This window comes from Triturus cristatus, chromosome 3_1, assembly GCF_964204655.1.
Source record: "Triturus cristatus chromosome 3_1, aTriCri1.1, whole genome shotgun sequence".
Lineage (NCBI taxonomy): Eukaryota > Metazoa > Chordata > Amphibia > Caudata > Salamandridae > Triturus > Triturus cristatus.
Genome location: NC_140583.1, coordinates 586,113,570 through 586,185,658, shown reverse-complemented (window position 1 = coordinate 586,185,658; position 72,089 = coordinate 586,113,570).

Sequence of the window (72,089 nt, the reverse complement as noted above, 5' to 3'; positions counted from 1 at the left end):
CCCTCATTTCTGCTAGCACTCACCGATGGTTCTCACATGGAACAAGATCAAATGCTGCTCACATAGCTACATATAGCCTTACTGAGCAGTGTGTATTTCCAATTTAAAAGAGAAAATCTAAAGGCATGATCTGAGATACTTATTTTTGTATGGAAGCCCACATGAAGGGGGACAGAATCTGCTCACAGTCTATCCAGCTATGCAGCTTATCATGAATCTGTTTTTCAAATACCTTCTGCAGATTGTCAATTAGACTAGAATTGAATAGACTGCCAGCATTACCCTTCTTAAAAACAGGGATTATTTCCACCCCAAAAGATTGACAAAGCTGGCCCATATTTGAGGTTCAGTTTTGTACATGTCACCAGGTATTCAAGCTGGTCCAGGGACTTTTGTTAAGTTTAGTCAGCAGATGGCAGAATAAGTATCCTGTAGAAAAAGAACGGGCTCATTGGTCTTCAGGGGGACTAGGTTTGGTATATCCCCAGTGTGAATTGTGAATCTCCTGCCAGAGGTCTGGGTGTCACGTTTGGGCATATAACGTGGAGGAGTTGTAGACCCACTTCTCGTGCTGAATGACTGTAGGTATTCACACTATTTGAAATCCCATGGGAGATTATGTGCCAGCAGGAACTCTTGTCATTTATTTTAACAGCACACTGCAGATCCTGCCAATCCTTTTCCTCCTAGTCGTTCTTTGCTTTAGGAAGTGCAGTTTTGTGCCTTTATCGGGCTTCAACAACTTCAATTCATATACGTCCTTTAACAGCCTTTCTCAATTTTCTTTTGTTGATTTACTTTCTGGGTTAAAGCATTTTGGTTCACTCACGTTGGTTATCTGATTATACTTAATTTGTTTGTAAAAGATACTCTTTATTTTATTAAAAAAAACATTTTTGAGTGTCTAGGATGGCCACTGGATTAGCAGGTGTACCATTGTAGTCAGATAAGTAAAACATGAACTAATGATATATTTCAGCGTAAAATTTGGGATTGGACATTACCAGAGGCCAGGAGTAGGCCTGGGCAAAAATTTCGTTCCGTTCGCGGAAATTGCGATAATTTGACATTTTTGCGTTCCGCGGAGAGCGCGAAAATGTCAAAAATTCCGGTTTCCGCAGCTTGGCGATAATTTGTTTCTTGCTCGCGCTGTAAAATGATACATTCTCGCGCGCGCGCGATCGCCTTACCTGAATCCCTGCGTTCGCCGACAAGTTTTCTTGATCCGGTCGCGTTCTCCATGAGATGTTGTATTGTTTTTAGCCATTTGCGCTGTCTCGCGACAGTTCGCGCCCGCAGTGACGTCATGCGTCGCGCGATCACGTCTTTCTTCTCGCGATCATGCACCGCGAGAACAACTCAAAACAAGATGGCCGCGCCCGCAAGCAACCACATGGGTAAGTTGGCGACCCGCAACCATGCAGAAAATCTCGCGAACATGCCGGAAAAAAACTTCCGCATCTTCGCGATATTTCTGCTTGTTTGCGATAATTTTAAACATTCTCGCGATAATTTGCGAAGGTTAATTCCGCAAATTCCGCCCACCCCTAGCCAGGAGACTCTCCTATGGTTAGTAGCTAAAATAGGCTCCAGGACAATGGTGTAACCTTTTAAAAGCATTCCCAGTTAGGGATGTAATCAAAGAGTTATGGGCACTGTCAGTGTTGTTTACCACATTCATGGCAACAAATAGTGGCCAGAGCCTTACATCAAGGAAAACATAATCAATGACACTTGAATAAGACTTCATTTTAAATGAATTTGATCTTTCTGGATCAGAGTAAGTGCGCCTGTTGCATATCCTAAGGCCTCGGCTAACCACTATAATGGCTAATTGAAAGGTAGCATTGGAGACATTGTGCTGGAATTTACCAATTAAACAAGGTATACCCCATTGGTGATCCTCTTGCTCGATTAGGACATTAGTATAAGGTGAAGGCTCAAAGGCTAAGTTAAAATCTCCTGCAACTATTATTCTTGCTTGCTATTGGTACAAGTCAATTAAATCGTCCAGCAGAGCCAGGTCGGATGAATCATTACTTACAGGGACTGACGTAACAGAAGCATTAAAAAGTATGATGTGCAATCCTGAGGGTAATTTAAACGAGACCCCCATTAAATCAGGAGAATCTACCTTCAGTAGAAGCTGTGAACAAGCAATAATATTTTTCACCAAGATTTAACAACCCCCTGCCGCTCTCCCAACTTTCATTGGTGGCATCGCTTCCACACTGTATGAAAGAAAGTGGTTTATTAACACCTTCTCCTCTGCCCATGTTTCTTGACATAAACATACATTGTGGTTCCCTATGAAGGAAGTCCATTCTGAATCAGCGAGTTTGGGTTTTCCCTGCCAAATTCCATGAAATCATGGAAATACCATCATGCGGATCAGGCAGCGCTTGGCAGTGGTAGTCTTCAGCCTCACACTCATACAGTGCTGTACTAGTGTCACTGGGATTAAGGATGTCCATTCCTATTTCTGTCCTACCCATTTATACCAGCTTTAACAGATGGAATTAAAGTAAGTGACCCTGATTGATAAGCCGTTGAGTCAGGTTTAGCTTGTTGCTTTAGTGAATTGATTGAATTCAGGCTAGAAACACTTCACCTGCTGTAGGGCCAAGTATATCAGATCTTGTGACAAAGACATGTCTGGGCTGGTCAAAAGGAGACTCCGAGCTCTCACTGGCAGACTGGGAGGATGGAGGAGACAGCCTTAACCTGATGTCATAGTTGGAAGATTCAGCACGATGGCAAGTTTGCAGTTAATAAGGCCTTTGACTAATAATTCATCTTTTAGTGACACCAAAATGTAATCAGAATAAGCCAGTGTTGCATCATTTAGCATACCCAATATCAGATTCTTTAATAGAAAGGCAGTTAAGTTTTGTTCTGACCAATATATAACCTTATTTATTAATGATTCAGTGTCCTCAAAAGCAGCCACACCCAGTTTAGGTATCAGGGTTGGATAAATTAATCTCTTTTTGCTATCTCCTGGGGAGTGTAGTTGGTGGCAGTTAAGGCACCTGGTAACATATGGTTCTCTTGCAGCAGCAATATGGCAATTTGTAGGTCGATTAGTACAAGATTAATAAATGGGAGGATGTTTCTAATTATACTGGAGGTCAAAAAAATTGCAATAGACAAAAAAGGTGTGTGTCCAGGCTGAACCCGCTGAGGGGGCAGAACTACATTTGGATGGTCTTTGTTCTGGGTGAAATTAATGTCCATTGTAGGGACCTAGCTACCAAGGGTGCGGTTCGAATTCAGAGCACAGGAACGTAATTGATGGGGAATCCGCAAGCCAACAAACCCCCTCTCAGTAAGATTTGTTCCACCACTAGGCCTGGATTTTTGTCTCCCAATCTCCAGCCCACAGTAGAAGTTACAAGGGCAGATGCTGACTGATTTATTTTTTATAATTTGCAGTTCACTCAAGTTGTGTTTCAACTAGACACCTTAAGTTGTTCAGCTTACGATGAACTGAGAAGAGAACTTCTGAGCCTGCAAATACTGGAAACTTTTTAGCAGTTGGATGGAAAGAAATAATGTTGGCCATAGCTATAGAGGAGTCTGAGGGCTCTCTAGCTTCTGGCACTATGCCATTGGTTCTTGCTAAAAGTTTCAGTGTGCTTTTTCTAAACATTTCCAGCATTTTAGCAGAAGTAGTTTTGCTTTTTTATTAGTTGATTCGGCATTCACAATTGTCTCGACCTCCTCAATCAAATGGTCCATATCATCCAGAAAAGAGTTCCTTCCGACATCGGGTCTAGGATGAGAACTGCCCACAGGCAGTTTAGAAGCCTTCCACTTCTCCATCCTTAGACCAAGTGTGTGCTAGCATCAGGTGTTCAGCATAATCCAGGAAAAAATTACTTGGAAAGGAAGGGAGAGCCAAGATAAGTAATAAATACAAATAGACTTACAAAGGTCTCACGTAAGTGTCAGTAAAGCCCAAATGAAAGTGGGTGGGTCCAGCCAGGCCTCTTCTAGATGCTGCAGTATAAAACCAGTGCTTTTGAGTGCAATAGAGTGTCCTTGGCACTGCCTTGCCATAGGATAGCTGGGGGACGTAGTCCTCACCCCAGTCTTTATGTTACAGTTTCAGAGGAGCAGCAGATGCGGACCGGGAAACCGCTGACCATAGGAAATGGGCCTATTCTGTTTAAATGATTTGTCATTCACACCCAAGGTTCATGATGAATTATCTTGTTTCACTTAATAATGTTCAGGGGTCATGTTGTAAGCAAAAATTATGATTTGAAAGCATTATGGCAGAATATGAAGTGGTGCATTGGCATAGCTTGAATACAGACTTAAACCTTAAGGCCTCCAGCCAAGTAGACCTGGAGGCTAATATACTTATTTGTGTTCAAAGAGAGTGCACATCTCGAAACCTGTGATGTATATATTTATGAGAAATGCCTAGACCAGATGACGTAGCTTTTCACAAAGGTAAATTCACTATCAAACTTACATTCACAACCACGCTTACCTTCGTAACACCTGTCAGGAAAAGATTAATGGACTTGGCGTGAGCTTTCAATTTACTAGTGTAAAATTCACTACCATGAGTACTGCAAAAACTGCAGTAGTAAATAGCACTAAATGATACAGAAGGTGTTGCTTGCCTTGGAAGTTTAGAAAGTCCAGAACATGTGTGTTTGTGGGCGTTCTCAAACTCCTCTTTGATCCCTGTCTGTACTGATATTATTTGGGGACTTACTCCATCTTTGGCTGGATGTAACTGCCTTCTAGGATGGAAAATAATTTGAATTTGTCTATGCATAGTATGTGGGAAAAATATACATATCGATATTTGTCCATTTGTATGCACTACATCTGCCCTTGCCTGGACAAGCTACAACAGCTGTTCAGAACCAACTGAGAAGTCACTTTATTTTTTCTGGCTACCATATTAGCTTGCTTATTAGGTTGTTCATTTCTGCTTACGCTGTATGTCTGTATTATAATTGCCACATTGTATATTTGGCCAAGTGCCGGTCTTGCATTTCTCTGTTGCCCATATTTGGCACCCTGTCCATTTATCAGTTCTACTGAAGTTGCATTACTAAGTGTTTATATGTCCCAGAATCCAGACATGCAGGGAAGAAGTGGGCTGAGATCACCAGTGTGTGCACTGACCATTTCCTTGCTGGCCTGCAAGTATGCATGGATACAAACACATTTCATTTGTTCCTGATCAAATTGCAGTATTGTGTTTCTTTCAATGCTGCTGGGAGGGTGCAAAATCTGTATTTCCCTAACACAGAGGCCACATGCTACTTAAACTACAAAGTAATTCTTGAGGTCTCTCTATATGTTACAGCCCGCGTGGCAGCCCCAACTTAGCTAACTGACCGCAACATGCCACTGCAGACTAAAACATATCTTCGATGGCTGGCAGTTCTCTATGAGACACTTTGATACCATTTACTTTCAGTGCTCACTTTTCCTATCCCACACACGATTATTTAGTTGTTGAACTCTCATGTTGAATGTGTTATGTGACAAGCAAACTCTGGCATGGACCAAGCAACTTGATTGCTTTGAAAAGTCACCAGGCTTGCAAGTCACAGAAGTCAAAACACACTTCGGTTGTGACTGTCCTGAATCAAAACAAGATCTTTGCTACTGATAAGAACTCAGTGTAGAAAAATAATAAAAGTACCATCATACCAATGACGGTCTGATGTAAAGAAAAACTGTTATGCATAATTTAGTGGTTGTCATTAAATAATTTAGGAGTTTGTTAGTATTTGTTAGAAATGGGGGTCTCTAGTTGGCAATGGCTGGCCACTGTCCATGTAGGGACCCTTCTTCCTAAGTCAGAGTAAGCAGCCTACACCCTTTGATAACTCCTGCTCAACCCTGTGGTAACGTATCACGAGCAGCTAGGCTTACCTCAGAGGCAGTGTGTGAAGCATTTATCACCATACACAGTGAGGAACACTACAAATGGACACCACTCAAGTAGTTATAAAAAAATAAGTATATTTATATAGACTTAACACAAGACCAATAACAGTAAAAATCCACAATACTAAGAAAATAGGGTTACTTTAAAAATGCTGCAAAAATAGTTCAAGGTGCACAAAATGATGTTCAGTTCAATGCAGTGGTCTCTGCGCCCCTTTTACTCACAAGGTATCTGGATTCTGTAGCAAAGCAACAAAAATGTCGCTAAGGAGTTGTAGCGATAAATTTCCTCACGCTAACCAGCGATGCGTTAAATCCTTACTGCAAGGGAGGATGATGCGCTGGGTTGCGGGCAGGACAAAGCGACAAACTTCTACACGCAAAGCCGGTGATGCGATAAAATCTTTGCCGCTGAGGGAGGATGATGCGCCCAGCCTGTTGCGTGTGCAATCTTGCTGCATTTAAAGAAAATGGCGCTTCGTGAGGGAGCGACGATCCTGATGCGATGCGGGGAAAATGGTGAACGCACCGCGTCCGCGCTGCGATGAACTTGGTGCGATGATTTTTGGTTAGCGAGCGTTTTGGGGCACGCTAACAAACAATGCGACAATCTTCGGGTTAGCGAGCGTTTTCAGACCCGCAGTCAGGCGATACAATAACTTGGGTTAGCGGGCGTTATGGGGCCCACTGACAGGCAATGCGGTAATCTTCGGGATAGCGAGCACTCTTAGGCCCGCAGACAGATGATGCGATGAACTTGGCTTAGCGGGTGTTTTGGGTCCCGCTGACAGGTAAGGCGATAATCTTCGGTGTTAGCAAGCGTTTTCATGCCCGCCGACAGGTGATGCGACGATCTCCGGTAGCGAGCACTCGGCGGCAGCAGAGTGACGATTTTCCTCACGCTCTCCAGCTGCAGCGACTTGCTAACGGGGGTTAGCGATGATTTTCAGCACTCTTTTCTCAGCAGCAGACCTAGAGGCCCTGGAACTCACAGGAGCCTCACCTGCAGATAGAAATCCTTGCTGGGAGGAAACAGGAGGCTGGTGGGGGAGTCTGATGTGCCTGAGACTCCTGCAGGAGGCTAGCTCTCTTCTAGCCCTTGGGTGATTGCTGTAGCCAAAAATAAAAGTTCCTTCAAAGTCCTTTTCCTCTTCTTCCAAGTCCAGTAGTAACCACTGCAGGCCAGTCCAAGAAACAGCACACAAGCACAAAGACAGTCCTTCTCCTGCAGATTCCTGTAGTTACACAGACAGTGGTTCTTCTTGTTGTCCAGGAGCAATACCAATTGTAGGGGTTTGGGCACAAATATTTATACACCCCAAAGTCTTTGTTCATAGGAGTCACAAGTCTCTGAACCCCCAGTTCTGCCCAGTCCTGGAGCACTTTGTTTACCAGGCTGCAGTCTTCCTTTAAGAAAGAGGGGGTCTGCCTTCAGACGCACAGTGGGAGGTGGAGCCAGCATTCACCTTGCCAGGCACAGCCCTGTTCAAGTGCACTCCCCTCACTCCAAGACAGATTTCTCTATTCAACCCAGGTCTGACTCAGCCTGCCCTGTCCCTCCAAAGCCGGACAGCCAATACACATAATAGCAGAGCACACTGGAAGGCTTAGGCAAGAAAGTACCTATACTCTAAAAGTGGTAGTTTCAAACACAGAATATAAAAATAACCTTCACTAAAAGATGTGTTTTAATATTCTGAGCTCAGGCATACTAAATTCGTTTTTCTACCATGTTCTGTGGGTCAGTTAGGACTATAGAATGTAATAGCCAAAACCTCCCATTCTGGCCTATGGAGAAAAGGTAGCCTTACAGTAGTGAAAAACGAAATTGGGTGTAATTCACTACTAGGACATGCTACACACATTAGAGCATGTCATATCATAAGGGTGGCTTACAGGATGCCAAGGGAAGGTTCAGGGGCTGGGAAGTGGGTGCACTTCACAGCCAAGATGGCAGTCCTGGACTGCACGCAGACACTGCAGCGGCAGGTCTGAGACACACTTTACAAGCTGCTTCTGTGGGTGGCACAAACTAGTGCTGCAGGTCCACCAGCAGCATTTGGTTTACCAGCCCTGGGCACACACGCTACTAGGGACTAACAGGTAAACCAAATAAGCCAATCATGAATGTACCAATTCACATGTCATCTTTACAAAGGGAGCATTCACGCTGTGGCACTGAATGGCAGTGGCACAGCGCCCAGAGCATCTATAACCAGCAAAAACAGAGGAGACACAGCAAGAAAATGGAAGGGAGACTCACGCCAATAGTGCCAGGTCTAACAGTATTTCTGTAAATGGGACAGGGAGCATTCTTGGTCCAAGGAATACTCAAGGCAGCATGTATGTTGTTGATTTAGATACGTTTAGCATCTTATGTGTGGAATAACAGGAATTGGAAGTTTTCATTTGCTTTTCTCACAAATTCTTACAATTGTTCTCACAAAATAAAACCTAATAACCTAGCACCCATATAGTTCTGCCTCTGAAAAAGTGTCCTCTAATCAATGCCCGATAAGCAGAAGCACCAGCTTGTAAATGCTCGGATCTCATAGAAACAGTTAACATGCACTTAAATAGCAAGACGAGGCTCGATCCCACTTCATTTAACAGATTTGATGTCATAATTGCAGCAGGGTATTCCATCCTTCATAAAGGCAGGCTTTATTTTAATTGTGGGGGCACTGAATCCATTTACATGAACTGCTGGAAAAGCTGCACCACGGATCTCCTCATTTTTCACCTGCACACTCCTCTTCCCCATTGTACACTTAAAGCACAATACCTCACTCTACTTCCACATTTTATACAAACCTCCTCTTCAGAAACCTGCATTCACTCAATAATTGACAACACAAAATCTAATAACATTTCATCACTTTAACAACATTTTCCTTGCAGACTTTAAACTTTCATGGAATATACATAAAAACAATAATAAAGACAGCACATTGTCTCTCATATTTTTCTCATCCCTTTACATCTCTCCCAAAAAACCTGTTAAACTTATTTAGACTGCAGCAACCACTCAACATACCATTAACATTACAATCCATAAGAGACAAACCTCACATACCTTTGTAATCTACATACATCAACAAAAAGCAAAGGAATTATCAGAAAACTCAAAATGATTTGGAGAGGAGAAAAATCATCAGCATCACTACTAGCCTCGGAATAGCAAACGATAAGATAAAAAAGGCTTATTTTCTGATAAACATTAAGCTACTTCAAGAATAAAATTAGCAAAGCCTTATATTTTTACCGAGAAAATAAATCTAACTCACATTGAGGTTTCCACAAAGCTAAGGCAGTCACTTACCTATGCTATTCCTGAAAGAATGATCAACACATAGGCATCCTTCAAAACAATTAATCTACAAGCTGTTTCGCAATTTGTGTCATCCACCAGCCCCTTCATCTAATGCTAAGAATCTTATGCCTGCATCCCTACAAATTAAAATGAGCACAAGACATATTTCCTCTTGTTTTCTAATTTGTGAAGGCAATTCCAGAAGAAGGAATCCTTCTTTCAAGGGTGATGGGTCTAGTAATTCCTCTCTTCAAGAAACCCAACCTTCATCCTAACAATCGCTAGAATCACCAACTCTAATCTTCAAATTCCACTCTTGGATCAAATCATCAAGAAAGCTCATACGAGGTAGAGGCAGACGCCATGGAGCATGGAGGCACCTAACGAATGCCTTGATCATCTTACAGTCCTACAGTGACCTACCCGGCATCAACATATTCTGATTAGATGAAGGAGCACCCTGGTGCTGACGGGCAGGGGTCCCTTTGTAAAATGTGGATTGCCATTCTTGATTGCTCAGCACCATCTGTTGGAGAAAAGGTGAGGAACAGAGGATGCGGGGCACTGACCATCAAGTCCCAGCCTTGACACTGGTGATGCCACTCCACCCCTACCCGCAGCACAGTGATCTCCCTCAGTAGCTGGCCTGATCTCCAAGCCACATACAGGCAGCCCCTCCCTGGACACGTTGACACAGTCAAGCAATGAGCCCCGTAGTACTTGCCTTGGCACTACTGGGCATGCCCTCGTGGCCACCATCATTGCTGCTCCATTGGGACCATAGCACCGGTGCACAGAGCATCGGGGACACAGATTCCTGAACCAGAGACAATGATGCCTGAAGCCCTCAGCATGGAAAGAGGACTAAGCCTACAATAACAATCGTGGCTAGCTTTGTTGAGGGCATGTCAGCTCTTATGTGCATTACCTGACACTTACTGGGCACATTCAGTGAAAAGTGGGGCACGATTACTCTTTTCCATATTGACCATCTTGAATGGGCTACCCCATATCCATTGTGCATGAGAGAACAATTGGGATCCAAACCCTGGGACCTACCTCCTCCACTCTGGTTGTAGACTTTCATCTGGAACCTCTCTCTGGTCTCCAGTTCTTATAGTGATGCACATTATACCTACTTTGGCTACATTCCCCTCATCTGGCACACAGAGGAGGGCACCTTCTATAACTAGTTTGGAGGAGTGCAGTACAGGATTGACCAATTCTTGTAGATACTCACTCACATGATACCTGGAGACCCTGCCTGCTCATGTCTAAGTCACAGTCCACACACCAGCTCCTCTTCGTGGAGGCGGTCTCCAATTATAAGACCTCAGTGAAGTCAGAGGATATGGCCAGTGAATCTCATCCATATCCACCACTGCCCAAGGGCACCTGATTGTAAGAACTGTCAGACACCACAGTCTCTATGGGATCCATAAGTGACAAAAAGCCTGTTTACTAGTTTGGCAGTCTCAAGACCACCCTACCCGCTTTGGTGGTCCGAACTCCACCTCCTCAGCAGTCCGTACGCCGTATTGCAATGTTGTCGGGTTGCTGTTCAAAAGACCAGCGGAGTGCTGACAATACCACCAGCCATTCGCATACCTCAGCTGTGATAGTCAGGGGAAAAGCAGCTGCCATAGGACAGTACAGAGAAGTTCACTGTCGTCCCTATTACATGTTGGCTGTCCGACAAGCTGACCATGGCAGTGGGACCACCTGCTTCAAGTCAGTGGAATCTAAGGATTTCGGGTGCATACTCTTCCATTTCCTATTCTTCCCTTCAGACTCCAAAGTGGATCCATTTCTCCAGGTCCCCCTTCAGAGCAGCATATTAACCCCCCAAAAAATGACCCTGTTGGCACCAAAGTCCAAGTAAGTCTTTTTTGTACCATATATCCATTCCCTGGACTGTACACATATGGTCCAGACTCTAGCAATGGGTATTTTTTCACTAGTGTTATGCGTATGTGTGTATTCAACACATGTGCAGTCAAAATATATACACATGCATTGATAAATATGGAACAACACTCACCGCTGTCAGGAAGACTGCCGCTGACCCATTGGAAACCTCGTAATACAGTGAGCAGAAGACCGCTGCTGTGGTGGTCTTCTTTGGACCGCCGCCATGGCGGTATGGTAGTCAGACCACCAAATTCGTAATGAGGCCCAGAAAATCTAAAATGACATCGGAGGTGAAATCCATACATAGAAATCTGATTGGACAGATTGGAGGAATGATCATCGGAGATGTGGGCCCTGAAGTGTAAGGTGACTGATGGAGAGAATAGGAGCAGGAGAGACAATAGACACATCACCGGCATCCCTGAAAAACTTGAGGTGGCCAAACATGATAACGTTCCTTGCTGCCTTCCTACTACGTCTCCTGGAATTGTTCTCTGTTCTGCCACTGGAGATACAAAGGAACCACAGTTTTGAGGGCCTGATGTACTAACAATCCCATTTGCATTTCATAAATAGCGACTCCGCAGGAATCGCTATTTAAGAAATGCAAAAGGATATGTACAAAATGTGCGATACCTACTGATTAGAAATCGCTATTAGGGAATCGCAAATAGGAAATGCCATTACATTTACCACCTGTGGGTGAAACAGGAAATTGTTGGCAATTCCTAAATTGCGATTTGTAATAGGAAATCGCAATTTTTGGAATTGCAAAGCAAAGGGGGCCTCTGGACTTAAGGCCCTCCTGGAGGCACCCGAATCTCCTAGTGCACATGTAAGCACACATATGCCCTAAGGCTATATCTGCGCTTCATGTCACAATGAAAATATGCATTTTTTACACATGCATTTCCTAAATGCCCAATTCGCATTTATGAAATGCTTTGTTCATGTGCTTTAGGAATCGCAAATAGGAAATCCCTATTTACGATTCCTAAATCACTGGCACAATTTGTGATTTCTACAGTGCAGAAATTGTAAACTGCGACTGACATTGGCCCTTTGTACATCTGAAAAGGCCATTTAACATTTCTTAATGGGCCAAAACAGAAATTCGGCCCATTAAGAAATGCTAAATGGCTACGTACATCTGGGCCTAAGTCTCGCCCCCCCCCCCGCAAAATCAGAGGCACCACAACCCATTTTGGCCTGCCTCTTACGACATTAACAGACACAACAGATCATCTTAGCAACGCAGAAGCATGATCCTATACGTTTTATCTATGTTGTATACACTTTCTGTTGTAAAATGATCTGACTCAGATGCTGTGTATAGACTTGTTATCTCTGATATAAACGTTTACTGTTGTAAAGTGCTCTGATACCTTCGGGTCTGGCTAGCGCTATGTAAAACTCTCAAATAAATAAATAAATTATCCCCACCAGTTTGAAAACCCATCAATGTAAATGCATATATAGGTATATTTTTCGCATGACACGAACAGTAAAAGGAAACAGTTCTTGGCACTGCAACCTCGTCTTGAGGAACATGACATACTGTACGGCCTCCTTGAACTGGCCATGATCTTAATTACGCTAGAACAAGGGAATACGATGACCTGAAATTCCTGGATGCCTTAGACACACCTGAAATGGACACTCACTACCCATACACCTCACCTGCCACTGTCAATGAACTGTACAAATTCCAGAGACTGGGCAGAGTCACCCAAAGGTGGTCGTTGGTAGGGCGGGGGGGACACTAATGAAAGGCTATGGGGCATCGAGAGACAAATCTTGCTCACCACTGAAATCTTCATAAAGATTGTGACTGTTGTTGGGCCTAACTCAACTGCCCCACACTGCTTTCCCTTACTTTATGGAGTACATAAGACTGATCTGCTGCACCCCCTCCGATGTGGAACCTACCATATACTCTCAGCCTTACCTGGCGGGCTTCCTTGCCTGAGAGATAAGAACTGGTGATCTGCTGGTCAAGGTTTATGGACTAGTGGATGCTACAGCGGTTCTGTAGTTGTTATGCACCCCTCTCTCTGCTCTTGCCTTGTATGTGGTGAATTGTGATTCAATATGATCGTTACTTGTCCCTTATGTGGCGCTTGTCCTCTCAGGGGACAGTCACACTTGATGGGTAAGAGACCATATTTAGCAGGATTAGATTATCAACTCAACATACAGATGACCAGGGTCCACGGCCAGGGGTAGGCAGCCATAGCTTGACCTAAGTACCACACGTGGATTGATCGCCTTCTTCCAAATCGGAAAGGGAATAATCAACCCTACTCCTCCAACCTAGCACCACAAGACTTAAAATTATGCTTTCTCAGCAGTCATATATCTGGGTTTCATTCTATTTGCACACCCACAACAGTCTCCCTTTATCTCACTTGGGTTCTAATCCGATGGTCCCCAAGCCTGACTCCCTGCTTCCCCTGCAGATAGTGTCCCTCAATGTCAAAGGCATGACACATTTTAGAAAACAGAAGAAAATTATATTGTATCTCAAATCCCAATACCCCAATGTAGCACTGATCCAGGAAACTCACTTGACAGACATTGAAAAAGACAAACTGAGAAGGGAATGGGTGGGCACTGTAGTATATGCTAACAGGTCACAGCAGAAGCCCACACCTTCCCCCACCCCGTTAGAACACAGGAAGAGCGCATTTACTATTCTCACTCATAAATTATTTGCCTCCCACACACTCTGAACATGGAAGGACCCACAGGGAAGATATGTTTTTCCAAAACTTAAAATACGTCATGAAACATTGATTATGGCTCCATACATGCCCCAGTGGGTGACAAATCCAATATTACTACCTTATCTAGATCTCACCACTGTTTCAGCAAGACCAAACTTGTGCTGGTGTAGAACTCGATTCTGCCCCTTACCTGCACCTTGATAAATCTGGAAACCCTGATTCTAGATAACCCAAGGATAGATGTATATAATCTGACACTCTAAGTGACCACGCTCTTGTGGAACCCTGGCACCGAATGCAGCCACAACAAGGAGACTACACCTTCACGTCTTATATCCATGGTATCCACTCTCACATAGATCATTTCCTGATGGCTGAGGAATTATACCGCAATCTAGTGGAGACTTCTCAAACCCCAAATAGCATGTCTTACCATGACTTGATTACCCTTGGCTTAGACCTAGGTATCATGAAATCTCCTGCTTCTAATTGGCACATGAATATATCCTGATATTGGACTCTAGCGGACAAATTGCATCTGAACTGCTAATTATGTCAGTACTTGGAAGAAAATAAGAATTCAGTTGCCTCGACTCAAGCAGAGGAAGTATGAGAGGGGGAAGAAGGCAGAGAGAATGGTTGCAACACAACTGCAGCATGTTTACTCACAATGCTAGCCATTCAGAATGTTTACATCTTGCTTCTCACAGATTCCCATGACATTTTACAGGAGTATACAGGCTTTTATGGACATTTGTACTCATCAGAAAGGGATGATACCTCACAGGACATAGTGGGTTTTTGAGACAACAAAACTTTCCTGCACGTGACCAAGTGACTACCCTGGGGGGTGAGGGTTATTATGACAAAGTTGCACAAGCTATGGATCCTATGGCGACTGCAAAGGCACAGGGAGATCAAGGCCTCCCGAAAAAAAATCTATAAAATGACCAAGGTGCTATTGGTGCCACTGTTGGGCAAGCTATTCCAGGAAATTGCAGCTACTACTGTCTCGTTATCTGAGTTCATTTGGGATAGGATCTCCTTGATACCTAAACCAGGCAGGGATCCACTACACTGCACCAAATACAGGCCTATATCCCTCATTAAAATAGATATAAAGATCTTGACAAGGGTCCTGGCCACAAGTCTAGCAACCTGTATCCACTCCTTAATTCATCCCTTCCAGGTAGGGTTTGTACCAGACCGCTTGTTGGCGAGTCATCTGAGGATGTTCTTTTACATACTGTTGCAAGTTAGATATGACAGGGATGAGAAGATTCTTATCTCCCTTGATGCCAAATGGACTTTTGACATCATACTTGTTCGCAGTTATTGCAGCCATGGGTCTGGGTACTTCATTCACTGATAAACTGAGATGGTTATACACTTTACCTACCACCTCAGTAACCTTTGAAGGCATCCCCTCCCACTTCTTTGATATTGGTCATTGCATGAGACAAGAATACCCACTGTCCCCCCTACTATTTCTGATAGTTCTGGAAGTCCTAGCAGCAAATATACGTAACATGCATACCATTCAATGGATGCAGATGCTACAGGTGAACAGAAAGTGTTGTAGTATGCAGATGATATATTGGTCAAATTGTCCACTCCTCTAAAGCCTGTACTGGCACTCATAGATGTTATTGAAACTTCCTTCGTGTTCTTGGACTATAAAATCAACTGGTCCAAGTGTGTAGCTATGCCGCTGATCCGTGCTACTACCAAAGCATCCCTGGGGACCTCAGCAATTGCATGGCAGCTCAGTTGCCTCAAATATCTCTGCATATACCTAAATCTGAGTCTTCTTAATATGGTCAAGAACAGTATCCGCCCTATCATAGATGAAACCACTAGGTCCAAACTCCACCTATCTTTATGGGGCAAATTGCAGATTATAAAAATGAATGTGATACCACAGTTTAATTGAGTTTTCAGCATGATGCCATTAAGGGTACCACAAACTCTTCTGTGGAAGATAGACTGCCACAGGATGTCTCCATGTCTCAAGGCCTCCAAGCTATATACTAAAACCAATGCAAGGGGGCCTACATCTTCCACATGCGGAGTCATATTATTTGGCTTCTCAGCTGACCCACATGGCATACATGTTGAAAACCCACAGAAACACACCTGCATGGGCTCACCTGTAAAAACACATACTACATACAAAAGGTGATTGTGCAATCTTTTATTCCTCACATACCTAAATGGGCCTCAAAGGTAATCCTGTACTCCAAACCTTATGCCACACATGGGAATGGGCACACTCATTCCTTAATACCCCTCACATTATACACCTGCAAACACCCATGTAGAGGAATAAGAACATCACAATGAGAGGGGATGGACTTGAGTGGTCCCTGTGGAGGGGACCACACAGTTACATGAGGGGACTCCCTCCCATTTGCCTCGTTTAAAAATGGTCTCCTTTACACTTAGCCCTTGCATCAATGGAAATATTCCAACTCATCCACAGTCTATGAACTGTGAAGGGCTGACTACCCTACACCTTGGAGGCTGACCCGATTCTACATTACATTATGACATGGAAAAACTTTAAAGGAACCATGGCAGGTCTCTACATTACAATGACTGACATACTATTTTCTTAACTGACCACACAGAGCATATGTCAATGATGGAAAACCATTTTCGACCTCTCCATTCTAGATGATGAGTGTCTCACACTTCTAGGGGATCATAATGAAACATTACTTGAAGCCAGACTAAAATGTAACAACTTCAAGATCCTCCATAGCTGGCACTGGTCACCAGTTAAGCTCCATGGGACACACATGCAGCAGGCTCCAAATGTTAGAGAGGCCCAGCTGTAAACTGCAGTATACTACATATCCTATGGGAATGCCCAATCCTCTTTCATTACTGGTGCTCGACCTAGGACCTTATTGAAAGTGAACAATGGGTGTTAACACCACTGATGAGCAGGACAGCCTTACTGCATGACACCTTAACCCTGCCATCAATAAATAAACATAACATCAAACAATTAGCATGAATGCAATAAAATGTAAAAAAATGCTAACAGTTTAAGGATATCGCATTTACTATTGGCAATAAGAACTTTCGGCTTATTATGCGAACGTGCTCATGGTGGCAGTCCTACCACCATCATAATGCGGCACCGTGCACTGCATTAATAGTGTGTTACCTTGACTGCCACAGTACAGCTGCCTCCACCGGCATCCAGAATTGCGTGGCGGATTGAAATAGTAATATGCTGGCAGTACGGCACTGCCAAGCGTATCATGAGTTGCCAAACTACTACCCTTTCCAAGGCAGTGAGCCTGCCATGAAAAGGGTGGTGGTGATGCAAATAAAGAGGCCCTAATAGGGTCCCATGCCGCTCCTGGGCCTGGGGGTGCATGCAGGGGATTGGGTGGTACATGTAGTGCAACCCTAAATTTGCACCCCTGTTTTCATCACGGTGCGGCATGTATTCCACACCATACAGGAAGTTGCAGTCGGTGCTCTGACAGCAGTAGTCTGTTAGGCTCTTCTGTGAACCTAACAGATTGCCGCTGTCAGACCACCACAGGACTGCCCAACAGGATTGAAGTACTAATCTGGCAGGCGGCTGCGCCACGGCTTTGGCGGTCCTCCAGCGCAATAAGGCTATAGTCCCAGTGGAGAAAGTTTTATCGTTTGGAGAAGGTCTAATTTAATACACCAACTCAAAACATAGCCAGATTGGTGAAAGTAGACTTTGGGAGTGGCGGGGGTCAGAATTACTATTCCCACTTCATGCTCACTCCATTGGGGAAAGAGTTACATTTTGGGGGATTCCTATTCATTATTTCCACTTCAAATTTTATCAGGAAGTTATTTTAATTATTCCCAAAAGGGTGCACTACCTAATATAAATAAGGTAAATTGAAATCAACACCTAAAAACAATTGACAAATATTTACTGTAACAATTTTTTTTATAAGTAAGAATAATTAAAAAGAATTAAATATATTTAAAAATTAAAAATACCAAAATTCACAACTTTAAAATCACATTACATATATTTGGATTCCCAATAAAAAATAAGAACACAAATTACGAACAAAGACACTTGCATTTAAAACCAAAATGATAAAAATGATGTCAAGAAAATAATATTGAATATCAAAATACATTTAAATTAACCCTGGGCGTAGTGGGCATAGTGGGGTTGCAAACAAACTCTGTAGAACTTCGCTCCACTCCGCTGCCAACATCCACCCCCCTATTAAGAAGTAAGTTAACATTAATCAAAAATAAACATAAAACCACTTACCTCCTCCTCTTCCTCCCCATCCCGGTAATGTTTGAGAAAACTGCGCATGCACATGCATGGGCGCATGCGCAGTTTTCTCAAGCATTACCGGTAAGGCGAGAAAGAGGAGGAGAGCAGTTCGGGGACGTCGCAGTACAAAGGTAAGTGGTTTTAGGTTTATTTTTAATTAATGTTAACTTACTTCTTAATAGGGGGGTGGAGGCGAGGTCTGACCAACTCCGCTCCGCTGCAGAGTGTGCGGAGATTTGCCTTCTCTGCGTTCTCCGGGGAATGCAGAGAAGGCAAATTTCCGCACACTCCGTGGGCGGAGCAGAAGTCTCCACTCTGGGTTAATTTAAATACAATGCAAAAAAAGTTTTATAAAATTCTATTCAGAAAAGTATGTTTATTGAAGGTTTAAAAATAATAAAACAAAATAAAACAAACATTTTCAATTCATTAGGTCTCGCATAGTTTGAGCTATTGGCGTTACGTAATAATGATGCTCGACCTAAATATTTTTAAGACATTACATCTCAAAAAATGTAATTCAAAAGAATTAAAAATAAAAATACATATATCATTTGAAAAAATATATTTTTTTTTAAGTAATTGAAAAATTCACACAACTTTGAATATGAAAAACATAAAATATTTTTTAAAAATTACGTTTTCTCACCATACCATTCCTTAATGAACTGAACAATATAAAAAATAGTTTTCAAAAAGTTACTTAGTTGATATTCAATACTTCATATTTTTGACATCACAGTATATTAAGACATGATATTTGTGTCCCATGATGCAATATTTTGTCCAACAATCCGCAGCTACATGTCTTCTCCTTCCACTACTGCTCTTTTATTATAACGTTTAAATGCCGTATTGTTCTCCTTGCTTTCTGAAAAGAACCTGAAAAAGCCTTGTTAAACTGTAACCTCTCTCTCTCCTATTATATTGCTCTTTTGGTTTAATGTTTCTATTCCACCTTGTTAGATGTAATGTGCTGCACAGGCCTTGTGGTTAATGCCTCACTGTAGAAATCAAATAAATGAATATAATATCATGTCCACCATATTAACATTGTATTATAGCCTATGGCACTGGATATCCGCCATGTTTTTATTGAATTTTCTGTGCATCAAACGCTAAATAAGGCCCAAAGCGTTTTGAGCATCCAAGTGCCCTACTGGTCGAGAAGAAGCCTTGCCAATTGTCACCATAGTTTTTAGGTTGAGCATTCTTGTATATACTTTAGTATATACTTATTATATACTTATATGTGTATGTACTTTGTGGGCTCTGGAGATCAGCCCTAGGACTTGTCTGCTTCCACTTAGGGACTTTTTTTCTGTTCAACTGACTCTATTCAACTGTCTTGATAGAAAACGACCAGCAGAGATCTGTAAAATCCCAGAACTGCTTTCTTTCTGAGGGACTTTCTTTTTTAGGTCTCGGCTGCGAAGGCTGCGCTTGCGCAGTCTCGCTCCGAGATATAATGAGTTTGAGTGACTTTGAGAAGAGGGGCTTGCACCCGCCCCTCTTCTCTCCTGTTCTCCATTGGCTGGCCTCTTAAATGCTGGCCAGCCACTGGAGAAGAGGTCCAGTCACTCCGTTGAAGCCCCGTCCTTTTCGGATCGGGGGGCGTGTTTTTTCGTTGCTTTTCGCAGGGCGTGTTTTTCTCTCCTCCAGCCAATGGCAAGAGGAGAGAAAGAAAAACACGCCCCCCAATCCGAACATGACGCTGCATTTCTCCGAGGCATTTCTGCTTGAACTTGCCTCGGAGAAAGACGGTGTTCATGGCGTATCAGGCTCTCCAGCCCCCCCTGAGGTCATGTTGGCAAAAGTTAAAAGTAGTGGCCTATTGAGAGGGGTGACATAGGTGGATATGCCGGAACAGTGACCCGCTTTCTCCGCGGGCACCTTTGGCTCATGTCCTCAGCGCTGATGCGCATTGAAGGAGAGGGAGGGCATCAATGCGTTAGTTGCCTAAAGACACTTTGTGACCAAGTGCTTTATTTTTCTACTTCTGTTATCCGCTTCGATTTTATCAACCTGATGAAATAGTAGTCGGTGACATGCACTTTCAGCCCATGCCGTCTGCCGAAGGGAACAGGCAGCCTCGACCGTGAGTCCGATGGGCGGGACAGCCAGGGTCCTTTGCCCGGCTGCTGCTCTGGTCTCCTCCCCCTGTTTCTCTGGGTGGCGCTGTTCAATCTCCTCCCCCTGGCGCTCGCTCCCTCTCCTCGGGCTCCTGTCCGGGTGGGGGCCGGTCACAGTTGGGCAGCAGACCTCGCGGAGGATCTTCGGTCGGGGGCGCTGGCGGATCCGGCCAGGGAGACGGAGTCAGTGGCGCTGCTGCTCCGGACCCGGAAACACAAAGAGGCAACGGCGGCAGCAAGGGGTTGGTGCTGGAGGAGCCAGCCCCCAGCAGCACGAAGAGGAGGGGGGCGCCGGCTACAACAGCGAGGATGAGTACGAGACGGCGGCGGCCCGAGTGGAGGCCATGGACCCGGCCACCGAGGATCAGGTGAGGCTCGGGGGTTATTGTAGGTGGACGTGTCATCGTTTACCCCCTTACATGTACTGGTCTGTGTGGTCCTGGATAGGCTTCACAGGGGATCAGTCACCGTGGAGCAAGTGAGGCTCGGGGGTTATTGGAGGTGGACGGGTCATTGTTTATGTCCCGTTACATGGACTGGTCTGTGTGGTATTGGATAGCCTACACAACTGATTGATCTGTGACCTTGGAGCAGGTGAGGCTCGGGGTATTATAGGTGGACGTGTCAGCTTGCCCCCTTACATGTAATGGTCTGTGTGGTATTGGATAGCCTACACAGGGAGTCCGTCACCGTGGAGCTGATGAGGCTCGTTGAGGGGTGGGGAGGGGGGGTTCGCTGGGGGGCAGGGGTATCATAGGTGGATATGTCATGTCTCCTTACACGTAGTGGTCTGTGTGGTACTGGATAACCTTCACAAGTGATCCGTTACCGTGGAGCAGGTGAGGGTTAGGAGTTGATATAGGTGGACCATGACTTATCATTGTTTGTCCCCTTACGTGTACTGGCCTGTGTTGTACTGGATGGCCTTCACAAGGGAACCTGTCACAGTGGAGCAGGTGAGGTTCGGGAGTCTCTGGTGTTGGTATCTGTGGCTTTGTGTGTGTGGCTCTGCATGTGTGTGGGAGGCTCTATGTGTGTGCGTATGTGTGTGCCTCTGTGTGTGGGGCTCTGTGTGGGTGGCTTTTTTTGTAGGTGGCTCTATGCGTGGGTGGCTCTGTCTGTGTGTGAGTAACTCTGTGTGTGTAGGTGGCTCTGTGTGGGTGTCTCTATTTGTGTGTGGGTTGCTCTATGTGAATAGCTCTGTTTAGGTGGCTCTGTGTGTGTGGGTGGATGTGTGTGTGTGTGGGTGGCTTTGTGTGTGTGGCTCTGTGTGTGGGTGCAAATGCAATAGGTCTCGCATTTGAGAGAGATTAAGCTATTGACATTGTAAATAACAATGCCGTTTCTTTAAATGTTTTAAAAACAAAAACATAAAACAAAAATGTCATGAGCAATGCCAATAGCTCTAACTTTAACAATGCCGAGACCATTGCATTGTAAATGCTTGTTTTATTTTTCTGGCAACTCCCTCTATTTAACTTTCTTGAGAGAAAACGACCAGCAGAGGCCAGTAAAATTCCAGAATCTCTTTAGCATTTTCTAGATTCCAGTCTATAAAAATTGTCTTCGACTAGCACCCGTAGACAATAACATTTTTGCAAATCTTGTATTTTCAGTGAAATGACCACCGAAGGCCCGGATTTTATATTAAAAACAGGGCTTTGGACTATACCATTTCCTACTGAAAGGCAATATTTCTCTCCATGTTTTCCCATACCTGGCGTGTCACACAATTTGGTGCTTACTTTCCCTCCATGTTAAAGAACAGTAGATGTTTCAGCACCCAGGCTAATGTTCTGCATAGCTACATACACATAAGTTCCAAAAGGCGAGACCGAATGCATTGCAAATGCTTGTTACCTATACTTGCAACTGAAAACTTCTGTTGCATTCCCCTAAAATGTCAAAAGATCGAAAAATGCCCAAAATAATTAAATTAGTTCATCAAAACGACTCAAGGAAGGGGAGTACAAATATGAATAAATGTACTCAAGGGAATGCAGTCTGGTGAGCATGAACTTGTCAGGGCCCTTTGAGCATATTTAAATAAGCACATCCACTGCGTATTATAAATAAGAATGCTGGACAGTAATTTGCATGGATAAGAGCTGTTAACATTTATCAGTGGCATGGTTTTTAAAGAACTCCCAAATTCTTGATAGAAGCGTCTCTTTGTAGTGAACGATTCATGGTGGGAGTAAAGGAATCTGATGAATTTAAAGCAACAGATGAGAAAAAAGCAAAGGCGGCTGATCTCAACTCAGATACCATTAGTGGTTGTCATAAATCACACTGTGTTTATAGTCAGGATACAGGAGAATTAGCATCTGAACTCTTCAACCTAGACATTTATTTCCGAAGCCTCCTTATACACTAAGATCAGATTTAACCCTTCCTTTCTTCTGAACAAATGCCGTCTTGAGGCCAATGCTAGTGTGCAAGAAACAATCTTCCTGGTACATGGTGATTACAGCAGCTTTCAAGTGTCAGGAGAGGGCTGGAACTTGAAAGCATGTGTGCAGAGGCCCTACACAGCAAATACTCTCTCCTGGAACTTTGAATTTAAAAAAATAGGCAGAGATAAAAACTAAATATTTAAAAAGTAGCAGTGTACTCAGTGTAGTTATCAATGTAATGTATTATAGTTTTATTGAGCATGGGCCAGGTATGTTGGTCTATCCTGAGAGCAGATCAGAAAAGGAACATTACATTGCATTGGTTTAAAGACAGATCTGCATGTGCATTTCTATATAGACGAAGGTCGTGGTGGGAGGGCAACCGGTAGACATTAATATGGAAGCGACCCCCAGTGGCCAACGCGGGTGTAGCACTGAACTAAGCTGCTATTTGAAGTCTTTTTCTACACTACAGAAAATCGGTATGGTTCTTATTTCTGCAGTATATGGGTGTAAACACGGGTATTGTTAAGCAGAGAGTGCAACCACGGGCAGAAATTGCAGAAAACAACTTTTGAACGGACAAAAAAAAGAACTACACTGCCCTTCCTCAATCTACGTCCCAGGGAGCTTGATTCAACATTATTTTCAACACAAAGTGGCAGTTCACAAAGGTCAATTTTTACTTGTGTAAGATATACAGAGCAGAAGCCAAGTCCAATTATTTTTGCTTAAAACCTGTGAAGTACGATTCCACATACCATTGTTTTCGTACTCAAGTGCGCCCTCTGCAAATCACAATGTGACCAATGCCTATCTTTCTAATCCTATGTGCGTGTGCTGCTGATTGTGAAAATGTGAATTGTAAACAATAATTCAGTTAGAAAAAATGGAATTGTGTTTATTGTGTTCTCTTCCCTGCAGATCATGCATGGCAATCAATGAGCCCACACACGAACCTGCATTTCTCTTTCCATTCCTTTGACAGACCACTAGGTACACCCACTATGATAATCCAAGGTCTATTTATTATGCGTGTGATATAAGTATAGATGGCAAATTACAGAGGCAGTGGTATTGCTGTCTAATGTACATGACTTATGTGAATCACATGCAAGGTACCAATGGCTACATTACAGCCCAATAGGACCCCTCCTCCACCCAGACATCCGTCCCGCCACACTCAGAAAAGTCTTGCATTTAAGATCACTGATAAGGGTTTTCCAGGAAATGAATAACTATAATGAAACAACGACAGTGTCCGACTGGACAGCAGATTAGCAAAGTATGAACACGTAGTCCCACTTAAATCTTCAGACATAGTAAACACCCATGTTAAGCAGAGCAGTCATCTGATGAATTTGCGATTTTGCAGCCTGCAATAAAAGCACACAAAAAATCACAAAATGGAAATTTTTATAAAACTTCTGCAGTATTTACAAACCTCTTTTGTTTGCCACTGCGCTATCTCTAGGCAAATGAAAGTGGTATGAGCTGCAGGAAAGATAGGTATTTAAATTCCTGTCTTGCCTGTATGGCGTATGCCATCCTAAATTAGCTGTGTGACCGATTTTCGCCTTTCAAGAAAACAGTCCAGTGATTAGGATTGGCACATATGTGCAAGTGCAGGTCTAGTTTGGCAACATCCTGTGCCCGCACCCCTCGTTGCCCTATGCTATATGGGGCTCCACTCCATTCTCCTTTGTTCCTCCTTCCGCATCTGCCTGTGTCATATCTGGTCCCCCGCCTTCTGAAGCCCAAGTCCCTTCTAGCCTACCTCCCCCATGGTCCTTTGTCTCCTCCAGCCTCCCTTCCTCAGTTGCCCCTTGTCATCTCTGCCCCCTTCCTTCCATAACCTCTTTACTCCTTGACCTCTTTCCCCATTTGCCTGTGTCATTCCTGACCCCATCCCCTGTTACATAGAGTCTCCTCTGACCACCTCCCCATTTCCCTGTGTCTCATGGGGTGGAGACTCCTGCACTTAGCAAAGGGTTACCAATAGTCGCTCAAGGGCTGGAGCAGATTGGCTGGACAAGTGTGTGGCGCAAGGTCTAGTGCCCCCACCCCCACAAATGGCAACATCATCCGGGGGCATCTCGGCGGGGGTTTTAAATGCAGCAAGGAGCTGCCTCTTGGTTCTCTTGTCCACATGATGGAAGGGAAACCTACACCAGACACCTTGATTCTGCGACTGGAAACCACTAGGCAAAACACCCACCTACTTTCACCTGGGAAAGTTTTGCAGATAATAACAGGCCTACCCAATACATTTGGCTACTTTTATGGTTTGGCCCATTAACGGGGTAATGACTTTCTGGGCACTGGGCTGGCTGGAGAGGGGAAATGACTTGCACGTGGTCCTGGACCTTTCAGCCCTACCATGGGTTGCCTTGGATTGACTATTGACAGGGACTTCACTTGGAGGCTGATCTGGTCACAGGTGCCCAGTTAGGGACGGTGCATTATGCGGTTCTCTGGTGTCATATGTTTTTGTATTAATCTCTGTCTTTTCTATCCCTCGCCTAGACACATTGTAAAGCATGTAAATAAGAAGAGGAATGGCAATATTTGCTCTCTGTAATGTGACCAGCATTAAGGTCATGCAACCGGAGAAGTTCATTCTCAATATGAAACTCTTTATAATCGCTGATTCATGCCAATATGTTGTATTTATATTTTACAGTGTCACTTGCTGTAAAATCTGTGATACCTTCCTGCTTTACCTTTCTTGGGTGTATGCGGCTGCCTCTCAATTACTTGACCGATGTTTCATGTGAATAAAAAGCTACATATTGGTAGACCACACACACTTGGTGTATGACTCTTTCTCTTTTGGAGTTGGTCATAAGGAGGAAAGGGTGCTTCTCTACGGGGTACCTTCCCTTCTGATGTTTGGAATCATAGTGACCGGCACTTTGTGAGCTCACTATCAAGACCCCGCTCCCTTCTGTCCCATTCCACATCTAGCCCTTCCCTCCCCCGTTGCCCCATTTTTCCTCTGCCCCCTCCTCCTGCAGCCTCATATCTCAGTTGTTCACTCCTCAACAGACTTATGTCTTCTATCCTCATTGCTCTATATCTCCTCTAACCCCTTTGCCCATAGCCTCCTGTCCTCTGTGCCCTATATTCCTATATTACCCCATGCCTCCTGCCCCCTGATGCCCCATAGCTCATATAGCCACCATTCCTCATATCCCTGTGCCTCCTTAGCCCTCTTACCCCACCTGCCCCATGTTACCATTGAAACTTGGGATGTATGGGACCAGGGAGACAACCCAACATCTAAAAAATCTAGCCCTCCTGTATTTCTTCGAGCATCTTCTTCACTCATTTAATCTGAATTTAGGAGTGTTTCCATAAATAAATTTGCTAAGACAAGCAGGACGCCCTTTCCGATTATTGGGGCCTATACTATGGAACAAACTACTCTCTAGGTTAAGATTTTGTACTTGCTGAGAGAGCTTCTGGAATCATCCAAAGACATGGCTACTTTATTCTGGCTGGTCTTGCTTTGTTCTATTTATGATAGCGCGAGGATGTCTTGTAGGGCAGCCTTGTCTTTTATAAATACAGAAATAATAAGAAAAAATAAGAGCGGGTGCAACTTTCAAACTGAAACCTACACACCCTCCAGCACCAGACATCCTCCTGTTGTCAGGTAGAGTGATGTTAGATACTATGTCCTGATGGTCTCTAGCAATAAAAGACCGTAAGCACCTGATGTTTTTGTGACCGGAATCTTTTGTGCCTATCACAAAAACAACCATGACGAGTTTGTTGGATTCAAAGATTGCATTTTTGCCTCAAACATGGCCAGTCGAAGCCACTTTAGCTTGGCTTGTCAGGTCAAAAATCAAGATGTTACCTTTCCCTAAACTTGGCCTCCCTACCCATGTAGGGACCTAAACCGATGCGCAGGACAACGAGTGGACTGATAACTCCAGTTCTGATCCACCCTGTCTAGCTCTTCCCTCCATAAACAGTAAATCTGCAGGTGCAAAGCCACCTATTCAGCATTCACTGGATAACCATGGCCATCTCAGGAGAGGGCCATACAAGAGACCAAAGGCCCTCCACACAAATAGATCCGGCAATGGTTGCAGGGGACATAACTGTCCATTTTACATTTCAGGCTAAAGGTCATGAGTGCGTCGGGTCGGGGTGGGCTCATAATTGAGCAAGTCTGCATTTTAAAGGTCTTTCCTGAAGATTATTTGAAGCCAATGAAATGAATAGGACAATACTAGACAGCAGCCCCGGACCTGAGCAGGTCCAAACTCCAAAGTGCTGCAAAACACCTTCAGGCAGAAGTAAAGAGGGTCTCCTATGGTGCTAGGGTGCTTGGAGTCTGCATATTTTCCTAACCAATGAAGGAGCCGGAGCATGTGCCATCAAGAAGTTTATTGTGCAATTGATGCAGGCTAAGCAGGGCACGAGTTGGGGGTAAACGCAGGTACACAACGTCCACCCACTATTTTCACAGGGTGGACGCCGTCCCCACTGCCAAGAAGTTGGGCCCCACAGAAATATGCTGAACTTGTCCTGGTGTAAGTCACCGGGACACGTTCTGCAGTACCTGCACGTGTAGGCAGCCAGGGGTGTGTTTTTTTTTACCTCCAGCCAGGCCAAAGTTAAGGGGCCATCAGTCCTCCTTTTGTTTGAATATCCAGACTGGAGGGGCCTGGAACCTCACACAAATGTAAATGCCACAGAGGGAAACAAAGGGACAAAGCTTGTTATCTCTTCACAGGTACTTAAGAGAGGCATGCTTTTGCCTTTGTTCTGTCCCTGTATATAAGTGCAGACACTGTCAGACTCAGATGGGGTGGTCTGTCCCAGTATATGCACAAATAATTTAAATAGCACTATTTTATTTCTTTTATAGCGCTAATTCGTGACGTCATTTGCTGTGATGGCATGCGTCATGATGTCACTTGCACAGTGTCTAACTTGGTCAGTCCCCCTACTTCTTTTCATAGGACTTGGTCCCTGAGGCTAATCATGCCTCACTGCACTGCCACTGTAAGAAGTAACAAGTCTCTGATTTAGGGGGAAAGACTGTACTTAGTTGCTTTCAATATAAGATGTTATTTCTGTGTTTTCTGGCTGGTTGGTGTCCTGGCACTAAACAAAACCTCACTCATTGCCCATGCTAAATTCACACATTCACACCATGTGACCTGTTTTCAGATTTACAGAATTTACTGCAAACCAATGCATGTAAGATGCTTTGATAGTAATGCGGGCCAGGACCTAAAGGTGGGAATGTTAACTTATTAATTAGTCCCTCTGCACTATAGTGATGCAACACGTATACCTTCTGTAACAGTTGATTATTGGAACTTAAGTGCCGTTTTAATTGGTTTTTCGAGTCACGAAGTCGTTCACCTCAAGAAGGTTTTATATTCCGTCTTTATTGCAGATGACCTAACAGTTAGCGCGTGTGTTCGTGCCAGAAGCCTTTCCCTTTACTACAGTTATTTGTGACAGCCGTTTCCTGTAGAAAAGTCCCTCGTGCTCTTCTTCCTGCTATACCTAATTCAAAGGTCCAGGCCTTTGTTTTAAACGATGCTCTCCCTTCCTCTCCAGCGCGCGTGGGCCACATTATCTGTTAAAGGTCACAACCCACTTCCCGTGACTTTGGACACAGGAAGAGGAAATGAACAAGAGTGAATTTACTGATTTGATTTTTTGAGGTCAGGGGTCTCGGAGGACCGACATGCATTAAAAAAAAAAGATCTTGCAGTATAAAGAAACATCAATTTCTTTCCTTGTCATTCTGTCGGAAGTCTCTTCTCATAACAGCTGGCAAAACAATTTCTGCAACAATGGGCAGACATCACTTTTTAATAATTACACGTGGCTCAAGTAATATTAAGCCGTCAGGGCCAGTGAGTGGACCTGGGCCTATATATGGTAGCCGTTTGTATTAAATCATTCTCTTGTAAAGGTGATGCATGCATAACTATAGTTTTCCATGAACTTTAACGTAGTAGTAATTTCCTGAGATGATTCACACAATTCAAGGTCCCCAGCAGCTCTTTATGTAGCAGTTAAAATAACTTCAATAAATATGCAAAAGAAACAACAACAAATATAGATATTGTACATATAGACTACACACAAAAAAGAACTGTAAACATGTAAAAGACGGATGGGAGATGCAATTCGTTGAAAAGAGTGGGTCATGAAGATGAGGAGGCAAGGCAGACAGCAAAGCCATCGGGATTAGCAGCTCACTGTGTGAAAGGCGGTTTACAGAGCAAGTCTGGCATGAAGTGAGAGGCAGCCCTAGTTGCAACTCTATGGTACTGCTCTCTTTCTTGACAGCCTTTGCTGGTCCCGAATTGGACTAGCACTTCAAAACCAGCGACTCACTCAAACTCGAAGAATATAAGTGAAGTATCCTATGACAGAAAAAAATGAGCAAAACAGCCAAATTATGGTGTAAGGAGAATGGAGGGCAACGGGATGGAGAGGAAAAGAGGAAACGAGAGGGAGGGTAGAATGATTTTTAAGGAGTAATTACATGGAGAATAAGGGCATGAAAGTTGGTTAAAAATAAACCTTTACCATGATGTGTTGGAAAGGGAGACCCAGTAAGAAAACTTAGCATATCAAGGGAGTAACACTTGCTGTAACAGAACGTTTTACATTATCTAGGCATGAACATTTCTAGTAATGGCCAATTAGGGACACGTGGAAGCAAAAAAACTGAAATTTATTAGATCTTCAGAAGCCCATTTTAGGTTTGCCTCAACAATTGGGAATCTGGGAATGCTTAAGAATATCAATACATTTTCCTGGGGTCATGTTCTATTGGGCACTGGAAACATAGGGTCATTTTCTTAAAGTTTTTCTGTGGGGCTGCTGTACATCCTGCAGCCCCTCCACTACACTTGCAAAATATGCTGTTGGTACCCCTGCCCAGACTGGGGCACCACCATGAATCAAAAAGTGTTTAAATTAGCCCACAAAGGACATTCTGGGGTGCTCCTTTATGGGGCACTCCTTCCGAGAGCAGTGAATAATAAATGAGTGACTCTGGCTGCTCATTTATCATTCTTTCTTCCTTATTATAAATGGTATTATTATTTGTGGGGGTATCTCGGTCCCACCCAGATTGGCAACAGAGTTTTCTTTATTGGAGGCTTGAGGGGGAGCCCCAGGGCCCTCATGGCCCTTGCGGGCTTCTCAAACAGTACCTATTGTGGATACTGGTGAGAGTAGGCCTCTTTCTTTTGGTGTGTGCCCCAGTTCCCACCCAGAGTACCCACATCTCTTAAATAGGTTGGTGCTGTGGGGTGGCCCCAGGGCCTCTGGTCACTGCCACCACCCCAGCCAGCCCTTTTTGTTGGTGCTGGCAGAAGTCGGTCACTTTGTTATTTGGTGGCTGCCAGGGTGCTCATCCAGGGCACCCACATCCTTTAAATTGGTGGGGGCCTGCAGGGGAGCTTGAGGGTCCCTGCTGGCTCCCGGCAAGCACTCATGGTGGGCGCTGGTGGGAGTTACCCTCTTTATTTCTTGGTAGATGCCCCAGTTCCAACCTGGGTCACTCACATTTCTAAGATCCATTGGAGGCCATCGGGGAGGCCCAAGGCCCTAGCAGACCCTGCTAGCTCCTCGGCCAAAACCCATTCAGGATGCTGGAAACAGCGACAACAAGCATGCTCCAATCCTGTGGGAGCAAATATTAGCTCTGGTCCACCAGCAGGAGCAAATTGTATTCCCTGCTTGCACTCATGGTCAGGGAAAAAAGCAAAGGTTTGGTCCTGCCTCATGAGAGACATGTACCCAGTTTCAGGTGATGGGTCTCTGGAGCGTCTCTAAGGCTCTGGGAAGGGGCCTGATGCCCCTTCCCTAATTTTAAAAACAGCTCCAGGTGTTGAGTTACTGGGCCTCACTGAGGCTCAGGGATATGGTTTGCATAACCCCCCTAAGGAAAAAATGTGCCAATACCCCAGGCCATGGCCTACCCAGGGGGTCTTTTTTTCTTTTTTTTTTAAAAAGGGCAAAGGCATACCCTTTTTCATTTAAATTTTACCCCTAATCCCCAGACCTTCTGTAAATTCCCAGAAAACATTTAAAAAAAAGACTTTTTTGGGCTACAGGGAGGTCTCTGTGGACCACATCCTGCAGGCCTAAGGTGGCAGACTATACCTACCTTGCTCCACCTATATTTTTTTAACTTATCTTTTCAGATCAGGTAACTGAGATCCTAAGTCCTAAAATGGCTGCTGCCAAATCTTTGTTGATGAAGTGGCAGCCAATAAGATCTTATCATCAGATTTACCTGCAACACGGATCCACACGGTGGCATGTATATATACATTTTTAACTTTAATTTTACATCCAATCACAAAAATCACACTTTCTAGACCAAGATCTAGCTTTCTGCCAAATTTAGCGTAATTCCATTCAGCCGTTTTTGCCGTATTTGCAGTGTTTCCTATGGAAAATTCCATGGCAAGTAGTTATAGGTTCGACCTTGTTTCTATTCGAAAGTGTTTTTCTTTTGCCAATATCTTTGGCACCGTTTGACGAATCTTCATGAAATGTACAAAACTAATGGCCCACTCACTTTAACTGCTGTCTTGAAAATTTCTGGGTGATCCATCGAACACCGGCCGAGAAAAAGGAGGGTCCCAAATCGGTTTTTCTCCATGTTAATTTCTATAGGAAACTGTTGATGCAGCTAAAGCCCGATTTGCTGAATGGAATTACACTAAATTTGGCAGAAAGGTAGCTCTTGGTCAAGAGTGCACTCTTTTTTGTTAAATGGTGTAAATCCGTTCAGTATTTGTCTTTCCCTGTACTGCCCATACTGTCTTCTGGTATCTGTGACCGCTGTTCCCTGTCTCCTCCCCGTGCCCGCATTCTTATCTGTGCCCGTTTGCTTGCCTTCTGTTCCCTTCGTTGCCCCTTCATTCTGTGCCCTCTTTTGCCTTCTGTTCCCCCTCGTTGCCCCTGATTTGTGCCCGTTTTCTTGCCTTCTGTTCCCCTTTCATTCTGTGCCCTCTTTTGCCTTCTGTTCCCCCTCGCTGCCCCTGATTTGTGCTCTTTTTCTTTCCTTCTGTTCCCTTCGTTGCCCCTTCATTCTGTGCCCTCTTTTGCCTTCTGTTCCCCTCGTTGCATCTTCATTCTGTGCCCTCTTTTGCCTTCTGTTCCCCCTCGCTGCCCCTGATTTGTGTCTGTTTTCTTGCCTTCTGCTCCCCTCGTTGCCCCTTCATTCCGTGCCCTCTTTTGCCTTCTGTTCCTCCTCGCTGCCCCTGATTGTGCCCGGTTGCCTTAGGTGCCCTGGCCGCTCCCGTTCCCGCTGCTGCATCCCCTGTGGCCCGCCTCCCTCACTGCCCATTTGCTGCCCCTGCCTCCGGCCTCCCAGCTGCTCCTCCCTCCCACATCCCCATATATGGCAGCCACTGCGCGGTGAGGAGAGCAACCCTTGACCTTGTTGGTAGGTCGCTCCCCCACCACACAGCTCCGCCTGTGTGTCCTGACCCTGCCCCAGCTGTCACTGCTGAAGAAGTTGAGGCCCTCCTCCACCCGCAGGATACCACCTGCGCCTCATCCCTGGTGGCCAGTGGTAGGCCTTAGGTTTGTATTATTGTCGCTGTCTTTCCCTGTACTGCCCATACTGTCTTCTGGTGTCTGTGACCGCTGTTGTCTTTCTCCCCCCTGTGCCTGCATTCTTTACTGTGCCCGTTTTTCTTTGCCTTCTGTTCCCCTCATTGCCCCATCATTCTGTGTCCTCTTTTGCCTTCTGTTCCCCCTCGCTGCCCCTGATTTGTGCCTGTTTTCTTGCCTTCTGTTCCCCTCGTTGCCCCTTCATCCTGTGCCCTCTTTTGCCTTCTGTTCCTCCTCGCTGCCCCTGATTTGTGCCCGTTTTCTTGCCTTCTGTTCCCCTTGTTGCCCCTTCATTCTGTGCCCTCTTTTGCCTTCTGTTCCCCCTCGCTGCCCCTGATTTGTGCCTGTTTTCTTGCCTTCTGTTCCCCTCATTGCCCCTTCATTCTGTGCCCTCTTTTGCCTTCTGTTCCCCCTCGCTGCCCCTGATTTGTGCCCATTCTCTTGCCTTCTGTTCCCCCTCGCTACCCCTGATTTGTGCCCGTTTTCTTGCCTTCTGCTCCCCTCGTTGCCTCTTCATTCTGTGCCCTCTTTTGCCTTCTGTTCCCCTTCGCTGCCCCTGATTGTGCCCAGTTGCCTTCGGTGCCCTCACCGCTCCCGTTCCCGCTGCTGTGTTCCCACCCCCCTCACTGCCCTTTCGCTGCCCCTGACTCCCGCCTCCCAGCTGCTCCTCCCTCCCACATCCCCATATATGGCGGCCGCTGCGCGGTGAGGAGAGCAACCCTTGACCTTGTTGGTAGGTCGCTCCCCAACCACACAGCTCCGCAGGTGTGTCCTGACACTGCCCCAGCTACCGCTGCTGTAGAAGTTGAGGCCCTCCTGCACCCACAGGCTACCACCTGCGCCTCATCCCTGGTGGCCAGTGGAAGGCCTTAGGTTTGTATCACTGTTGCTGTCTGTCTGTCTTTGCCTGTACTGCCCATACTGTCTTCTGGTGACTGTGACCTCTGTTGCCTGTCTCCCCCTGTGCCTGCATTCTTATCTGTGCCCGTTTTGCTTGCCTTCTGGTCCCCTCAATGCCCCTTCATTCTGTTCCCTCTTTTGCCTTCTGTTCCCCCTCGCTGCCCCTGATTTGTGCCTGTTTTCTTGCCTTCTGTTCACCTCGTTGCCCCTTTATTCTGTGCCCTCTTTTGCCTTCTGTTCCCCCTCACTGACCCTGATTTGTGCCCGTTTTCTTGCCTTCCGTTCCCTCATTGCCCCATCATTCTGTGCCCTCTTTTGCCTTTTGTTCCCCCTCGCTGACCCTGATTTGTGCCCGTTTTCTTGCCTTCTGTTCCCTCATTGCCCCTTCATTCTGTGCCCTCTTTTGCCTTCTGTTCCCCCTCGCTGCCCCTGATTTGTGCCCATTTTGTTGCCTTCTGTTCCCCTCATTGCCCCTTCATTCTGTGCACTCTTTTGCCTTCTGTTCCCCCTCGCTGCCCCTGATTAGTGCCCATTCTCTTGCTTTCTGTTCCCCTTGTTGCCCCTTCATTCTGTGCCCTCTTTTGCCTTCTGTTCCCCCTCGCTGCCCCTGATTTGTGCCCATTCTCTTGCCTTCTGTTCCCCCTCGCTGCCCCTGATTGTGCCCAGTTGCCTTCGGTGCCCTCGCCCCTCCCTTCCCGCTGCTGCGTCTCCTGCATCCCCGCCCACATCACTGCCCATTCCCTGCCTCCCGCCTCTCAGCTGCTCCTCCCTCCCCTATCCCCATATATGGCAGCCGCTGCGAGGCCGCTCAGTGGACGTGTGCAGCAGGTGTGCCGCTGGCGTGCCAATGGCACGCCAAAGGGGCACCTAAGGCAAGCCCATCTGTGCCCGTCCGTGCCTGGACCGAGCCCAGCGCCAGAACCCCTGGTCCCCGCACCCGCCACGACGACCACCACTACGATGGCAGCACACGCCACGCTCTCAACCCCGTACGGACCCACACCTGCTTCAAGGCCGCCCCGAAAAGCACACACAGTCCCTTCACCTGCCAGAACTGCAGCTACACCAGCCTCAGAGCCGCCGAACAACCCGCCAAGAAAGACCTCAACCACTTCCGATGCATCCTACTGAACACCCGCTCTGCACGCAAACACACCGTCGAGCTCTGGGACCTGCTCGACACATCATTCCCAGACGTCACCTTCCTGGCAGAGACCTGGATGAACGACTCCTCCACAGCCGACATCGCCATAGCCATCCCAGACGGCTACATGATCACCCTCAGAGACCGCCTCAACAGAGTCAGAGGAGAAATCACCATCGTCCACAAGAACAGCATCAGGGTCTCGACCAGCATCGACGACACTCTCAGCACCGCCAAACACATGCATTTAAACAGATCCACACAGACCCCAACTCCACCCTCAGAGGCACCCTCCTCTAAGGCCCCCCGGACCCTGACCCCAGTTCAGCGACTCCATCGCCGACTTCATCAGCACGCACGCCCTGACCTCCACCAACTACATCCTCCTCGGAGACCTCAACTTTCACCTTGAGAGCAACAACGACAGCAACTCGACAAGCCTGATCGATAACTTCGCCAACCTCAGACTGAGGCAACTCATCACAACACCTACCCACTCCGCCGGCCACAAGCTTGACCCCATCTTCTCCGCAAGCCCCCGCGTCTCCTTCAGCCACACCACCGAACTCCTCTGGACCGACCACTGCTGCATCCACTTCTCCTTCCAGAAACTCACCACACACCACCGCACCCAACAGATCCCTGCTGGAGAAAAATCACCGAAGACCAACTACACGCAAACCTCACTCTCAGCCCACCCACTGAACCCTCCAACACCGACGATGCTTCCCACAGCCTCAGATACTGGATCGACGACTGCACCAACACCCTCGCCCCGCTGAAGAAACCCCCCCACAGATACACCATTAAGAGGGCCAGCTGGTTCACCCCAGAACTCCTAGCCTGCCGGAAACTAGAGAAGAAATGGCACAGCGAACAGACTCCAGACAGCCGCGCAGCCCACAAGGACCCCCGCAACCACCATCACCTCATCAGGACTGCCAAGAGGACCTCCTTCAAAGACCGCCTCAACAATAACGCACACAATAGCAAGAAGCTCTTCAACATCATGAAGGAACTCTCCAACCCCAGCTCCAACACCAACGACATCCTGCCATCGCAAGCCCTGTGCGACTCCCTCGCCACTTTTTTCCACATTAAGATAGCAGACTTCCACAACAGCTTCAACACCCAGACAGCCCCAACAGACGGCAACACAACAGACTCTCCGCACACCATCGACCGCGACCCCCTGCTAGCCTGGACCAGCGTGAGCATCGATGACACCATCAAGACCATGAGCAAAATCCACCCCGGATCCCGGTCAGACCCACTCCCACACCACATCTTCAACAAAGCCAGCAGCTCCATCGCACCCCACCTGTGCAACGTCATCAATCTCTCCCTCGAGACAGCGACCTTCCCAGAGAGCTGGAAACACACCGAGATCAACGCCCTACTCAAAAAACCGAAGGCAGACCCTAGAGACCTCAAGAACTTCCGGCCCATCTCTCTGCTCCCGTTCCCAGCCAAGGTCATCGAGAAGATCGTCAACAGACAGCTAACCTGATACCTCGAAGAAAACAGAATCCTGGACCCTTCCGAGTCAGGGTTCCACAGCAACCAAAGCACAGAGACTGCCCTCATCGCCACCACTGACGACATCAGGACCCTGCTGGACAATGGTGAGACCGCAGCCCTCATCCTCCTGGACCTCTCTGCTGCCTCCGACACCGCCTGCCACCGCACACTACACGCACGCCTCCACGCCGTAGGGATCCGAGACAAAGCCCTGGAATGGACTACCTCCTTCCTCTACGGAAGAACCCAGAGCGTCCGCCTCTCCCCATTCCGATCCGAAGCCTCCAAGATCATCTGCGGCGTACCCCAGGGAACCTCCCTCAGCCCGAAACTGTTCAACATTTACATGGCCCCAATCGCACACGTCGCCCGACAGCATGACCTCAACATAATCTCCTATGCCGACGACACTCAACTGATCCTCTCCCTACACCCTGACCCCATCACCGCCAAAGCCAACCTCTACAAAGGAATGAAGGCCGTCGCTGACTGGATGAAAATCAGCTGACTGAAGCTGAACACGGACAAAATGGAGGTCCTCATCCTCGGCTCCAACCCTTCAGCCTGGGACGACTCCTGGTGGCCGACAGCACTGGGGGCAGCCCCAACACCCACCGACCACTCACGCAACCTGATAATCATCCTCAACTCAGCGCTCTCCATGACCAAGCAAGTCAACGCCGTCTCCCCCTTCTGCTTCAACACCCTCCGCATGCTCCGCAAGATCTACAGGTGGATCCTGACAGATACAGGAAGAACAGTCACCCAGGCCCTCGTCAGCAGCAGACTCGACTACGGAAACGCCCTCCACGCGGGAGCCCCGACCAAGCTCATCAAACGACTGCAACGCATCCAAAACGCCTCAGCCCGACTGATCCTCGACGTACCACGCCACGGCCACATCACCCCCCACCTGAGAAACCTACACTGGCTGCCCGTCAACAAGAGGATATCCTTCAAGCTCCTCATCCACGCACACAAGGCACTCCACAAGACAGGCCCAGCCTACCTCAACAGACGACTTTCCTTCTACATCCCCAACCGCCAGCTCCGCTCCGCCGACCTCGCACTCACCACCGTCCTGCACATCCGAAGAACAACCACCGGCAGGAGATCCTTCTCCCACCTCGCCGCCAAGACCTGGAAAACCCTCCCACTGAGCCTACGACAGACCCAAGACCTGCTGACCTTCAGGAGGCTACTCAAGACCTGACTGTTAGATCAGTAGCAGCCCCTCCTCCCAGCACCTTGAGACCCTCACGGGTATGTAGTGCACTCTGCAAATGTTTGATTGATTGATTTATTGAGTATTTCCTTGGAAATTTAAAAATGTTTCAGAAATACAAATAGAGATGTAGAGGATCCACGAACCCTCCTGATCTCGTGCTTCTAACCTTATTGGCTTCCATCACTTCAAAAAGGAAGTGTTGGCAGACATCTTGTGACTCGGTTGAACAGAATCACAAGAAAGAAGGTAAAAAAATGTTAAAAATCAAGAAAAAGCAGCAGGGTAGAAAGCCCCTGACCCCCTAGGCCTGCTCAGCCAGAAAAAAACATATAAAAAAAATAATTTCTGTGGGATTCGTGTTGGATCCACAAATCCGGCTGAATAAAAAAATAATAATAAAGTGCAGTCTTCCGTGCTTCATTTAATTAGGCCCCTGGGTGGGCCAGGTCCAGGGGGCAATTATTAGGATACATGCGGGGGCCCATGTGGGCCCCCGCAGCCCCAGGGACCACCACTTCCCCGGGGCTATATTATCAAAAATAAATGCGTACGGGGGCTTCTGCCTCCCACACAGCTCCAGAGACCACCACCTCCCCAGGGCTATGTACTTTAAATGCAGGGACCATGAGGGCCTCCTGGGGTGTTCTTGGTTAAGGGATGAAGTCCCCTTTGTTGCTGAGGGTCCGTATGTGCCAAATAGCCCACCTGTTACCTCCAGTAAGCCCCACACAGCTGGATTGCTGAGAGATGGTTGGAGGCCTCGCCCCTTTTCCCACCACTCAGCAAATGCGCCTCTTGATGCACTGTGGGTGGGGTGATGAGTTCCCCTTGCCTCTTGAGGGCCTCAGGAGTGAAGTGACGTCATCCCCCAAGCAACAGTGCACCAGGAGGTGTGTTTGCCGAGTGGTCCAGAAAGGGGGCATGGCTTCTGACCACTGCTTAGCAATCCAGACGTGTGGGGCTCACTAGAGGTAACAGTAGGGCTAGTTGGCCCCCAGGGACCCTCAAGAGGCAAGGGGACTTCATCCCCCATCCAAGAGCGCACCAGGAGGTGCGTTTGCAGAGTGGTGGAGAAAGGGGGCATGGCCTGCGACCACCTCCCAGCAATCCCACATTGTGAGGCTTAATGGAGGTAACAGTTAGGCTAGTTGGCCCCTAAGGACCCCCAGCAGTGAAGAGGACTTCATCCCCCAACCAAGAGCGCACCAGGAGGCGCGTTTGCAGACATGTGGAGAAAGGGGGCTTGGCCTGCTATCAGAACTCAGCAATCTGCAGTGTGGGACTTATTGGAGGTAATAGGAGGGGTAGTTGGCCCACAAGGACATCCTTGTGGCCAACTACCCCTCTTATTACCTCCATCCATCACAGCAGGATGCCCCCCTTTCTCTACCACACTGTAAACGTACCTCCTTACGCACTACTAGTTGGGGGATAAAGTCTACTTTAACTCTCATGGACTTTGGGGGCCAAGAAGCCCTTGTGGTACCTCCTGTAAGTCTTACACAACTGAATTCTTAAGAGATGGTCGGAGGCCCAGCCCCCTTACTCCATCACTCTGCAAATGCGACTACTACTTAAAACAAGCATTTGCAATGCAATAGGTCTCGCATTCGCAAGAGTTTAAGCTATTGGCATTGTAAATGACAATGCCTTTTATTTATCCGCTTTGAAAACCGATATATAAATAAATAGCATTGCCATTTATAATGCCAATGGCTTAAACTTTCACAAATGCGAGCCAACACTCCATTCATGCTGAAAGGGAGTGGGTGGTGGAGTGAAATGCTGCTGTGTGGGAGGCCTGTGTGTTAAAGGGCGGTGCTCAGCTGTGCAAGCGGCGCCGACAAAGTGAATACGACGAGCTGCATCTAAAGAAAGAGGCACGGATGCCATTAAAGTGAAAACGCAGCATCGGGCACTTTCATAAAAAAAAAGAAAGTTTTTGAACTTCACAAACAACTGTAATTTTTTGTAAATGTGCCCCATGCTGTGCTACCACTTTAATTGCGGCCCAGCCCCTTTCTTTAGACGTGGCATGCTGTATTAAGCTTGACAATAAGCTGAATACGGCAAGCCGCGTCGAAAGAAAGGGGCACGGCCACCATTAAAGCGAAAGCGTGGCATGGTATGCTTGAAAACTAAAAATTATTAAATGCGGCGAGCCCGCGTAAAGAAAGGTCTAAGGAAATAAAATGTGCGCGACTGCTATAGTAAAAGCAAGCCGTGCTGCCCCAAAAAAAATGAACGTAGATGAAAAGGTGCAATTTGGCTTCCATTGGTAGTATAAATGTAAAAGCAGACACCGTGCTGAAACCTAAAGCGCGGCGTCCGGAGGCAAAGCAGGCAATCTTGCAGGAAAGGATGTTGTGCCTGCAATAGGAGAGAATTGTTAAAGAAAGTAGTGCTCACAGACTGTAAATAAAACATACTGTGTAACAACACAAGTAAAAGGGCCAGTCCTCATGGGAGGTTGCTAATGTAGAAAAGGCGGTACTAAGGAGGGACTACTAAGCCTATTCATGAATCAAAAGCAAACATTTTGAGAGGACAGTAACAGGAGCAAACTGAAATGATGGGCGGAAAATGGGTGGAGCTTCCAGTCCATATCTGAATACAGCATGCCTCGCAGAGCAGCACATGTGCTGCCCAGGCTCGACCTAAAAAGGACACTTGCAGCCCCAACCATGCAACCATGCATATTCTGGGTGTTTCAGAGTTACATTTGTTTCAGTGTAAATGTATGGGTGAGTGAGTAGGTATGTGAGTAGTTCTATTAGTGACTGACTCAGTGTGTGAGTGGCTGTAGGGGTGTATGAATAGATATATCAGGGCCTGTATGAATGAGTGAGTTGGTATATGAATGGCTGTATGGATGAGCGAGTGGATATATGTGTAGATCTATGAATCAGTGAGTAAGTGTGTAAGTACTGGTATATGTCTGTGAATGGGTTTGCGAATGGTTCTGTGGGAGTGGGTGCATGAAAGGGTGTATGGGGGTGTGAGTGGATGTGTTAGTAATTTTGTGAATGATGTCATCAGAGATGTCATTTGAGATGACATCAGTGATGTCATCAGTGATGTCGCTGACCATATTATGAGTGAGATATTCTGTGAGGTCATAAGCAGCGTATTGCAGCAGCGCGAGTTATAGTTAGCTCAGCTAACTATAACTGCTGTACCTAACTACAATATCCCTATAACCTTTGTTTTTTCATTTCATATATATATATATTTACACAAATATATTATATATATGTGTGTCAGTGTGTATGTATATATCATATGTATATATATGTGTGTGTCTGTGTGCATATGTATATATATATATATATCATAGACTGCTCGCTCTATAACTCCATACCACTCCGCTGGAACAAAGCGAGATAGGACCCAAATAGGTGCTTGATAGATTTTATTCACAAGCCACTCTCCACCATAACGCGTTTCGGCAGCTTCTCTGCCTTGATCACATGACAGCGCTAACACGGGAGACATTCATTTTTAAAGTGCTAGTGCAAGGTCACATGATACACTCAATACAATCAACATAGAAAACATACTGTAAAATTACAAGTGTGTAATTTAAAAGAAAGACATCAGGAATTGCTTATTAAATCGCTAAATGCCACTCATTATAACAGGACCTGATTGTCATGACTGTTGTTGATGTAATGTTTCAATATCTATATACCCAACATGTCACTTCAAAGGTTAAAATAATGGCCTAAATGCCAAAAGCCTTTGTGTTTTCCGTTTGTTGACTGATTGTTATGCATAGGACCTTTGTGATAAAAAATGATTAAACCCGTGTATCCAATAAATATTAAAAAAGAGAATTTTAAGAAATTAGCAAGAGAACCGGTGTTGAAATTTTCGTAAAGTGCAAGGGCTTAAAAGGTAATAAAATAGTGTGCGCGGTGGATTGGTTATTAATATATAACCTCCCAGTATGTGCAAATGTAATAACTACAAGGATGCTATCTAGTGTCACAGACAAAATGTCTGAGCTATAAGTTCTAAAGAAATATATATCGCCGACTGAAATCACCTATATGCCATATGCTCAATTAGAATATTAACTTTTACCTCATGGACTGACAAATATATGTTGTGGGGGCTTAGATAATTGCTGGTCATTCCTAGCTCTAATAGACCTTTATAAATAATTGTATAAAATGTTTTAAATACATAAATATATAAATATAAATATAAATAAATTCTTAAAACATCCACATATAATATCCACAAAAACCTCCCCTAAAAAAGTAGGTAAAATACCAACATTGTAACATATCATTATTGTCTGTGCAAAGATAAATTAATTAAAAGATCTCAAATCATAAGACAATTGAACAATTTATGATGAAAGAAGAGTTACGATTCATAAAGTGCTGGTGAGGTGTGACAAGCATACAATATAAAATATAAAATATGTTAAAAGAAGAATTTTTGTACTTAGATGTTGGTATATACAATCTTAAAATATTCTTCCACATAAATATCCAATCCTAGCATATCACACCATCATCCCACTGAATTCTATTCATCCCTGGCAGTAATTAGGAAATAAAGGAAAGGAACCTGATGCCATTTATACAGCTGATAAAAGTATGTCTAGTCAAGGTATGTATACAGATCCTCGCTAGTATTAAGACCTCCTGGATTCTTGGTGTCTAGCTCTAAAATGTAGCGTGTTTCAAGGCGCCTAAGTTTTTGTTCCCGATCTCCCCCTCTGTCTAGTGGAGGTATCGTATCAATGATATAATACTGAAGATGTTTTAAATTGTTGTCATGTTGTGTCTTGAAATGCCTTGCTACAGGGTAGGTTGGGTCGCTGTTGGCAATGGCTCTAATGTGCTGTAATATGCGCTTGTGTACTTGTAACTTGGTGCTACCTATATACAATAAGTTACACGAGCACTGTAACACATATATAGCAAAGTCAGTGCGACAGGTCAAGCGATGTTTGATTTCTCGGGTCGTACCATTGAACACTGTCTGGTAAGTGGTTCTATTTGAAGCATAGTTACAAGCTTTACAGACAGAGCATTTGAAAAAACCTTTCCTAGCCACCAGCCAACCCACTTTCTTACTTTCCTCAGGGTTTTTCCTTACTAGAGCTTTTGCCATTGTGGCCGCTCTTCTGTATGTAATGGCAGGTTGTTTAGGCAAAAATGTACCAATTATAGGGTCATCATGAACTATTGGCCAATTCCTTCTTATTATAGTTCTTATCTGTTGTTCCTGCTTGGAATATGTAAGGATAAGTCTAGTGGGCTCAACTACAGTTTCTCCCTTGTCCTTTCTCTTTGTCACATTATTTATAAGCTCATGTCTAGCAAGCCTTTTTGATTTGTCAATCGCACTCTGGATGGATGCATTTGTATAACCCCTGTCAAGGAATCGCTGTCTGCATTCTTGCTGTTTATTGTTACAGTCCCCATCCTCACTACATATTCTGCGAATACGAAGCATTTCCCCATACGGAATGCTGTATATCAAGTGTGGAGGATGTGCACTCGAAGCTAGTAACAGAGTGTTTCCTGCCGTTTCCTTACGATGCAGTGAAGTGTTCATGCAATTGTTCACTATGTTGACCTGAACATCTAGGAAGGTTATACTAGTGTTGCTTATGTTGGAAGTGAACTGTAAATTTACATCATTGATATTTAACGATTTGACAAATTCAATGGCTTTATCCTGGGTTCCCTGCCATATAATGAATAGGTCATCTATATAGCGTAACCAGCATACGATATTGTCTTTGTATGTCTCTTCATACGTTTTCATGAGGACCAGCTCCTCCCACCAGCCCATGAAAAGACAAGCGTAGCTGGGGGAAAAACTGGCCCCCATAGCAACGCCTTGAATTTGCTGGAACATTTGATGTTTGAACATAAAGTAATTGTTCTCTAAACAGAAACCCAACATGTCCATTATCAACTTGTTATGCTGTGCATAGTATAATGGTCTATTTGCCAAAAAATAGTCAACTGCCCTTAGACCATCCTGGTTCTTGATGCACGTGTATAGTGAGGATACATCCAAGGCCAGGAGAAAATATCCTTCTTGCCATTTGATCTTGTCAATTTTCCTGATGAAATCCCCAGTGTCCTGCACAAAAGATTTCAATTCTTTCACATGTTCTTGGAGGAAAAAATCAATATAGCGTGACATGTGCTCTAATGGTCCATTGATGGCAGCGATTATTGGTCTCCCGGGGGGCTTGTGAATGTTTTTATGAACTTATATCAAACACAAAGCACCAGACTTCGGGAGGCACACACCTTGTGTAATTGTTTAATTCGGCAAGGCAGCTCTGCACGGGTCCAGCATACACACAGAATTCGTCAGACAATATAATAGTCCTTACGCGTTTCGAGCGTGATACGCTCTTGATCACAGGTGTTTGGCCAAATGCGGTGTGTGCCTCCCGAAGTCTGGTGCTTTGTGTTTGAAATTGAATTGCGGCCCGACCAGGGTCGTGGAGAGGCCCCCCCTCAAATGGAGTGGTGTCCAACGTGTCACTGTACACTGCTAAATGGAACTTTGTGGTTTCTGCAGTAAAGGGACAAATACAGCTCTGACGCAACCAGCAGTCATCATGGAAACCTATTGAGGTCATTTAAATTCACAATGTGGGAATGGCAGCCGTAATGGTGAAAGTATAACACTCCAGATACCAGGATGCACTTGGCAGACACGCCCATGTGGGCGGATCTTATGAACTGTTATTTGGGAGTTGCGGTAAGCTGCCTTCCGCATTTGGCCAAACACCTGTGATCAAGAGCGTATCACGCTCGAAACGCGTAAGGACTATTATATTGGCTGACAAATTCTGTGTGTATGCTGGACCCGTGCAGAGCTGCCTTGCCGAATTAAACAATTACACAAGGTGTGTGCCTCCCGAAGTCTGGTGCTTTGTGTTTGAAATTGAATTGCGGCCCGACCAGGGTCGTGGAGAGGCCCCCCCTCAAATGGAGTGGTGTCCAGCGTGTCACTGTACACTGCTAAATGGAACTTTGTGGTTTCTGCAGTAAAGGGACAAATACAGCTCTGACGCAACCAGCAGTCATCATGGAAACCTATTGAGGTAATTTAAATTCACAATGTGGGAATGGCAGCCGTAATGGTGAAAGTATAACACTCCAGATACCAGGATGCACTTGGCAGACACGCCCATGTGGGCGGATCTTATGAACTGTTATTTGGGAGTTGCGGTAAGCTGCCTTCCGCATTTGGCCAAACACCTGTGATCAAGAGCGTATCACGCTCGAAACGCGTAAGGACTATTATATTGGCTGACAAATTCTGTGTGTATGCTGGACCCGTGCAGAGCTGCCTTGCCGAATTAAACAATTACACAAGGTGTGTGCCTCCCGAAGTCTGGTGCTTTGTGTTTGAAATTGAATTGCGTCCCGACCAGGGTCGTAGAGAGGCCCCCCCTCAAATGGAGTGGTGTCCAGCGTGTCACTGTACACTGCTAAATGGAACTTTGTGGTTTCTGCAGTAAAGGGACAAATACAGCTCTGACGCAACCAGCAGTCATCATGGAAACCTATTGAGGTAATTTAAATTCACAATGTGGGAATGGCAGCCGTAATGGTGAAAGTATAACACTCCAGATACCAGGATGCACTTGGCAGACACGCCCATGTGGGCGGATCTTATGAACTGTTATTTGGGAGTTGCAGTAAGCTGCCTTCCGCATTTGGCCAAACACCTGTGATCAAGAGCGTATCACGCTCGAAACGAGTAAGGACTATTATATTGGCTGACGAATTCTGTGTGTATGCTGGACCCGTGCAGAGCTGCCTTGCCGAATTAAACAATTACACAAGGTGTGTGCCTCCCGAAGTCTGGTGCTTTGTGTTTGAAATTGAATTGCGGCCCGACCAGGGTCGTGGAGAGGCCCCCCCTCAAATGGAGTGGTGTCCAGCGTGTCACTGTACACTGCTAAATGGAACTTTGTGGTTTCTGCAGTAAAGGGACAAATACAGCTCTGACGCAACCAGCAGTCATCATGGAAACCTATTGAGGTAATTTAAATTCACAATGTGGGAATGGCAGCCGTAATGGTGAAAGCATAACACTCCAGATACCAGGATGCACTTGGCAGACACGCCCATGTGGGCGGATCTTCTGAACTGTTATTTGGGAGTTGCGGTAAGCTGCCTTCCGCATTTGGCCAAACACCTGTGATCAAGAGCGTATCACGCTCGAAACGCGTAAGGACTATTATATTGGCTGACGAATTCTGTGTGTATGCTGGACCCGTGCAGAGCTGCCTTGCCGAATTAAACAATTACACAAGGTGTGTGCCTCCCGAAGTCTGGTGCTTTGTGTTTGAAATTGAATTGCGGCCCGACCAGGGTCGTGGAGAGGCCCCCCATCAAATGGAGTGGTGTCCAGCGTGTCACTGTACACTGCTAAATGGAACTTTGTGGTTTCTGCAGTAAAGGGACAAATACAGCTCTGACGCAACCAGCAGTCATCATGGAAACCTATTGAGGTAATTTAAATTCACAATGTGGGAATGGCAGCCGTAATGGTGAAAGTATAACACTCCAGATACCAGGATGCACTTGGCAGACACGCCCATGTGGGCGGATCTTATGAACTGTTATTTGGGAGTTGCGGTAAGCTGCCTTCCGCATTTGGCCAAACACCTGTGATCAAGAGCGTATCACGCTCGAAACGAGTAAGGACTATTATATTGGCTGACGAATTCTGTGTGTATGCTGGACCCGTGCAGAGCTGCCTTGCCGAATTAAACAATTACACAAGGTGTGTGCCTCCCGAAGTCTGGTGCTTTGTGTTTGAAATTGAATTGCGGCCCGACCAGGGTCGTAGAGAGGCCCCCCCTCAAATGGAGTGGTGTCCAGCGTGTCACTGTACACTGCTAAATGGAACTTTGTGGTTTCTGCAGTAAAGGGACAAATACAGCTCTGACGCAACCAGCAGTCATCATGGAAACCTATTGAGGTAATTTAAATTCACAATGTGGGAATGGCAGCCCTAATGGTAAAAGTATAACACTCCAGATACCAGGATGCACTTGGCAGACACGCCCATGTGGGCGGATCTTATGAACTGTTATTTGGGAGTTGCGGTAAGCTGCCTTCCGCATTTGGCCAAACACCTGTGATCAAGAGCGTATCACGCTCGAAACGAGTAAGGACTATTATATTGGCTGACGAATTCTGTGTGTATGCTGGACCCGTGCAGAGCTGCCTTGCCGAATTAAACAATTACACAAGGTGTGTGCCTCCCGAAGTCTGGTGCTTTGTGTTTGAAATTGAATTGCGGCCCGACCAGGGTCGTGGAGAGGCCCCCCCTCAAATGGAGTGGTGTCCAGCGTGTCACTGTACACTGCTAAATGGAACTTTGTGGTTTCTGCAGTAAAGGGACAAATACAGCTCTGACGCAACCAGCAGTCATCATGGAAACCTATTGAGGTCATTTAAATTCACAATGTGGGAATGGCAGCCGTAATGGTAAAAGTATAACACTCCAGATACCAGGATGCACTTGGCAGACACGCCCATGTGGGCGGATCTTATGAACTGTTATGTGGGAGTTGCGGTAAGCTGCCTTCCGCATTTGGCCAAACACCTGTGATCAAGAGTGTATAACGCTCGAAACGCGTAAGGACTATTATATTGGCTGACGAATTCTGTGTGTATGCTGGACCCGTGCAGAGCTGCCTTGCCGAATTAAACAATTACACAAGGTGTGTGCCTCCCGAAGTCTGGTGCTTTGTGTTTGAAATTGAATTGTGGCCCGACCAGGGTCGTGGAGAGGCCCCCCCTCAAATGGAGTGGTGTCCAGCGTGTCACTGTACACTGCTACATGGAACTTTGTGGTTTCTGCAGTAAAGGGACAAATACAGCTCTGACGCAACCAGCAGTCATCATGGAAACCCATTGAGGTAATTTAAATTCACAATGTGGGAATGGCAGCCGTAATGGTGAAAGTATAGCACTCCAGATACCAGGATGCACTTGGCAGACACGCCCATGTGGGCGGATCTTATGAACTGTTATTTGGGAGTTGCGGTAAGCTGCCTTCCGCATTTGGCCAAACACCTCTGATGAAGAGCGTATCACGCTCGAAACGCGTAAGGACTATTATATTGGCTGACGAATTCTGTGTGTATGCTGGACCCGTGCAGAGCTGCCTTGCCGAATTAAACAATTACAAAAGGTGTGTGCCTCCCGAAGTCTGGTGCTTTGTGTTTGAAATTGAATTGCGGCCCGACCAGGGTCGTGGAGAGGCCCCCCCTCAAATGGAGTGGTGTCCAGCGTGTCACTGTACACTGCTAAATGGAACTTTGTGGTTTCTGCAGTAAAGGGACAAATACAGCTCTGACGCAACCAGCAGTCATCATGGAAACCTATTGAGGTAATTTAAATTCACAATGTGGGAATGGCAGCCGTAATGGTGAAAGTATAACACTCCAGATACCAGGATGCACTTGGCAGACACGCCCATGTGGGCGGATCTTATGAACTGTTATTTGGGAGTTGCGGTAAGCTGCCTTCCGCATTTGGCCAAACACCTGTGATCAAGAGCGTATCACGCTCGAAACGCGTAAGGACTATTATATTGGCTGACGAATTCTGTGTGTATGCTGGACCCGTGCAGAGCTGCCTTGCCGAATTAAACAATTACACAAGGTGTGTGCCTCCCGAAGTCTGGTGCTTTGTGTTTGAAATTGAATTGCGGCCCGACCAGGGTCGTGGAGAGGCCCCGCCTCAAATGGAGTGGTGTCCAGCGTGTCACTGTACACTGCTAAATGGAACTTTGTGGTTTCTGCAGTAAAGGGACAAATACAGCTCTGACGCAACCAGCAGTCATCATGGAAACCTATTGAGGTCATTTAAATTCACAATGTGGGAATGGCAGCCGTAATGGTGAAAGTATAACACTCCAGATACCAGGATGCACTTGGCAGACACGCCCATGTGGGCGGATCTTATGAACTGTTATTTGGGAGTTGCGGTAAGCTGCCTTCCGCATTTGGCCAAACACCTGTGATCAAGAGCGTATCACGCTCGAAACGCGTAAGGACTATTATATTGGCTGACAAATTCTGTGTGTATGCTGGACCCGTGCAGAGCTGCCTTGCCGAATTAAACAATTACACAAGGTGTGTGCCTCCCGAAGTCTGGTGCTTTGTGTTTGAAATTGAATTGCGGCCCGACCAGGGTCGTGGAGAGGCCCCCCCTCAAATGGAGTGGTGTCCAGCGTGTCACTGTACACTGCTAAATGGAACTTTGTGGTTTCTGCAGTAAAGGGACAAATACAGCTCTGACGCAACCTGCAGTCATCATGGAAACCTATTGAGGTAATTTAAATTCACAATGTGGGAATGGCAGCCGTAATGGTGAAAGTATAACACTCCAGATACCAGGATGCACTTGGCAGACACGCCCATGTGGGCGGATCTTATGAACTGTTATTTGGGAGTTGCGGTAAGCTGCCTTCCGCATTTGGCCAAACACCTGTGATCAAGAGCGTATCACGCTCGAAACGCGTAAGGACTATTATATTGGCTGACAAATTCTGTGTGTATGCTGGACCCGTGCAGAGCTGCCTTGCCGAATTAAACAATTACACAAGGTGTGTGCCTCCCGAAGTCTGGTGCTTTGTGTTTGAAATTGAATTGCGGCCCGACCAGGGTCGTGGAGAGGCCCCCCCTCAAATGGAGTGGTGTCCAGCTAAATGCTAAATGGAACTTTGTGGTTTCTGCAGTAAAGGGACAAATACAGCTCTGACGCAACCAGCAGTCATCATGGAAACCTATTGAGGTAATTTAAATTCACAATGTGGGAATGGCAGCCGTAATGGTGAAAGTATAACACTCCAGATACCAGGATGCACTTGGCAGACACGCCCATGTGGGCGGATCTTATGAACTGTTATTTGGGAGTTGCAGTAAGCTGCCTTCCGCATTTGGCCAAACACCTGTGATCAAGAGCGTATCACGCTCGAAACGAGTAAGGACTATTATATTGGCTGACGAATTCTGTGTGTATGCTGGACCCGTGCAGAGCTGCCTTGCCGAATTAAACAATTACACAAGGTGTGTGCCTCCCGAAGTCTGGTGCTTTGTGTTTGAAATTGAATTGCGGCCCGACCAGGGTCGTGGAGAGGCCCCCCCTCAAATGGAGTGGTGTCCAGCGTGTCACTGTACACTGCTAAATGGAACTTTGTGGTTTCTGCAGTAAAGGGACAAATACAGCTCTGACGCAACCAGCAGTCATCATGGAAACCTATTGAGGTAATTTAAATTCACAATGTGGGAATGGCAGCCGTAATGGTGAAAGCATAACACTCCAGATACCAGGATGCACTTGGCAGACACGCCCATGTGGGCGGATCTTATGAACTGTTATTTGGGAGTTGCGGTAAGCTGCCTTCCGCATTTGGCCAAACACCTGTGATCAAGTGCGTATCACGCTCGAAACGCGTAAGGACTATTATATTGGCTGACGAATTCTGTGTGTATGCTGGACCCGTGCAGAGCTGCCTTGCCGAATTAAACAATTACACAAGGTGTGTGCCTCCCGAAGTCTGGTGCTTTGTGTTTGAAATTGAATTGCGGCCCGACCAGGGTCGTGGAGAGGCCCCCCATCAAATGGAGTGGTGTCCAGCGTGTCACTGTACACTGCTAAATGGAACTTTGTGGTTTCTGCAGTAAAGGGACAAATACAGCTCTGACGCAACCAGCAGTCATCATGGAAACCTATTGAGGTAATTTAAATTCACAATGTGGGAATGGCAGCCGTAATGGTGAAAGTATAACACTCCAGATACCAGGATGCACTTGGCAGACACGCCCATGTGGGCGGATCTTATGAACTGTTATTTGGGAGTTGCGGTAAGCTGCCTTCCGCATTTGGCCAAACACCTGTGATCAAGAGCGTATCACGCTCGAAACGAGTAAGGACTATTATATTGGCTGACGAATTCTGTGTGTATGCTGGACCCGTGCAGAGCTGCCTTGCCGAATTAAACAATTACACAAGGTGTGTGCCTCCCGAAGTCTGGTGCTTTGTGTTTGAAATTGAATTGCGGCCCGACCAGGGTCGTAGAGAGGCCCCCCCTCAAATGGAGTGGTGTCCAGCGTGTCACTGTACACTGCTAAATGGAACTTTGTGGTTTCTGCAGTAAAGGGACAAATACAGCTCTGACGCAACCAGCAGTCATCATGGAAACCTATTGAGGTAATTTAAATTCACAATGTGGGAATGGCAGCCGTAATGGTAAAAGTATAACACTCCAGATACCAGGATGCACTTGGCAGACACGCCCATGTGGGCGGATCTTATGAACTGTTATTTGGGAGTTGCGGTAAGCTGCCTTCCGCATTTGGCCAAACACCTGTGATCAAGAGTGTATCACGCTCGAAACGCGTAAGGACTTTTATATTGGCTGACGAATTCTGTGTGTATGCTGGACCCGTGCAGAGCTGCCTTGCCGAATTAAACAATTACACAAGGTGTGTGCCTCCCGAAGTCTGGTGCTTTGTGTTTGAAATTGAATTGTGGCCCGACCAGGGTCGTGGAGAGGCCCCCCCTCAAATGGAGTGGTGTCCAGCGTGTCACTGTACACTGCTACATGGAACTTTGTGGTTTCTGCAGTAAAGGGACAAATACAGCTCTGACGCAACCAGCAGTCATCATGGAAACCCATTGAGGTAATTTAAATTCACAATGTGGGAATGGCAGCCGTAATGGTGAAAGTATAGCACTCCAGATACCAGGATGCACTTGGCAGACACGCCCATGTGGGCGGATCTTATGAACTGTTATTTGGGAGTTGCGGTAAGCTGCCATCCGCATTTGGCCAAACACCTCTGATCAAGAGCGTATCACGCTCGAAACGCGTAAGGACTATTATATTGGCTGACGAATTCTGTGTGTATGCTGGACCCGTGCAGAGCTGCCTTGCCGAATTAAACAATTACAAAAGGTGTGTGCCTCCCGAAGTCTGGTGCTTTGTGTTTGAAATTGAATTGCGGCCCGACCAGGGTCGTGGAGAGGCCCCCCCTCAAATGGAGTGGTGTCCAGCGTGTCACTGTACACTGCTAAATGGAACTTTGTGGTTTCTGCAGTAAAGGGACAAATACAGCTCTGACGCAACCAGCAGTCATCATGGAAACCTATTGAGGTAATTTAAATTCACAATGTGGGAATGGCAGCCGTAATGGTGAAAGTATAACACTCCAGATACCAGGATGCACTTGGCAGACACGCCCATGTGGGCGGATCTTATGAACTGTTATTTGGGAGTTGCGGTAAGCTGCCTTCCGCATTTGGCCAAACACCTGTGATCAAGAGCGTATCACGCTCGAAACGCGTAAGGACTATTATATTGGCTGACGAATTCTGTGTGTATGCTGGACCCGTGCAGAGCTGCCTTGCCGAATTAAACAATTACACAAGGTGTGTGCCTCCCGAAGTCTGGTGCTTTGTGTTTGAAATTGAATTGCGGCCCGACCAGGGTCGTGGAGAGGCCCCCCATCAAATGGAGTGGTGTCCAGCGTGTCACTGTACACTGCTAAATGGAACTTTGTGGTTTCTGCAGTAAAGGGACAAATACAGCTCTGACGCAACCAGCAGTCATCATGGAAACCTATTGAGGTAATTTAAATTCACAATGTGGGAATGGCAGCCGTAATGGTGAAAGTATAACACTCCAGATACCAGGATGCACTTGGCAGACACGCCCATGTGGGCGGATCTTATGAACTGTTATTTGGGAGTTGCGGTAAGCTGCCTTCCGCATTTGGCCAAACACCTGTGATCAAGAGCGTATCACGCTCGAAACGCGTAAGGACTATTATATTGGCTGACGAATTCTGTGTGTATGCTGGACCCGTGCAGAGCTGCCTTGCCGAATTAAACAATTACACAAGGTGTGTGCCTCCCGAAGTCTGGTGCTTTGTGTTTGAAATTGAATTGCGGCCCGACCAGGGTCGTGGAGAGGCCCCCCATCAAATGGAGTGGTGTCCAGCGTGTCACTGTACACTGCTAAATGGAACTTTGTGGTTTCTGCAGTAAAGGGACAAATACAGCTCTGACGCAACCAGCAGTCATCATGGAAACCTATTGAGGTAATTTACATTCACAATGTGGGAATGGCAGCCGTAATGGTGAAAGTATAACACTCCAGATACCAGGATGCACTTGGCAGACACGCCCATGTGGGCGGATCTTATGAACTGTTATTTGGGAGTTGCGGTAAGCTGCCTTCCGCATTTGGCCAAACACCTGTGATCAAGAGCGTATCACGCTCGAAACGCGTAAGGACTATTATATTGGCTGACAAATTCTGTGTGTATGCTGGACCCGTGCAGAGCTGCCTTGCCGAATTAAACAATTACACAAGGTGTGTGCCTCCCGAAGTCTGGTGCTTTGTGTTTGAAATTGAATTGCGGCCCGACCAGGGTCGTGGAGAGGCCCCCCCTCAAATGGAGTGGTGTCCAGCGTGTCACTGTACACTGCTAAATGGAACTTTGTGGTTTCTGCAGTAAAGGGACAAATACAGCTCTGACGCAACCAGCAGTCATCATGGAAACCTATTGAGGTAATTTAAATTCACAATGTGGGAATGGCAGCCGTAATGGTGAAAGTATAACACTCCAGATACCAGGATGCACTTGGCAGACACGCCCATGTGGGCGGATCTTATGAACTGTTATTTGGGAGTTGCGGTAAGCTGCCTTCCGCATTTGGCCAAACACCTGTGATCAAGAGCGTATCACGCTCGAAACGCGTAAGGACTATTATATTGGCTGACAAATTCTGTGTGTATGCTGGACCCGTGCAGAGCTGCCTTGCCGAATTAAACAATTACACAAGGTGTGTGCCTCCCGAAGTCTGGTGCTTTGTGTTTGAAATTGAATTGCGTCCCGACCAGGGTCGTAGAGAGGCCCCCCCTCAAATGGAGTGGTGTCCAGCGTGTCACTGTACACTGCTAAATGGAACTTTGTGGTTTCTGCAGTAAAGGGACAAATACAGCTCTGACGCAACCAGCAGTCATCATGGAAACCTATTGAGGTAATTTAAATTCACAATGTGGGAATGGCAGCCGTAATGGTGAAAGTATAACACTCCAGATACCAGGATGCACTTGGCAGACACGCCCATGTGGGCGGATCTTATGAACTGTTATTTGGGAGTTGCAGTAAACTGCCTTCCGCATTTGGCCAAACACCTGTGATCAAGAGCGTATCACGCTCGAAACGAGTAAGGACTATTATATTGGCTGACGAATTCTGTGTGTATGCTGGACCCGTGCAGAGCTGCCTTGCCGAATTAAACAATTACACAAGGTGTGTGCCTCCCGAAGTCTGGTGCTTTGTGTTTGAAATTGAATTGCGGCCCGACCAGGGTCGTGGAGAGGCCCCCCATCAAATGGAGTGGTGTCCAGCGTGTCACTGTACACTGCTAAATGGAACTTTGTGGTTTCTGCAGTAAAGGGACAAATACAGCTCTGACGCAACCAGCAGTCATCATGGAAACCTATTGAGGTAATTTAAATTCACAATGTGGGAATGGCAGCCGTAATGGTGAAAGTATAACACTCCAGATACCAGGATGCACTTGGCAGACACGCCCATGTGGGCGGATCTTATGAACTGTTATTTGGGAGTTGCGGTAAGCTGCCTTCCGCATTTGGCCAAACACCTGTGATCAAGAGCGTATCACGCTCGAAACGAGTAAGGACTATTATATTGGCTGACGAATTCTGTGTGTATGCTGGACCCGTGCAGAGCTGCCTTGCCGAATTAAACAATTACACAAGGTGTGTGCCTCCCGAAGTCTGGTGCTTTGTGTTTGAAATTGAATTGCGGCCCGACCAGGGTCGTAGAGAGGCCCCCCCTCAAATGGAGTGGTGTCCAGCGTGTCACTGTACACTGCTAAATGGAACTTTGTGGTTTCTGCAGTAAAGGGACAAATACAGCTCTGACGCAACCAGCAGTCATCATGGAAACCTATTGAGGTAATTTAAATTCACAATGTGGGAATGGCAGCCCTAATGGTAAAAGTATAACACTCCAGATACCAGGATGCACTTGGCAGACACGCCCATGTGGGCGGATCTTATGAACTGTTATTTGGGAGTTGCGGTAAGCTGCCTTCCGCATTTGGCCAAACACCTGTGATCAAGAGCGTATCACGCTCGAAACGAGTAAGGACTATTATATTGGCTGACGAATTCTGTGTGTATGCTGGACCCGTGCAGAGCTGCCTTGCCGAATTAAACAATTACACAAGGTGTGTGCCTCCCGAAGTCTGGTGCTTTGTGTTTGAAATTGAATTGCGGCCCGACCAGGGTCGTGGAGAGGCCCCCCCCTCAAATGGAGTGGTGTCCAGCGTGTCACTGTACACTGCTAAATGGAACTTTGTGGTTTCTGCAGTAAAGGGACAAATACAGCTCTGACGCAACCAGCAGTCATCATGGAAACCTATTGAGGTCATTTAAATTCACAATGTGGGAATGGCAGCCGTAATGGTAAAAGTATAACACTCCAGATACCAGGATGCACTTGGCAGACACGCCCATGTGGGCGGATCTTATGAACTGTTATTTGGGAGTTGCGGTAAGCTGCCTTCCGCATTTGGCCAAACACCTGTGATCAAGAGTGTATAACGCTCGAAACGCGTAAGGACTATTATTGGCTGACGAATTCTGTGTGTATGCTGGACCCGTGCAGAGCTGCCTTGCCGAATTAAACAATTACACAAGGTGTGTGCCTCCCGAAGTCTGGTGCTTTGTGTTTGAAATTGAATTGTGGCCCGACCAGGGTCGTGGAGAGGCCCCCCCTCAAATGGAGTGGTGTCCAGCGTGTCACTGTACACTGCTACATGGAACTTTGTGGTTTCTGCAGTAAAGGGACAAATACAGCTCTGACGCAACCAGCAGTCATCATGGAAACCCATTGAGGTAATTTAAATTCACAATGTGGGAATGGCAGCCGTAATGGTGAAAGTATAGCACTCCAGATACCAGGATGCACTTGGCAGACACGCCCATGTGGGCGGATCTTATGAACTGTTATTTGGGAGTTGCGGTAAGCTGCCTTCCGCATTTGGCCAAACACCTCTGATCAAGAGCGTATCACGCTCGAAACGCGTAAGGACTATTATATTGGCTGACGAATTCTGTGTGTATGCTGGACCCGTGCAGAGCTGCCTTGCCGAATTAAACAATTACAAAAGGTGTGTGCCTCCCGAAGTCTGGTGCTTTGTGTTTGAAATTGAATTGCGGCCCGACCAGGGTCGTGGAGAGGCCCCCCCTCAAATGGAGTGGTGTCCAGCGTGTCACTGTACACTGCTAAATGGAACTTTGTGGTTTCTGCAGTAAAGGGACAAATACAGCTCTGACGCAACCAGCAGTCATCATGGAAACCTATTGAGGTAATTTAAATTCACAATGTGGGAATGGCAGCCGTAATGGTGAAAGTATAACACTCCAGATACCAGGATGCACTTGGCAGACACGCCCATGTGGGCGGATCTTATGAACTGTTATTTGGGAGTTGCGGTAAGCTGCCTTCCGCATTTGGCCAAACACCTGTGATCAAGAGCGTATCACGCTCGAAACGCGTAAGGACTATTATATTGGCTGACGAATTCTGTGTGTATGCTGGACCCGTGCAGAGCTGCCTTGCCGAATTAAACAATTACACAAGGTGTGTGCCTCCCGAAGTCTGGTGCTTTGTGTTTGAAATTGAATTGCGGCCCGACCAGGGTCGTGGAGAGGCCCCCCCTCAAATGGAGTGGTGTCCAGCGTGTCACTGTACACTGCTAAATGGAACTTTGTGGTTTCTGCAGTAAAGGGACAAATACAGCTCTGACGCAACCAGCAGTCATCATGGAAACCTATTGAGGTCATTTAAATTCACAATGTGGGAATGGCAGCCGTAATGGTGAAAGTATAACACTCCAGATACCAGGATGCACTTGGCAGACACGCCCATGTGGGCGGATCTTATGAACTGTTATTTGGGAGTTGCGGTAAGCTGCCTTCCGCATTTGGCCAAACACCTGTGATCAAGAGCGTATCACGCTCGAAACGCGTAAGGACTATTATATTGGCTGACAAATTCTGTGTGTATGCTGGACCCGTGCAGAGCTGCCTTGCCGAATTAAACAATTACACAAGGTGTGTGCCTCCCGAAGTCTGGTGCTTTGTGTTTGAAATTGAATTGCGGCCCGACCAGGGTCGTGGAGAGGCCCCCCCTCAAATGGAGTGGTGTCCAGCTAAATGCTAAATGGAACTTTGTGGTTTCTGCAGTAAAGGGACAAATACAGCTCTGACGCAACCAGCAGTCATCATGGAAACCTATTGAGGTAATTTAAATTCACAATGTGGGAATGGCAGCCGTAATGGTGAAAGTATAACACTCCAGATACCAGGATGCACTTGGCAGACACGCCCATGAGGGCGGATCTTATGAACTGTTATTTGGGAGTTGCAGTAAGCTGCCTTCCGCATTTGGCCAAACTCCTGTGATCAAGAGCGTATCACGCTCGAAACGAGTAAGGACTATTATATTGGCTGACGAATTCTGTGTGTATGCTGGACCCGTGCAGAGCTGCCTTGCCGAATTAAACAATTACACAAGGTGTGTGCCTCCCGAAGTCTGGTGCTTTGTGTTTGAAATTGAATTGCGGCCCGACCAGGGTCGTGGAGAGGCCCCCCCTCAAATGGAGTGGTGTCCAGCGTGTCACTGTACACTGCTAAATGGAACTTTGTGGTTTCTGCAGTAAAGGGACAAATACAGCTCTGACGCAACCAGCAGTCATCATGGAAACCTATTGAGGTAATTTAAATTCACAATGTGGGAATGGCAGCCGTAATGGTGAAAGCATAACACTCCAGATACCAGGATGCACTTGGCAGACACGCCCATGTGGGCGGATCTTATGAACTGTTATTTGGGAGTTGCGGTAAGCTGCCTTCCGCATTTGGCCAAACACCTGTGATCAAGAGCGTATCACGCTCGAAACGCGTAAGGACTATTATATTGGCTGACGAATTCTGTGTGTATGCTGGACCCGTGCAGAGCTGCCTTGCCGAATTAAACAATTACACAAGGTGTGTGCCTCCCGAAGTCTGGTGCTTTGTGTTTGAAATTGAATTGCGGCCCGACCAGGGTCGTGGAGAGGCCCCCCATCAAATGGAGTGGTGTCCAGCGTGTCACTGTACACTGCTAAATGGAACTTTGTGGTTTCTGCAGTAAAGGGACAAATACAGCTCTGACGCAACCAGCAGTCATCATGGAAACCTATTGAGGTAATTTAAATTCACAATGTGGGAATGGCAGCCGTAATGGTGAAAGTATAACACTCCAGATACCAGGATGCACTTGGCAGACACGCCCATGTGGGCGGATCTTATGAACTGTTATTTGGGAGTTGCGGTAAGCTGCCTTCCGCATTTGGCCAAACACCTGTGATCAAGAGCGTATCACGCTCGAAACGAGTAAGGACTATTATATTGGCTGACGAATTCTGTGTGTATGCTGGACCCGTGCAGAGCTGCCTTGCCGAATTAAACAATTACACAAGGTGTGTGCCTCCCGAAGTCTGGTGCTTTGTGTTTGAAATTGAATTGCGGCCCGACCAGGGTCGTAGAGAGGCCCCCCCTCAAATGGAGTGGTGTCCAGCGTGTCACTGTACACTGCTAAATGGAACTTTGTGGTTTCTGCAGTAAAGGGACAAATACAGCTCTGACGCAACCAGCAGTCATCATGGAAACCTATTGAGGTAATTTAAATTCACAATGTGGGAATGGCAGCCGTAATGGTAAAAGTATAACACTCCAGATACCAGGATGCACTTGGCAGACACGCCCATGTGGGCGGATCTTATGAACTGTTATTTGGGAGTTGCGGTAAGCTGCCTTCCGCATTTGGCCAAACACCTGTGATCAAGAGTGTATCACGCTCGAAACGCGTAAGGACTATTATATTGGCTGACGAATTCTGTGTGTATGCTGGACCCGTGCAGAGCTGCCTTGCCGAATTAAACAATTATACAAGGTGTGTGCCTCCCGAAGTCTGGTGCTTTGTGTTTGAAATTGAATTGTGGCCCGACCAGGGTCGTGGAGAGGCCCCCCCTCAAATGGAGTGGTGTCCAGCGTGTCACTGTACACTGCTACATGGAACTTTGTGGTTTCTGCAGTAAAGGGACAAATACAGCTCTGACGCAACCAGCAGTCATCATGGAAACCCATTGAGGTAATTTAAATTCACAATGTGGGAATGGCAGCCGTAATGGTGAAAGTATAGCACTCCAGATACCAGGATGCACTTGGCAGACACGCCCATGTGGGCGGATCTTATGAACTGTTATTTGGGAGTTGCGGTAAGCTGCCTTCCGCATTTGGCCAAACACCTCTGATCAAGAGCGTATCACGCTCGAAACGCGTAAGGACTATTATATTGGCTGACGAATTCTGTGTGTATGCTGGACCCGTGCAGAGCTGCCTTGCCGAATTAAACAATTACAAAAGGTGTGTGCCTCCCGAAGTCTGGTGCTTTGTGTTTGAAATTGAATTGCGGCCCGACCAGGGTCGTGGAGAGGCCCCCCCTCAAATGGAGTGGTGTCCAGCGTGTCACTGTACACTGCTAAATGGAACTTTGTGGTTTCTGCAGTAAAGGGACAAATACAGCTCTGACGCAACCAGCAGTCATCATGGAAACCTATTGAGGTAATTTAAATTCACAATGTGGGAATGGCAGCCGTAATGGTGAAAGTATAACACTCCAGATACCAGGATGCACTTGGCAGACACGCCCATGTGGGCGGATCTTATGAACTGTTATTTGGGAGTTGCGGTAAGCTGCCTTCCGCATTTGGCCAAACACCTGTGATCAAGAGCGTATCACGCTCGAAACGCGTAAGGACTATTATATTGGCTGACGAATTCTGTGTGTATGCTGGACCCGTGCAGAGCTGCCTTGCCGAATTAAACAATTACACAAGGTGTGTGCCTCCCGAAGTCTGGTGCTTTGTGTTTGAAATTGAATTGCGGCCCGACCAGGGTCGTGGAGAGGCCCCCCATCAAATGGAGTGGTGTCCAGCGTGTCACTGTACACTGCTAAATGGAACTTTGTGGTTTCTGCAGTAAAGGGACAAATACAGCTCTGACGCAACCAGCAGTCATCATGGAAACCTATTGAGGTAATTTACATTCACAATGTGGGAATGGCAGCCGTAATGGTGAAAGTATAACACTCCAGATACCAGGATGCACTTGGCAGACACGCCCATGTGGGCGGATCTTATGAACTGTTATTTGGGAGTTGCGGTAAGCTGCCTTCCGCATTTGGCCAAACACCTGTGATCAAGAGCGTATCACGCTCGAAACGAGTAAGGACTATTATATTGGCTGACGAATTCTGTGTGTATGCTGGACCCGTGCAGAGCTGCCTTGCCGAATTAAACAATTACACAAGGTGTGTGCCTCCCGAAGTCTGGTGCTTTGTGTTTGAAATTGAATTGCGGCCCGACCAGGGTCGTGGAGAGGCCCCCCCTCAAATGGAGTGGTGTCCAGCGTGTCACTGTACACTGCTAAATGGAACTTTGTGGTTTCTGCAGTAAAGGGACAAATACAGCTCTGACGCAACCAGCAGTCATCATGGAAACCTATTGAGGTAATTTAAATTCACAATGTGGGAATGGCAGCCGTAATGGTAAAAGTATAACACTCCAGATACCAGGATGCACTTGGCAGACACGCCCATGTGGGCGGATCTTATGAACTGTTATTTGGGAGTTGCGGTAAGCTGCCTTCCGCATTTGGCCAAACACCTGTGATCAAGAGTGTATCACGCTCGAAACGCGTAAGGACTATTATATTGGCTGACGAATTCTGTGTGTATGCTGGACCCGTGCAGAGCTGCCTTGCCGAATTAAACAATTACACAAGGTGTGTGCCTCCCGAAGTCTGGTGCTTTGTGTTTGAAATTGAATTGTGGCCCGACCAGGGTCGTGGAGAGGCCCCCCCTCAAATGGAGTGGTGTCCAGCGTGTCACTGTACACTGCTACATGGAACTTTGTGGTTTCTGCAGCAAAGGGACAAATACAGCTCTGACGCAACCAGCAGTCATCATGGAAACCCATTGAGGTAATTTAAATTCACAATGTGGGAATGGCAGCCGTAATGGTGAAAGTATAGCACTCCAGATACCAGGATGCACTTGGCAGACACGCCCATGTGGGCGGATCTTATGAACTGTTATTTGGGAGTTGCGGTAAGCTGCCTTGCGCATTTGGCCAAACACCTCTGATCAAGAGCGTATCACGCTCGAAACGCGTAAGGACTATTATATTGGCTGACGAATTCTGTGTGTATGCTGGACCCGTGCAGAGCTGCCTTGCCGAATTAAACAATTACAAAAGGTGTGTGCCTCCCGAAGTCTGGTGCTTTGTGTTTGAAATTAAATTGCGGCCCGACCAGGGTCGTGGAGAGGCCCCCCCTCAAATGGAGTGGTGTCCAGCGTGTCACTGTACACTGCTAAATGGAACTTTGTGGTTTCTGCAGTAAAGGGACAAATACAGCTCTGACGCAACCAGCAGTCATCATGGAAACCTATTGAGGTAATTTAAATTCACAATGTGGGAATGGCAGCCGTAATGGTGAAAGTATAACACTCCAGATACCAGGATGCACTTGGCAGACACGCCCATGTGGGCGGATCTTATGAACTGTTATTTGGGAGTTGCGGTAAGCTGCCTTCCGCATTTGGCCAAACACCTGTGATCAAGAGCGTATCACGCTCGAAACGCGTAAGGACTATTATATTGGCTGAAGAATTCTGTGTGTATGCTGGACCTGTGCAGAGCTGCCTTGCCGAATTAAACAATTACACAAGGTGTGTGCCTCCCGAAGTCTGGTGCTTTGTGTTTGAAATTGAATTGCGGCCCGACCAGGGTCGTGGAAAGGCCCCCCCTCAAATGGAGTGGTGTCAAGCGTGTCACTGTACACTGCTAAATGGAACTTTGTGGTTTCTGCAGTAAAGGGACAAATACAGCTCTGACGCAACCAGCAGTCATCATGGAAACCTATTGAGGTCATTTAAATTCACAATGTGGGAATGGCAGCCGTAATGGTGAAAGTATAACACTCCAGATACCAGGATGCACTTGGCAGACACGCCCATGTGGGCGGATCTTATGAACTGTTATTTGGGAGTTGCGGTAAGCTGCCTTCCGCATTTGGCCAAACACCTGTGATGAAGAGCGTATCACGCTCGAAACGCGTAAGGACTATTATATTGGCTGACAAATTCTGTGTGTATGCTGGACCCGTGCAGAGCTGCCTTGCCGAATTAAACAATTACACAAGGTGTGTGCCTCCCGAAGTCTGGTGCTTTGTGTTTGAAATTGAATTGCGGCCCGACCAGGGTCGTGGAGAGGCCCCACCTCAAATGGAGTGGTGTCCAGCGTGTCACTGTACACTGCTAAATGGAACTTTGTGGTTTCTGCAGTAAAGGGACAAATACAGCTCTGACGCAACCAGCTGTCATCATGGAAACCTATTGAGGTAATTTAAATTCACAATGTGGGAATGGCAGCCGTAATGGTGAAAGTATAACACTCCAGATACCAGGATGCACTTGGCAGACACGCCCATGTGGGCGGATCTTATGAACTGTTATTTGGGAGTTGCGGTAAGCTGCCTTCCGCATTTGGCCAAACACCTGTGATCAAAAGCGTATCACGCTCGAAACGCGTAAGGACTATTATATTGGCTGACGAATTCTGTGTGTATGCTGGACCCGTGCAGAGCTGCCTTGCCGAATTAAACAATTACACAAGGTGTGTGCCTCCCGAAGTCTGGTGCTTTGTGTTTGAAATTGAATTGTGGCCCGACCAGGGTCGTGGAGAGGCCCCCCCTCAAATGGAGTGGTGTCCAGCATGTCACTGTACACTGCTACATGGAACTTTGTGGTTTCTGCAGTAAAGGGACAAATACAGCTCTGACGCAACCAGCAGTCATCATGGAAACCTATTGAGGTAATTTAAATTCACAATGTGGGAATGGCAGCCGTAATGGTGAAAGTATAGCACTCCATATACCAGAATGCACTTGGCAGACACGCCCATGTGGGCGGATCTTATGAACTGTTATTTGGGAGTTGCGGTAAGCTGCCTTCCGCATTTGGCCAAACACCTGTGATCAAGAGCGTATCACACTCGAAACGCGTAAGGACTATTATATTGGCTGACGAATTCTGTGTGTATGCTGGACCCGTGCAGAGCTGCCTTGCCGAATTAAACAATTACACAAGGTGTGTGCCTCCCGAAGTCTAGTGCTTTGTGTTTGAAATTGAATTGCGGCCTGACCAGGGTCGTGGAGAGGCCCCCCCTCAAATGGAGTGGTGTCCAGCGTGTCACTGTACACTGCTACATGGAACTTTGTGGTTTCTGCAGTAAAGGGACAAATACAGCTCTGACGCAACCAGCAGTCATCATGGAAACCTATTGAGGTAATTTAAATTCACAATGTGGGAATGGCAGCCGTAATGGTGAAATTATAGCACTCCAGATACCAGGATGCACTTGGCAGACACGCCCATGTGGGCGGATCTTATGAACTGTTATTTGGGAGTTGCGGTAAGCTGCCTTCCGCATTTGGCCAAACACCTGTGATCAAGAGCGTATCACGCTCGAAACGCGTAAGGACTATTATATTGGCTGACGAATTCTGTGTGTATGCTGGACCCGTGCAGAGCTGCCTTGCCGAATTAAACAATTACACAAGGTGTGTGCCTCCCGAAGTCTGGTGCTTTGTGTTTGAAATTGAATTGCAACCCGACCAGGGTCGTGGAGAGGCCCCCCCTCAAATGGAGTGGTGTCCAGCGTGTCACTGTACACTGCTAAATGGAACTTTGTGGTTTCTGCAGTAAAGGGACAAATACAGCTCTGACGCAACCAGCAGTCATCATGGAAACCTATTGAGGTAATTTAAATTCACAATGTGGGAATGGCAGCCGTAATGGTGAAAGTATAACACTCCAGATACCAGGATGCACTTGGCAGACACGCCCATGTGGGCGGATCTTATGAACTGTTATTTGGGAGTTGCGGTAAGCTGCCTTCCGCATTTGGCCAAACACCTGTGATCAAGAGCGTATCACGCTCGAAACGCGTAAGGACTATTATATTGGCTGACGAATTCTGTGTGTATGCTGGACCTGTGCAGAGCTGCCTTGCCGAATTAAACAATTACACAAGGTGTGTGCCTCCCGAAGTCTGGTGCTTTGTGTTTGAAATTGAATTGCGGCCCGACCAGGGTCGTGGAGAGGCCCCCCCTCAAATGGAGTGGTTTCCAGCGTGTCACTGTACACTGCTAAATGGAACTTTGTGGTTTCTGCAGTAAAGGGACAAATACAGCTCTGACGCAACCAGCAGTCATCATGGAAACCTATTGAGGTCATTTAAATTCACAATGTGGGAATGGCGGCCGTAATGGTGAAAGTATAACTCTCCAGATACCAGGATGCACTTGGCAGACACGCCCATGTGGGCGGATCTTATGAACTGTTTTTTGGGAGTTGCGGTAAGCTGCCTTCCGCATTTGGCCAAACACCTGTGATCAAGAGCGTATCACGCTCGAAACGAGTAAGGACTATTATATTGGCTGACGAATTCTGTGTGTATGCTGGACCCGTGCAGAGCTGCCTTGCCGAATTAAACAATTACACAAGGTGAGTGCCTCCCGAAGTCTGGTGCTTTGTGCTTGAAATTGAATTGCGGCCCGACCAGGGTCGTGGAGAAGCCCCTCCTCAAATGGAGTGGTGTCCAGCGTGTCACTGTACACTGCTAAATGGAACTTTGTGGTTTCTGCAGTAAAGGGACAAATACAGCTCTGACGCAACCAGCAGTCATCATGGAAACCTATTGAGGTAATTTAAATTCACAATGTGGGAATGGCAGCCGTAATGGTGAAAGTATAACACTCCAGATACCAGGATGCACTTGGCAGACACGCCCATGTGGGCGGATCTTATGAACTGTTATTTGGGAGTTGCGGTAAGCTGCCTTCCGCATTTGGCCAAACATCTGTGATCAAGAGCGTATCACGCTCGAAACGAGTAAGGACTATTATATTGGCTGACGAATTCTGTGTGTATGCTGGACCCGTGCAGAGCTGCCTTGCCGAATTAAACAATTACACAAGGTGTGTGCCTCCCGAAGTCTGGTGCTTTGTGTTTGAAATTGAATTGCGGCCCGACCAGGGTCGTGGAGAGGCCCCCCCTCAAATGGAGTGGTGTCCAGCGTGTCACTGTACACTGCTAAATGGAACTTTGTGGTTTCTGCAGTAAAGGGACAAATACAGCTCTGACGCAACCAGCAGTCATCATGGAAACCTATTGAGGTAATTTAAATTCACAATGTGGGAATGGCAGCCGTAATGGTGAAAGTATAACACTACAGATACCAAGATGCACTTGGCAGACACGCCCATGTGGGCGGATCCTATGAACTGTTATTTGGGAGTTGCTTTAAGCTGCCTTCCGCATTTGGCCAAACACCTGTGATCAAGAGCGTATCACGCTCGAAACGCGTAAGGACTATTATATTGGCTGACGAATTCTGTGTGTATGCTGGACCCGTGCAGAGCTGTCTTGCCGAATTAAATAATTACACAAGGTGTGTGCCTCCCGAAGTCTGGTGCTTTGTGTTTGAAATTGAATTGTGGCCCGACCAGGGTCGTGGAGAGGCCCCCCCTCAAATGGAGTGGTGTCCAGCGTGTCACTGTACACTGCTACATGGAACTTTGTGGTTTCTGCAGTAAAGGGACAAATACAGCTCTGACGCAACCAGCAGTCATCATGGAAACCTATTGAGGTAATTTAAATTCACAATGTGGGAATGGCAGCCGTAATGGTGAAAGTATAGCACTCCAGATACCAGAATGCACTTGGCAGACACGCCCATGTGGGCGGATCTTATGAACTGTTATTTGGGAGTTGCGGTAAGCTGCCTTCCGCATTTGGCCAAACACCTGTGATCAAGAGCGTATCACGCTCGAAACGCGTAAGGACTATTATATTGGCTGACGAATTCTGTGTGTATGCTGGACCCGTGCAGAGCTGCCTTGCCGAATTAAACAATTACACAAGGTGTGTGCCTCCCGAAGTCTAGTGCTTTGTGTTTGAAATTGAATTGCGGCCCGACCAGGGTCGTGGAGAGGCCCCCCCTCAAATGGAGTGGTGTCCAGCGTGTCACTGTACACTGCTAAATGGAACTTTGTGGTTTCTGCAGTAAAGGGACAAATACAGCTCTGACGCAACCAGCAGTCATCATGGAAACCTATTGAGGTAATTTAAATTCACAATGTGGGAATGGCAGCCGTAATGGTGAAAGTATAACACTCCAGATACCAGGATGCACTTGGCAGACACGCCCATGTGGGCGGATCTTATGAACTGTTATTTGGGAGTTGCGGTAAGCTGCCTTCCGCATTTGGCCAAACACCTGTGATCAAGAGCGTATCACGCTCGAAACGCGTAAGGACTATTATATTGGCTGACGAATTCTGTGTGTATGCTGGACCCGTGCAGAGCTGCCTTGCCGAATTAAACAATTACACAAGGTGTGTGCCTCCCGAAGTCTGGTGCTTTGTGTTTGAAATTGAATTGCGGCCCGACCAGGGTCGTGGAGAGGCCCCCCCTCAAATGGAGTGGTGTCCAGCGTGTCACTGTACACTGCTAAATGGAACTTTGTGGTTTCTGCAGTAAAGGGACAAATACAGCTCTGACGCAACCAGCAGTCATCATGGAAACCTATTGAGGTAATTTAAATTCACAATGTGGGAATGGCAGCCGTAATGGTGAAAGTATAACACTCCAGATACCAGGATGCACTTGGCAGACACGCCCATGCGGGCGGATCTTATGAACTGTTATTTGGGAGTTGCGGTAAGCTGCCTTCCGCATTTGGCCAAACACCTGTGATCAAGCGCGTATCACGCTCGAAACGCGTAAGGACTATTATATTGGCTGACGAATTCTGTGTGTATGCTGGACCCGTGTCGAGCTGCCTTGCCGAATTAAACAATTACACAAGGTGTGTGCCTCCCGAAGTCTGGTGCTTTGTGTTTGAAATTGAATTGCGGCCCGACCAGGGTCATGGAGAGGCCCCCCCTCAAATGGAGTGGTGTCCAGCGTGTCACTGTACACTGCTAAATGGAACTTTGTGGTTTCTGCAGTAAAGGGACAAATACAGCTCTGACGCAACCAGCAGTCATCATGGAAACCTACTGAGGTAATTTAAATTCACAATGTGGGAATGGCAGCCGTAATGGTGAAAGTATAACACCCCAGATACCAGGATGCACTTGGCAGACACGCCCATGTGGGCGGATCTTATGAACTGTTATTTGGGAGTTGCTGGTACGCTGCCTTCCGCATTTCGCCAAACACCTGTGATCAAGAGCGTATCACGCTTGAAACGCGTAAGGACTATTATATTGGCTGACGAATTCTGTGTGTATGCTGGACCCGTGCAGAGCTGCCTTGCCGAATTAAACAATTACACAAGGTGTGTGCCTCCCGAAGTCTGGTGCTTTGTGTTTGAAATTGAATTGCGGCCCGAGCAGGGTCGTGGAGAGGCCCCCCCTCAAATGGAGTGGTGTCCAGCGTGTCACTGTACACTGCTAAATGGAACTTTGTGGTTTCTGCAGTAAAGGGACAAATACAGCTCTGACGCAACCAGCAGTCATCATGGAAACCTATTGAGGTAATTTAAATTCACAATGTGGGAATGGCAGCCGTAATGGTGAAAGTATAACACTCCAGATACCAGGATGCACTTGGCAGACACGCCCATGCGGGCGGATCTTATGAACTGTTATTTGGGAGTTGCGGTAAGCTGCCTTCCGCATTTGGCCAAACACCTGTGATCAAGAGCGTATCACGCTCGAAACGCGTAAGGACTATTATATTGGCTGACGAATTCTGTGTGTATGCTGGACCCGTGTCGAGCTGCCTTGCCGAATTAAACAATTACACAAGGTGTGTGCCTCCCGAAGTCTGGTGCTTTGTGTTTGAAATTGAATTGCGGCCCGACCAGGGTCATGGAGAGGCCCCCCCTCAAATGGAGTGGTGTCCAGCGTGTCACTGTACACTGCTAAATGGAACTTTGTGGTTTCTGCAGTAAAGGGACAAATACAGCTCTGACGCAACCAGCAGTCATCATGGAAACCTATTGAGGTAATTTAAATTCACAATGTGGGAATGGCAGCCGTAATGGTGAAAGTATAACACCCCAGATACCAGGATGCACTTGGCAGACACGCCCATGTGGGCGGATCTTATGAACTGTTATTTGGGAGTTGCGGTACGCTGCCTTCCGCATTTCGCCAAACACCTGTGATCAAGAGCGTATCACGCTTGAAACGCGTAAGGACTATTATATTGGCTGACGAATTCTGTGTGTATGCTGGACCCGTGCAGAGCTGCCTTGCCGAATTAAACAATTACACAAGGTGTGTGCCTCCCGAAGTCTGGTGCTTTGTGTTTGAAATTGAATTGCGGCCCGAGCAGGGTCATGGAGAGGCCCCCCCTCAAATGGAGTGGTGTCCAGCGTGTCACTGTACACTGCTAAATGGAACTTTGTGGTTTCTGCAGTAAAGGGACAAATACAGCTCTGACGCAACCAGCAGTCATCATGGAAACCTATTGAGGTAATTTAAATTCACAATGTGGGAATGGCAGCCGTAATGGTGAAAGTATAACACTCCAAATACCAGGATGCACTTGGCAGACACGCCCATGTGGGTGGATCTTATGAACTGTTATTTGGGAGTTGCGGTAAGCTGCCTTCCGCATTTGGCCAAACACCTGTGATCAAGAGCGTATCACGCTCAAAACGCGTAAGGACTATTATATTGGCTGACGAATTCTGTGTGTATGCTGGACCCGTGCAGAGCTGCCTTGCCGAATTAAACAATTACACAAGGTGTGTGCCTCCCGAAGTCTGGTGCTTTGTGTTTGATATATATATATATATGTACACATATTACCTACTGGCGGTCGCCAGTAGGTAGTTATAGTTAGGACCCTGTTTCCATAGGAAATCCGCAACATTCTATTTGGAATAACTTTGGCGCCGGTCGACGAATCCTCGCGAAATTTTCAAAATAGGTGGGGCGCTACGCTCCGCTCCTACCCTGAAAGTCTCGGGGGGATTCGTCAAGCAGGGGCCGAGAAAAAAGGGGGGTCCCAAAACGCGTTTTCCCCATGCATTTTTCCATAGGACCTTTAGACACAGCTACAGCCCGAACGGCTGAACAGAATTACTTGAAATTTGGCAGAGAGGTAGCCATAAGGTCAAGGAAGTGCCTTTTGCAGGTCTGGTGTAAATCTGTTCAGTATTTCCTGAGAAAATAGCATTTAAAAGCATATATATATGTGGGCGGAGCCTAACCACACATCTCATCCTGAGATCTGATTGGCTGTTAGCACTTCATCCAAGAAGTGTTGGCAGCCATCTTGGGACCAATATACATGATAGCACCTCATTAAAAAGCATTGCAGTTAATAGAAGGTTTTAAGACTTTAGTTACATTATAAATCATTTGTTGATGGTACCATACTCATTTTAGGAATTGTGGTATGTTCTAAGGTGATTTCACCATGTGAAAAAGCCTTCTGCTGGGATATCATGATTGAGAGAAAAATATTTTCTCATGCTTTTACCACAGAGGTTTGGAAGGTGATCTATAGGCTAAACTGAGAGCTTATTTTCTGTAAATTCACATTATCTTTCTCAGTCATGTGAGAATGAAGTCTGACATTCTCAGTAAAACATGTACATCCAACAAGGGCAGAGACTGTCAGTTGATTCCTTTGTGTTCTACTGCAGCTTCCCAGAGTGTTCCAAAGAACTACTAGAGCGCTAACAGTCCTACTTATGATAAACGTATGGCACACCTGAAGCCATCTTGCTTGGATTAAAGTGGTAACTCTTAAAACATTTAATTTAAAAAGGAACAAAATGAGGGGGTTCATTTTTCCATAAAAAGTATGATTAGTGCTGCAGAAAGAAAAATTAGGGCACATTTTGAGTGACTTCTCAAATCCTCTTCTATTTCATTAAAAAATTCTGACATGCAGACTGAAACATGCACTTTCAATACCAGCAGCAGTTTTCCCTGGTGAGCAGTAGCTTTACTACAGTGATCTAATGAGCAAAAAGAGTGCTAACATTCTGAATTTATGGCAAATGTGTGACACATCTGAATGCCTTCTTGATGGAATCAAGGTAAAAAACTGAAAGTATTTCCTACTGAGGAGACTGCAGTAAATAAGGAAATTAGGAAACTTCATAACAAATAAGTCTCCCAAGATGGCCACCAGAGACAAAAGAGCCCAAATGTAGCCCAAATATCACCCAGATGTAGCCCAAGTATAGCCCAATGACAGAATGTCCCAGAATGTTCTTAAAAACAACTAGAGCGCTTACTGTCTTCATTATGACAAAAGTATGGCACACCTGAAGCCATCTTGATTGGAATAAACTGGTAACACTTAAAACATTTAATTTAAAAAGGAACACAATGAGGAGGTTCATTTTGCCATAGAAATTATGATTAATGCTGAAGAAAGAAAACGAGGGCACATTTTGAGTGACTTCTCAAATCCTCTTCTATTTCATTAAAACATTCTGACATGCAGACTGAAACATGCACTTTTAATACCAGGAGCAGACTTCCATGGTGCAGTAGTTTTACTACAGTGATCTAATGAGCAACTAGAGTGCTAACATTCAGAATTTATGGCAAATGTGTGACATATCTGGATACCTTCATGATGGAATCAAAGTAAAAAACTGAAAGCATTTCCTACTGAGGAGACTGCAGTACATGAGGAAATTAGGAAACTTCATAACAAATAAATCTCCCAAGATGGCCACCGGAGACAAAAGAGCCCAAATGTAGCCCAAAATCACCCAGATGTAGCCCAAATATAGCCCAATGACAGAAGTGTGCAAAACACTTATTATTTTGTGTTTTTGCAGTGTTATATAGTGCAGACTTGTCAGGTATTGGAGTGCTTTACATGAGCATTGGTTACATCACACAAGAACAAATTCATTTTGGTTGCAGACATGGGGAGACTAAGTGATTTGACCAGAATCACAGAATGTCGAGCTGAAGCAGAAACTTCAACCTGGTTCCCCAGTTGCAAAGTCTGCAGTTCTGGAAGTAACACCACATCCTCTCCCCTAAGTGCAACATTTAATCAAGTGGTCAACTGGATAAAAAAACATAAAGATAACAAATAATTTAAAAGTGCTTTGTCGCTATTTGAAAACTCAGAAAATATGTCCTTATTTTAGTCTTTTAGAGCACTAACCATAATTTTGATGCCAATAAGACCCTCTCATATATGTAATTTCTAAAGGAAATGCTCTAGGTATTACAGTTTTGATTACATCAAGATGATGTCAGGCGTTCCACACTTTTGTAATAAATATAGAATGTTAGCAATCTAGTTGTTCATTAGGATACTGTTGAGAGGCAGAGGCCAGGGGCACGGACTCTGAAAATTGAAGGCAGGTAGGAGGGTGCAAAGGCAACAATTTAACCACACTGAGCAGGCAGGAAGGGCCGTGGAAGCACAACAGACTATGCAGGGCAGTGGAAAGGGGGGCAGGGGCAACAAACCAACAATACAGGACTTGCAAGAGAGGCTGTTGGAGGGAAGATCTATTACGGGTCAAGGAAGCTAGGGGCGGTCCCCAGATCCCCGGGAGCCACCACAGAACTGAGCAGGAGAGTGAGTCAGGGACAAAAGGGGCACCTTAATTTGAGCCGGGGTGCCTAGGAACGCTTGCTCCAAAAATGAAGAAAACAGACATATGAGACATGGAATTGGAGGCAGAATACAATGGCAGTTTAATGAGAAGATGCAACTTCAAAGAAACCGCAGAATAGAGACATAAAGTACAAAATACAGAATCCAGATAATCATACAGCTGTCATAATATTCTCTGTATCTCAATTAATGTACTGACAGAGAGAGAGAGAAAACACATCTATAAATGCATCATGAGAAACAAGTTACACCAAGGAAAATGTTACCTAGGAACACTCACGTTTACTCTTAGAGCAAGCATTCCTGCAATTACAATACAAAATCTTTTAAATGCAAAAGTAAAGAGAACAATGGTTAAACATAACATGACATTTCATATAGGTAAAATAGAATAAGATACTTCAAGCAAAGCAGAGCAAGACATTTTAAGCAAAGGAAGACAAGAGCTCCCAGCTCTTGGGGAAAACCTGCACTGCCTGTTAACCTACATACAGACGGCGAGGTAGTCCGTCGATATCTGTGGGTGCTCCCTTTTTATATCATTTTGTGGGCTCCTTTGCACGCTACATCTACCTACGTATGCTACCCAAAAGCTTCGTCTGCAGATTTTACCAGACATTTCGTCATTTACCCACTTAATGCTGACAATGGACTGGGTGAAAAGGTCAGTCTCTCAGGCCAATCGCTTATCGTAAGTTCCATAGAGCAAGCAGAAAATAATGGGTATTGTACGGGAATTCAATATATTCATGTATAAAATCTCCTCAGTTCTCCTAACTTGACGCTCTGCGGTTGCCACTTCCTTAAAAGCGGGAAACCTGCCCAGGAAGCAAGTACCAGTCCAGGATGCAGCCTACTGTATGTCGACAGCTTCAGGGGGATGTTGAACTTTGATACCGAGCACGGAGCACTCGGGTAGGGTGGGGGCTACTAGTTTGGATCAGAAGGCCTCGCAGACCTGCCTTCAGACTGCTATACACTAAAATTGCAGAGCTATGGTCAATTTAACAAAGAGGCCTACATATTGAACAGAAGGGCCTACACAGGGGTTTTATGCTGGCTGAGTGGTAAGGATGTCTCAGGATAATTATATAGCAACACAGGACCCGCTGG